This window comes from Cyprinus carpio, chromosome A12 (genome assembly GCF_018340385.1).
Source record: "Cyprinus carpio isolate SPL01 chromosome A12, ASM1834038v1, whole genome shotgun sequence".
NCBI classification, from domain to species: Eukaryota; Metazoa; Chordata; class Actinopteri; order Cypriniformes; family Cyprinidae; genus Cyprinus; species Cyprinus carpio.
In genome coordinates this window covers 23,761,703-23,833,791 of record NC_056583.1, presented here as the reverse complement: position 1 = coordinate 23,833,791, position 72,089 = coordinate 23,761,703, and the positions used below count along the sequence as shown (strand labels likewise).

At 36.4% G+C, this 72,089-nt stretch overlaps 2 protein-coding genes across 3 annotated transcripts in view; both read right to left on the bottom strand.

Moving 5' to 3' along the window:
* LOC109078907 (disintegrin and metalloproteinase domain-containing protein 12-like) overlaps positions 1 to 22,474 on the bottom strand; it is an 89,709-nt gene extending 67,235 nt beyond the window's left edge. The window contains exons 1-2 of the mRNA XM_042768098.1: positions 22,150 to 22,474; positions 4,171 to 4,274 (exon numbers count right to left, since the gene is read on the bottom strand). Of these exons, the coding sequence (XP_042624032.1) occupies positions 4,171 to 4,274; positions 22,150 to 22,252 (207 nt within the window). The 5' untranslated portion in view covers positions 22,253 to 22,474. The remainder of the gene's footprint in view (positions 1 to 4,170; positions 4,275 to 22,149) is intronic.
* A 4,805-nt stretch (positions 22,475 to 27,279) lies between these two features.
* LOC122147075 lies at positions 27,280 to 55,467 on the bottom strand. Of its 2 annotated transcripts, none has more exons than XM_042768099.1 (12): positions 55,333 to 55,467; positions 48,329 to 49,939; positions 46,676 to 47,243; positions 44,755 to 44,827; positions 41,725 to 41,804; positions 37,181 to 38,087; positions 35,872 to 35,988; positions 35,445 to 35,602; positions 34,468 to 34,591; positions 32,833 to 32,896; positions 31,332 to 31,452; positions 27,280 to 27,563 (listed from the first exon to the last, which is right to left on the bottom strand). In XM_042768099.1, exons 3-12 carry the CDS (start codon positions 47,231 to 47,233, stop codon positions 27,522 to 27,524), a joined length of 2,244 nt encoding a protein of 747 aa, XP_042624033.1. In that variant the 5' UTR covers positions 47,234 to 47,243; positions 48,329 to 49,939; positions 55,333 to 55,467; the 3' UTR covers positions 27,280 to 27,521. The 2 variants fall into 2 exon arrangements, with proteins under 2 accessions (XP_042624033.1, XP_042624034.1); XM_042768100.1 differs by having other exon boundaries at positions 44,755 to 44,824.
* Between the last annotated feature and the right edge of the window lie 16,622 nt (positions 55,468 to 72,089).

The window sequence follows — 72,089 nt, the reverse complement described above, 5'->3', positions numbered from 1 at the left end:
CTAAAAAGGCACATAGTAGTATACTTAAAGTTATAATGTAAAGTTAACTTAGAGAAAATTTACAAGTATATTTGCAGTATAAAACTACTAAACTAGTAGTTTACTGACACTATACTTCAAAGTGTACTAAAAATACTAAGTTCACTTTTAGTATAGTTGCAGTACAAACTAAAAAATAGATGTAAACTAGTTGTCTACTCAAAGTTTACTACTGTTATACTTAGTGTACTTAAAAGTATATACTAGAAAGTGGGCCAATTTGGTCCCAAGGAGTATTGAAATAGTAAACTTACAAGTATACTACTAGTACAATGATATTTGTATACTTACTACATAAAGTATACTTAAAAATATACTTGAACTTTACCTGAGTATACTTAGTAAATTAAACTTGATGTATACTTCTTTTTGTTAAGGGAAAGGAAAATACATGGTTTCCCATGGTAAAATCACTGTGGCTTATTGCGTTATTAAATGCATGGATGTAGCATTCACTGTATTTGTTGGAAAAACTATTAAACCGCATGGGATACATTGAGAGTTTGTGGGTTTGTGGGAGTGCATTTATAAACCTCTGATGAAAAGACATTTAGGGGTTGACGCACTTATGGATGTAACTTGGTTACAAAACCAGTGCTAACAACTTTGACCTCCATAAATCCATAGTAAAGCAAACAAATGGAGCAAATGTAACACCCCTGTAAGGGTTCCTCAGAGACATTTCAAAGTTAAATCACTGCAAGAGTGTAGAACAAGAGTGTCAAAGAATGCAAAACCTCAAAGTTTTTTGTAGGTAAGAGGTTTGTTAGGACGTGACTGGCATTGACTTTAATTTGCTTTCAGGTATTAATTTGCAACCCTACTGGTAAAAGTGAGACTGAACGAATCAGTCAACTAATCTTTTTGGTCCTAATCTCCATCACTAGTTCATAAATCTACTGAAAATGAGCAAGAGAGACTTGCATTGCTGAATAATCACTGGTCTCCAACAATAACATTACCTCCCATCTCAATTTTATCAAAGACCACCTGGAGGATCCAAACAGCCATTGGTGCACTGGAGCAAAAGGAGCCGAAACAAAAGTTTAAAGTGTCAGTATCAATAATAAATGTCCCACAAAAACGAAACACAGCATTCCAGCTGAAGAGCTTCATCCCAGGCTTGACATATGGTGTTGGGAGTATTCAGGGATGTTCTTGCGCTTCTCCAGGAAACTTTACAGGAGAATGTCATTGTGTCAGACAGTGTGCCTGTGCCAACTGGGTCATGAAGAAGAACAGTGGTCTGAAAAACATATGTAAAGAGCCGTAGCACGGCTGGTAGAGCATCTGCTCATTTTTTGATGATGTGAGTCCAGACTGCATTATGCCATCTGGAATGACCAAGTAAAATGGAATAATTCACCTAATAATGACAGTACTGTCATCATTATTCATCCTCATGTTGTTTCAAAAATTATGCAGATACTTTTGCTTATAATTTTAACCCTATAAAGCCTACTGCCTCATAGTTGATACACAAATCCTAATGCCTCTAAATCATCACCATAATCAAAACTTTGCCAGAAAGCTGTTGTACAAAATCTACTACATACATGCCATTTGTCGTCTGATTAATAGGTTCCATTTTTTTTCCCCCAAGTAAAAGGCCTTTTAGTGTAATTCTACAAACGTCCACTTACAGGTCGTGGTTCTTTTTGCTGTGAAATCTTTACTTACTTTTATCATGTAAACATACTTTTATTTTGTCAGTAATTTTCAAGGTGAGCACTTACTGGACTTAAGTAATGCAGGTTTACATGATTATCCATACATAATTTAAAAAAAAAAATCATGTTGAAATGTCAGTCTCAAATATGATCATCAGGTTTTTGAGGAACACATTTTCTCTCTCAATAATCATTATATTGCATTGCATTAAACGGTTTGTCCCCAAAATAAAATTAAATAAATACATACATACATACAAAATAAAAGTGTTTCATAGAACCAAATGCACCACACACATGCTTTTCAGATTTTCAGTGAATTATGATGAAAATTGATGTCTGTTCCTTAGAATATAGCACATGAAATACTTCTATGGCTATTTGGGACATTTCTATGGTGTTTTTGTACTTTTTGGAACTTGACAGAAGTGTTCACAATAGACTTTGATTGTATAAAAAAATATATATGTGTAAAGTTTTTTACTTCTGTATTCCACAAGAGAAATAAAGTCGTACGAGGCAGAAGCATAATATCATAACTGACATACTGACAAATAATATTTTTAGGAGATGTATTCCTTTAAAGAAAAATAAACTCACCCACTTGAAATGTTACATGGTCTGAAAAGAATTCATGAATCAGAGTAAAAGCTGGAAGCTGATGTGCATGACTTTATCAACAGGTTTGGTAAAGTAAAGGTTTAGATGCTTTTTTTATTTCGCAGGCATTACTTTAGACAAGCTGTATCTCACAGAAACTTGTCACAATCCACAATTTAACAAACTCTCACTAGTTCAGTGGCCTTTTCCCCTACATTTTAATGCTAAATCTTCACACACAGATCCCTGGGTGGTCCGATTTACTCTATGACTGTTGCTCATGGCAATACACATGTCAAATCTGTCTGTAAAACCTTTTTACAAACTCCAGTATAAGAAAACAACAGACTCTGAGTAAATCAATTAAAACTAATGGGTTTCAAAACAGCCCTGCATGTCTTCATTCCATAAATTGGTTGAGAAATCTTTTTCATTAAGGACAAAAGCAACAAATCCTCTCCGGAAACAATATTCCCTCACAGGCAGGTCTGTTTGCCGCTTCCCAAAACATATCAAGAAGTTCAAAGTCACTCATTGTTCAACCAGCATGTAATCAGAATCGGTACTGAGAACACAAAATTCAAAGTCAACTAGGAATGGCATATGCAACACTTTTAACTTTCAAAGGCCAAGTGGACACTGTAAAGTTTCCAGAGTGCCAACACAACTGTATTTAAATACTTGAGTTAATGCCCTAAATTACAGTTTTGTGTGTGAACAGAACAGAACTCACTCTCGAAACACAAAGATTGACACTGTGGTAACCATAGCAATGGTATGCCTTCTTGCACATTTGGTATCTGCAATTTGTGTTGTCTAATAAATAATATTACAGCAACCAAAACCTTGTTATGTTTGGCGATTTTAACTAAACCACAGTTGGCAGAGCTGTTGTTATTTGTTTGTTTGGAAGTCAGCTTCACAGAGCCAGGGTTGCCAGGTTTGCATACAAAAGTAGCCCAATAAACATATGCCAAATATCAAATCTCAAAATATGCAATTCCCATACCTAAAGTACATATTTTACAGTCACTGTTATGCTATTTGAAAACCAATATCGTGTGAACATAAACACAACTCGAAGGCTACTTACCAGTGGCTTTCCTTCACAAAACTGAACATCTAGCAGCTAATGCAGTTTTATCATTGGTAGAATATAACATATTCTAGTATAAGCATGTCAAACAATTAAGCATGAAAAACAAATCAACCAACGACAACCATTTAAAAGTAGTTCAATTCCGCAGGAAATTGGCAACCCTGCGCAGTGTGCTCTCTTGAAGGGTTGCCATGTCCACTTCCTATAATTGTGGCTTATTAAGCATCTTTAAGTTTGATGTCTGGGCTCGGCTCATGAAACAATACAAATTACGGGGTTAATAAAGTAGGCATATGCAGGTCACTATATATTTGTATATGTCTTACTTCCAAGATAACACGGTTGGATTTGAGCTTATTATGGGCTTGTTCTAATTGTTTGTTTGTTTGTTTTTTTGTATTGTTTTTTTTTTCCAAGCAAGATCTGGCAACACAAATGAGTCAAAAATGTACCCCTGTGATTTTCTGCACTGCACATATAGAAAAAAAAACTCTTTGAAAAGAGTATTACCAACTAATTGTTCAAGCTGGTATGCATACTGCATAGAATTTTTTTAAATGCGGTTGTCAATACCTGCTTTTTTCAGGAGTCAGTGGTTGTAGAATGCTGTTTTCACTCCCTTGAATTACTGAACTATGTGTGTACAAAACAGGACTAAGCACTAAAAGGTGAATTGACAACTGAATTTAGCTGCAATGTGTATGTGGCCATAATGTATTTCTGAGAGAAAAAACTCGGAGCTTGACTTTACAAATGACTTACCATTGACTTTATGAGACTGACCGGTCTCTGCTGTCCTCCAATGAGCAGGTGTGGTTCAATTACGTCATAATGCTCCAGCGTGTCATGTTGATTCGGATAGGCAGCTAAAAGAAGGAAAAACAAGTATGTGAAATCTCCACAATAATGCAAACCAGTGATCTTTGGTCTAGACCAGGGTTCCTCAATTAGTTTTTGCCAGGGGCCGAATTCTGCCAACAATACCAAGCCAAGGGCCACTGACCTCGGCCTAGGCTATATATATATATATATATATATATATATATATATATATATATATATTATATATATATATATATATATATATATATATATATTATAATATAAATAATTATTACAATTATTATATTATTGTTGCTTTTGTTGAAATAATCAAAAGATGGTCACAAGATAAATATTCAGATCCCACCCCCCAGTAGTCTGTTTTATTCAAACAATTATGAATATTTTTGCATTTAGATACAGAAGAAACATTTTGCGTGATCTTTATAGCCATAGTGAAACCAACAATAGATATTTTACCTCAGATCTTGAAAATAAATTATGCTAAAACAAACAAACTGTGACCTCACTGCAAACCAGCATCCATAACAAAGATGGTATCACTTACTAACTCAAAACTTTTCAGTCCATTCACAATTACAATCATCTATTTTCAGTGTCAACACTCGCCATGTTTTTGCTGTCACATCGTATATTTACACTGGACGCGACAAAGCATTGCAAATCATTTGAACTTTGTGTCAGTGCGTCATAAATATAACGATTCAACAGGGGTTTTATTGCACAGTGCTGCGCCGCATCCAGTGCAGACAGCATCACTGATTAATTCTGTTGTATTTTGTTGCGTCGCACAGCGCCGCTCGTGTTAAGTTAATGTCGCTTTCTGATGCTGCGTTTGAATTTTCATGACACTTTATTTGAAATAAGCGCAGGCCAAACATTTTTCTCTCCGGCCCGTGGGCCGCCTATTGAGGAACCCCGGTCTAGACATTTCATTGACTGCTGACATCACTAACTGACTAAGCCTGCTGAGCATTACTTTTTTAAAAACACACACAGATATTCTTTCTTCAATCCATGATATTTATAAATCTCTTTTGGGTTTGCATTCGCAGCCTGCTGAGGTGACGGCATGAACACAACATTGCTAATCGATGTTTGCCCTGACAACAATCTCCCTGGAAACTGCATCTGTTTCAGGTCTGATTCGATTTAGAATTTAAAGTTTCTTGGCTGTCATTTGACAACTCGAAGTTTCAGCTCCCTCCACAGATTTTCTATAGGATTGAGGTCTAGAGACTGGCTAGGCCACTCCATGACCTTAATGTGCTTCTTCTTGAGCCACTCCTTGGTGGTATGTTTGTCATGCATGGTCATTGTCATGCTGGAAGACCCATCCAAGATCCATGTTCAGTGTTCTGGCTGAGGGAAGGAGGTTCTCGTCCAAGATTTTACAGTACATGGCCCCGTCTATTTGCCCCTCAGTGTGGTGAAGTTATCCTGTACCCTTAGCAGAAAAACAGCCCCAAAGCATAATGTTTGCTCCTCCATGCTTGACTGTAGGGATGGTGTTATTGGGGTCATAGTCAGCATTTCTCTCCCTCCAAACACAGAGAGTTGAGTTAATGCTAAAGAGCTCAATTTTGGTCTCATATGACCACAGCACTTTCTCCCAAGCCTTCTCTGAATCATTATATGTTTTTTGGTAAATTTTAAGATGTTCTTTGGCAAACTTTAAACAGGCCTGTACTGTACAGGTGCCTTCATGAGCAGGGGGACCTTGTGGGTGCTGGTGGTGTGTTACCAGCGTTTTGCTTGGTGACTGTGGTCCCAGCTGCCTTAAGATCATTAACAAGCTCACCTTTCCCTCACCTTTCTCATGATCATCCTTACCCTATGAGGCAAGATCTTGCATGGAGCTCCAGACCGAGGCAGATTGATGGTTATTTTGTATTTCTTCCATTTCTGAATAATCACACCAACAGTTGTCTCCTTCTCACCAAGCTTCTTGCTGATGGTCTTGTAGCCCATTCCAGCCTTTGTGCAGATCTACAATCTTGTCTCTGACATCCTGACAGCTCTTTGGTCTTGCCCATGGTGGTGGGAGAGTTTGGAATGGAAAATACAGATTGTGTGGACAGGTGTCTTATACACCTAACAAGCTGACATTAGGAGTAACTTCTTAAAATGACAGGACTAATCTGTGCTCCACATGGGCACTTAATCTGTGGGAGCCAGAATTCTTGCAGGTTGGTAGGGAATCAAATACTTATTTCACTCACTGAAATGCAAATCAATCTCTAACCTTTATATAATGTGTTTTTTGATTGGTTTTCTGTCTCTGTCCATTAAAATAAACCTACCATAAAAAAATAATAAATAAATAACCAATAAGGAAACACAATACACTAAGAGCCGGGGGGTTAAAACTTTTGAACAGGATGAAGATGTCCACATTTTGCTTATTTTGTTGAAATATCTTAACCCCCCCCCCCAATTTTTTTTTTTTTTTTTTAGCAACAGAAGATACTTGCATGGAAGACCCAGAAGACAAATTAAGTACAATATACCTTGATCTTTAAATTCAAAAAGTTTTCACCCCCCGGCACATAATGCATCATGTTTCCTTCTGGAGCATCAGTGATTGTTTGAAACTTTTTTAATATTTGTGTTTGAGTCCCTCAATGGTCCTCAGTGTGAAAAGATGGATCTCAAAATCATACAGTCACTGCTGGAAAGCGTTCAAATATGCAAAAGATGCTGGAAAACCAAAGAATGTGCAGGAGCTGGAGGATTTTTCTGATGAACAGTGCTCAGTTTAACTGTTCAGAACAAACAAGGGACTCATGAACAACCATCACAAAACATCCAGATAACCACTCACAGTATCAAGAACCAAGGGTTCCCAAACTTTTGAATGGGGGTATTTTAATAATTTCAGCTATTTTTTTCTTGTGGACTAAATGTAAATATATTTTATGTAAAATATCTTACTCAGGACAGTACTAAATAAAAACTAACATGCATTTTGTATGACCTCTCTTATTTAGTTAAAATTATCCACATTTTCACAGATTCTGCAAGGAGTTGTGTGTGTGTGTGTGTGTGTGTGTGTGTGTGTGTGTGTGTGTGTGTGTGTGTGTGTGTATATATATATATATATATATAAACATGAATTAATGTTTATATGTAAATTTATGGATGTAAGGCTCAACAATTAGGAGAGTCACTCAGTCCCTTTCCTGCTCTTCCACGTCTGTATTCATATGAATTTAAGTCAAAGAAACACAAAGTTTAGTGTCTTCAGCTTTAACCGCTACACCAAACCACTCCAGTACACGGCTTAGGCTGTATATCTAATGGCTGATGTAGAATTAGCCATAATTTCCATGGCAATAAAACTGATCCTAAATAATCAAGCCCAGAGCCTGACAGATCTGAATCCAACACCAACGGCTCCCGAAAGAGGCCTAATCCCGGCAGAACGGAGGTTTTGAGGTTAGTTTGGGTGACGGAGCGGCCGGGTCTGCTCTGACATCACCGTTTTACGACCGCGGCTGACACACACATGGAATCGCCATCACGTTTGTAGCTGTTTCATTTCAGTGGGCCTTTGAAGACGCTGTACACCTCTACGAACGACAGTTGAGGGTGAATAGATGATATTGTTAGCAGTGCTTTTAATGTTCACTTGTAAACGGGGAACGGAGGGAGAACTGGAGCCAAAAACAAGCAATATTTGTTCATTCTAGAAACTCTTGCTTGTGTGGTGGAGCCGTTTAAGAGAGTCAGTAAATTATAAAGTTATAGGAGATGCGGTGAGGGAGTGAGGCTCCAGCGCTTATTTACATGCTCAATAAAGCAGAGCGAGAAACTTCAGCTATTACACTCTTCACCCGCGCTGTTATTTATATATCTGCAGTCAGGTCAATAAAGCAAGCATGCGGTTAGGAGCGTCGATGTTATATGTGTTTGTTCTTTATTGACTGATCTTTTGTACTGGATTTATGAGAGTAAATGACTGAATAATAAAGGTATAAAACTTTGAAGCGGGGGCTCAGAAATCGCGTGTCGTTGCCAGATGCAAATCAAATCAATCCTTTTTTCAATATTTGAAGCGTTGCGGTAAACGTACACACTGGGTTTGTGTGAATAAATGACTGTTTTCTGCTTTGATCTGTGAAACACCATCAGAAACGGTAAAATATCTCTATATAGATGCTCTAAAAAGTCCACATTACTTAACTGGCTGAAACTGACATCATTTCTGAGGAAACTTCTGACTCCAGAACGTTCCTTGAGCAATAATATGTCGGTCTTTATAACCCTGGATGGAAAAAAAGCTTAAACCAGTCTTCACTGGTCTCACAATCTGGTCAGGCTGAAATATTGATGTTTTAAAGAGATTTGGGACACTTTTTAGACTGGAAGATCAGCTTGACTTAAAAAAAATAAAAAAATAAACAAAATAAAAAAATTAATTATAAAAATAAAATATAGTAAAAGTGAATCAACCCATTATGCTGGGTTAAATAAACAACCCAGTTTGCTGGGTAAAATTAACCCTTTATTTACCCAGCCCTTGACATTACCCAAATTGGTCTGTTTTTAACCTGTGTTTTTAGAATGTAGCAGAGTTTAAACTAGCCAAGACCATCTCAAAGAAGATTTCCCAGAATGTTTCAAGTCAGCATCCATCAGATCTGGTGTTTAAGTCTCAAGATTTTTGAGCATTTTGTTGGTCTGAGAACTTCACAACGCCAAGATGCAACAAACAGCATCTAATCTCCAGAGGGAGTCTGAAGTAAAGTTCACATACAGCATCTTTGTCTGACATCTGGACCTGAGGGGATGTGAGGGAAAACATCTCCAAAAATTAATCATGCGTTTTTGGCCCACAACCACAAACCCCTTCTAAAGCCTCAGCAGTACAGCGCGAGCAAGCGCCCCCCACGCTCCTCCTAAACACCCAGCGGCCTGTTTTCTGTCTTACACAAGCCCTCGATGTGACAGCCTGTGCAATATGAACCATTTCCTCCCAGTCTTTTTTCTTTCATTGCAAATGGAGCACCAAATCTTTCATCCACCGCTGATAAAAGACCCATTTTACTCAGAGCAGAGCCTTTCCCTCAGCTGAGCAGACAGATCCTTTTTTTGTCTCTCTTCCTGCTGAAAAAACAACCATATGTTGTAATTTGGATGCTAGTATGCTATAGTTTGACCTAACTGAACCAGACAGACTACCTTACTTGACCTGCTTAACTATCTGTAAGAGCATGTCAGATTTTGTTATGATCTGACCTTTTGAGACCATAATATTAAAAAAAAGAGAAAATAAATTATTAACATTAATATAAGAGAGACGCTATTATAATATAAAAATATATATAAACAAACAGAGGTTATGTATCTTTCATTTTATACACTGTTGCTTATATAGAATTATTCATACCAAGTGAAAACAGTTTGATTATACTGTCCATGCTTAGTAGTCACTAAATTTGACAAGCTGCGATTTGCTCGTTACTAACAGCACGCATAAACTGGCCCAGAGGTCAGACCAGCACTAAACCAGGATGGGATCTCAATGCAGGATGGGCTCTCACTCATAAATGACAACTATAAACTAGCCAGTAAATGATGGTTTTCGCTGGTCTTTCCACTGTCCTCTACTACAGTAAGTTTTTATCCAGCATGCAACCTAAGTATCCAGGTAAGCACTAATGGTTGTCTTTGAAAACACCTGCGGCTCAGTGACAGCATCTCTCTGTGAGAAAGCCACTCAGCACGTTCGTATCCCGCTGCTGTACTGCATTTGATTAAATATGAAAAACACAGCAGCGGGCGACATGCTGATGACTCTCCACATGAATAAAGAGAAAAATAGAAGAACGCTCAAACTGACGCTGTGTAAAAAACACGGGCCGCGGTCCACATAGAGACTGAGAGGAAGGAAACATGGTTTGCGCCTCCAGTGGTTTAAGAAAACTTGCTCAATGAGAGCATGAAGATCCCAGTGCGACACGACAAACTGTCCTCACTTTGAAAACAAATGTGCAACAGAAGAAAACACAGGTTTTGAGGAAAAGAGGAAAGCAGGGATTTAATCAGAATTCAAGTTAATCTGAGACAGATGATAAGGAATACCCAATGTCCATCAGGTCCGTGAGTGCAGGCTGAACAATGAAATAATCCACTGATACAGATGAATGTAATCAGTGGTGCTGCTCACATCATTTTGGGATAAAGAAGGAAACTCTGTAATGAAAACACACTGGGATTTATTAAATACCCCCAAGAGCTTTGTGTTTCTTTGAATGGGTTCCTGTCAGTTTGGGGCTACAGATGTTACAAGTCAAGAAAACTTGGTAAGGACAAACACGTTAAATATAGCCAATAAGCTTAAAAAATAAAACTCTCAAAAGAAATAGAGAGAGAGAGAGGGACTCTTATACTCATCGACTCCAATGGAAATGAGAAACTGATATTTCCAAAAATAGAAAAAGAAAGAGAGTTTAGAAGAAGAAATTACTGAAGTGCCATAAATAAATAAATAAATAAACACAAAAGCAAACACAGGTAATGCAATCTGGCAGATGAAGTGTTCATCCATCCTGGTCCACAAAAGCTAACTTATTAAATATGAACAAATACATAAACTAAATACAAATTTATTAAGGTGGCAATTCAAATATCTCTCTATCCATGAGTCGATTCTTTTTAGTGAAAAAAAAAACATATGGCACAATCAACAATGTCTGATTCACAAACAAAAGACTCGTATGAGCCGATTCTTTTTACAGAATAAAAAAAAAATACAGAGCAATCTGTATTGTCTGATTGAAAAACTAACGACTCGTATGAACTGATTCTTTAAAGGACTCTATCCATCCATCCATCCAGCCATAACGCTTATAAACGCTCAAACTTGAAAACTTTTAAACTTTCTCCAACCTGACAAATGTTTTGTGAAGCCAATATTCAATGTTTGCCTAGATAAGTTTTGCTTTTCTAGTTAAAAAATACAGTTACATTAACTTCTTTGCATTTCTGCTTCTTCATATTTAAATTCAAAATGCAATTCTGCATCCTGTTTGCCACCTCAATTCAAATTCATAAATTGAACTGGAGTTTAAAGTCATTTTCAATACAATTCGAATGGTGCAAAGGATTATTCACATCTCAACGTACAGTATGAGAGATAAGAGTGATGCTGATTTAGTGGCAGAGCTCTAAACATTATCTCTGAGCATCATTCTTATCTCATTAATGCTTATTTTGGCCGAACTCCAGTTCAAACAGCTCAGACGACACTAAACAAACACACAATGGGCTCCGCTGGTGATATCGGGGTCCTGTAGAAAGACTCAGAAGATCAGCCTACAGGACTTGTGATGTCTGTTGGCAGGAAAGTAGCAGGTTACTCTTAACAGTCTATTTCAACTGAGAGAGAATTAAAAGTACAATAGTTTAGGAGAAGTAATAGAATGTTACCTTAGGTTCAACAGAGAGCTCCTCTTAAAGGGATAGTTCACCTAAAAATTATTTACTCAATCTCAAGCCATCCAAGGTGTATATGAATTTCTTCTTTCAGGCAAAAACAATATAGTTGTATTAAAAAATGTACTGGCTCTTCCAAACTTTATAATGACAGTGAACGGTGGCAGAGATTTTGAAACCCAAAAAAGTGCATCCATCCATCATAAAAAGTGCTCCACATGGCTTAATGAAGGCCTTCTGAAGCAAAGCGATGCGTTTGTGTAAGAAAAATATCTATATTTCAAACTTTATCAACCGTAATCTCTAGCTTCCACTAACTGTTGTTACTCGTTCACGAGAGAGTGGCGTTCTAGCAGATGATGTAGGAAGTAGGCGTAACATAAAAATATTTTTAAACATATTTTAACAAATATACATTTGGGCATTTTTGTATATTTTGAAATATATTTAACATATTTGAAAATGTATTGTTCTTTTTCGCTGTATGGGTGGAACCGACTGATTGTAGGCCTCATCGATCTAAGTTTATTTGGTCATAATATAGCATAGAGCATGAGAGACTTACAAGCAATTTTTAAAAAGCCGGTTGTTTTTTACACCAAATTAGATGGATTTTCAGGACTTTTAAGGATTAATATATATTATTGGTGCACAACTAGTGCACATCATTTCAAAGAGAAAAACGTTTGCCTTCATAATCTTTCATCAACATAACTTTTCAAACTCCCTCAAGGCTCAGTTCTAGCACGCAACATCCACTATTCACACAATCTCAGCATCAAAATCAAAAACCAAATCAAGCCCTGTCCTATTTTTTCTTATTGAATATCTTGTTTTGCTCAGAAATGCATCAGATTGCAGAAGCAAAGAGGGTTGCAAATGTTTCATGTTGATCTTAAAACGTTCTTGATATTATAGTAGAGGTTCTTCAGATGCATGCATTTGCTTCTGGCATCATCTGTTAACATAAAAACAGCTTTAAGATCTTTGAAGAACCAGAATGTAGATGTTTTATAAAGAAAAAATGTCTCCTAAGGCATCAAGACAGAAAATACTTTTTCTGTTCCAGCGGAAGCCTTTATCATGTCAAAACTTTAAAACTCCCGCATGCTCTTCAGATCTTATAAGTGCTGCACTATGCAAAATACAAAGTGCCTATAGATCAGAAAGAACAGAGAATAGAGAGCTGATATCTTCATATGCTTTCCCTTTGCTCAGGACATGTCTATGTCCCCGGGCAGGACGTAGTGAATGTGACGCCCCCTGCTGGGCGGTCAGTGTGACCTCTGTGCCTGGCTGCCCGTTGGCTGTTATACTGTGCATATGTGTGTAATTTTAGCATGTGCCAGCTGTTTCACATGTGTGCCATATGCTCAGACAAGAGGCAGAGGAAGAGTAGGCCTCCACAGCCCCATTTAAAGTTCACAGCTGTGCGTCCATGTCACCATGACGGATCCACAGCTGAGTGTTTCCATACTCAGATCCTAAATGGACTTCCTGGGCACTTAAAGGGATAGTTCACCCACAAATGAAAATTCTCTCTTCATTTACTCTTCCTCAAATTCTTCCCGACCTGTATGAGTTTCTTTTGCTGAACACAATAGAAGATAATTTGAAGAATGCTGGTAACCATGGAAATCAACTATTCATACTATGGAAGTCAATGGCTACCGTCAACTGTTTGGTCGCCAACATTATTTAAAAATATCTTCTTGGGGGCGAATTTTCATTTTTGGGTGAACTATCCATTTAAAGTCAACATGCAATGGCATTTACAACCCATTTTACTTCTAATATGGTGTGAAACAGGATATTCAACAAGCAAATTGAATATTAGAATGTTAATATGAAAATTAAGCACAAAATTTAAATGCACCATACTTCAGAACTTCATTAGTGGTCGACCGATGTAGATTTTTTTGATGGCTGATGTCGATATCTTCGAGAGTACTCTGGCCAATGGCCAATGTTATTACACTATTTCATTTAAAGTAAAAAGTAAAAACACATACATATCACATGCTGAAATTTAATTTATATTTATTTTACTTAAATATATTAATTAAATTAGAAATAAATAATTAGAAATTTAATAAATATTTTAAAAATGGGAAAAAAAATCTGTAAATCTGCCATCTTAATTCTGACTCTGTAATCCCAGAACAGTTTTTCTTTTATTTTATTTTTTCCAGAAATAAAGAAATTGTTAAAAAAGAAAAAAATACTAAAACAATTAAATCTGGTAAGTCTGTATGCACTCTGAATCATATTTTATCAAAAAAAGAGAAGGTACAGCTAATTTTACACACAGTACAATGTGAAATGAATACAGTGCAGTGACTGACTGGATATAGTGCAGCATACTGTAGCTTGAAGTCAATTTTTTCAATAGTGCATTTCCAGTGACAGCTGAACACTCAAGTTTACTTTTACTAGTAATAGAAAAGCAAATGCTGAAATCATTTTTGTATAATGTTTACTTCCTTGTTTGACAGTTCTGCCTAATAATTTATTAGTTAAACAGAGACAGTAAACTAATGGAGATTGGCGTTCTCTGCACGCTGTCAAAATACGAGTCCCTCTTCTGACATATCAGCCAAACAAACAAATAAGCAAACAAAACAAAAAAAAACCTTATTGGCCTATCCCAATAATGGAAAAAAATGGGCAAAATATCAAATGTTGGCAGATAAATCGGCCTTGAGAATATCTATCGGTTGATAACTAAACCTTATACATTTGGAAATCTACTGACTGCTGACCATATTTTTGCCTTTGAGAAGTATCTACACACAGTAGAAGTTATCAGGGTTTTTTTTTGGCAGGAGGTCTGGTGGGCTTTCTGGACATCTGAGAGCTTCAGAGCCACCTGTACTTGGCAAACTGATCTACCAGCATATGCCCATTGAGAGGAGCCAGAACCACGCAGAGAAACTCACGTGACCTTTAGACAAGGCCAGGTCACATGGTCAGCTCTGCTGCTCAAACACATGATGACATCATCTTTACAGAATCAACACAATCCATTTTCTTTTTAAAAACACATACAGAACCCGCATGTCAAGCACTGATGTCTGTTGCTGTTCTCTGCTTTTCAATAGTAAGGTTGAGAAAAGCAATTTTAAGCAATCCCTCCATGAAAAAGACATCACCTTTTTTGTTCCAGCGTTTCCTTTCCATCCCTAAAAAAGGATGGTTCACACAAAATATTTGTACAAATATTTTTATGTTCTATGCAGATTCACTCCAACAAAATCACCTTAATCGTTTTTTTTTTTTTTTTTTAATTAAAGTTATCAATTTAGTTGTGAAAATACATTTATTCTTTAATATTGCAGAAAAACAAAATACTGCAATGTCTTCCCCACCAACATCGTGAAGCCTTAAAAGACTGATGTAGATTTTACATGCATTACATATTACATATATTTCCTGCTTTTAGGAGTGCACTAGCATATTAGCCTAAAACACATGGACTAAAAGCCAGAAAATGTGATTTCAGGGGGTCTGTAGTGCATTACAATGTCCCTGCTGTGCAACTGCTCTACTAAAGATGTTCAAGACCGCACATGACAGATTGGTCATGCACTGGATTAAGCTCACTCTCAGTCCGTGATGGATACCAGCACTAGCTCCGCGATCACACCTGTGTACGTCGTGAGCTTCACTCATGCATGAAGAACCCCTGAGACCACCTAAACTGAGAGCAACAGACCTCAGCATCACAGGACCCAATGATCCGTGATTCCAGACACAACCTCACGGTTGGCTCGAGGAAGCCAGGGGAAATTAGCCATGTTGAAGGCTCAGCTCAGGTATGTGATGTGGCGATGAGACCGATCCTCCTTCAAAATGGGGCAGACGTCGTATGAGGGCGTTTAATCCCAGAGAGGGCCCCTAATGAAGGGTGAACATGCACAAACTACATGATTCATCACATCACAGGCCTTGAATCCCCACATCAAGGGCACCACAGCTACATCTTGAAACTCAAACTAGAAAAATCTGGAATGAATCGCAATTATTTCCATCAGATGCAACAAAATGTTTATTGCAGCACTAACAGTTGTTGAGTTTAAATCACAGTGGACCATACAAAGGAGCCAAATGGACACTTATAGACTACTAAAGGTCAGTGTGATCTGAAGAGTCTTCACACCTTTAAGGAAGTCATTTAATGATGTGTTAATGGTGCTGTAAAAACAAGGGGTTCAAAGCAGGGTTCAGGGACTCTTGGAAAATGTCAGTGGAAAAAAAAGGAGTAAAACTTGTGAATTTAGTGAATTTGACACTGTTTTCCATTCTGTTTTACATTCTGTTTTAAATGTGCAATAATAATAGTAATAAGAATTATTATTATTATTATTATTATTATTATTGTTATTGTTGTTGTTGTTTTATTCCATAGACAATAGGAAATAAAAATAAACAAAACTGTTTTACCCTGCCTCTGAAATCATAAGATAATGAAGACAAATATTTTTTATTATTAATTAAATGAACAGTAGTATTTTAATTCTATAGTTGTGCTATTTACAGAATGACACTGTTCTATTCTGCTTTCTAAAGACTTGAAATATACAAAAAGTAGAAGAAGAAGAACAAAAATAGATCAAAGTCAAATGTTATTTTTATATTCAATTTTTGCGCTGATAATTAAAAAATGCATTAAGGAAGTAAATAAGATCATGCTGATTTCATGCTGACTCTCCATTTACAAGTGGAAAAAAAATGACTTTTACTTCTCAGAAATGTGAATTTATAATGCTTCTTTGAAACACACCACCTTGAACATTTATAATTAAAACCAAGGGTCAGTTCAAAAATATTCATAATTACTTAAAAATATCCCACAGTAATGTCACTGATGCTCAAACTGACTTTTAGGACAGAGGCAGAAAAAAACAAAAGCAAAAAGTCAAATTCTCATCCACTTTCTCCACAAATAAAGTTTTTTTTTTTTTTTTAACTATGTATAAACCATTCAACACAGACCTACTTCAGTAATGATATGCTTCTGTAGAAGCCACAATTCAACATGATTTCATCTTCATTTCTACATAAATGCTTAATTACCAAATTATAGGACCTCAGCAGCCACTGCTCGGCCCTAAAATCCTAAGAAGCTACAATGAATATATTATGATATTTTGCTATTTAAATCTTATAATCAATGGCTTAAAGTCAATATTTATCCATTTTTAATTAATTTATACACGTCAGTGGCATTCCTGTAGCTCAATCATGGTACTAGTAACGACAAGGTCATGGGTTCGATTCCCAGCAGGTAATGCATGAATGCAAAACTTGAATGCAAAAATGTCAGTTTGGATAAAAGTGCTTGAATAGTACATTCTCTCAATATGCAAACAGTTGTGTACTTTTGTCTTTTTTTCCACATTTCTTCAAAATTCCAAATAATTTAAACTTCGAATTAAAGATAGAGCACTTATATTTATTCATTTAGCTGATGAAAGATGGCAATTCATCTCAGAGCTGGCTTGTTAGCTTTAAGTCCTTAAATTCCCTGTGGAGAAAATGAATGAGAAAAAACAGGGCTTTCGAAGAGGTGGGCAGCCACTGTTGAGCTTTATTGAGAACATAATCGCCTCTGCCCTTCATATTTAGAGGGTGAACGGTTCTGGATGGGGTCAGCTGAGTTTAAACATTTGACCGTGCTCTCTCTCTCTCTCTCTCTCTCTCACACACACACACACACACACACACACTCTCATGCATGCAGACATCTTCTGTAGTGTTTAGCCTACATGTGTGCAACTGTCTGTCACTGCACAGGATCTGTCTCTCTCTTGTCCTCTCCGTCTGTCTTTCATTAACCCCCCCACACCTTCAACAGTCTGTTTTTCCAGGGTGTCTCTTGCTTTCTCTCTCTCAACGGTCCAGTGGCATATGAACAGCTGCCGGTTCGCCTGAAACTTTTTCTGGCCGTCATGCATTCACCAGCAGATACTCAATCCTATTCAGCTGTTTTCAGCTCTGCTGCAATATATTCCTGGCAGTGAGGATGAGCGCTAGCTGTTAACGTACTGTACGCTTAAACTGTCATTTGAAGAAATGAGGGCACAGAACGAATGTTAAACTCTACATGGAAAGCATTCAGAATGCATTTTGCCATTGTATTGTGATTGAAAAATACGATTAAACAAAGTGGATATTCCATGTATCAAATCAGAACTTTACTTGAATGGAAATTCTACAGTACTGTTATATTACAGGTTAAAATTAATAACAGAGCTATTATACTAACTGCTATTTATTTTCAGATATCATATTTTTTTTGTAGCTAACTAATGAACAGTAAACGGTGGATTACTTTGCTGAAGTAAATGCAACATTAAGTGACATTGTTCACAAGCTGTTTTATTGGGGTCTTTTCCACGAGTCATTACATGAGATGTGACACATGTCGGTAAGTTGTACTGTATCTTTCAACATACCTTTTGATAAATATTATTTTGCATTATAAATTGTATTACAGTGGAAGACACTCCGTGCCACCACTTGAAATGAAGATGCTACACAGTGATCCGTCACGCCACATTTAAAAGCATCAAAATGGCATTCATTGTTTGAATTTCGGGACAGAAGTTGAAAAATGAGACTTTGTAACAAAGCACAAAGCTCTTTGTGCATCCTTTTCAGCATCATTACTCCAGTCTTTAGTGTCACATGATCCATCAGAAATAATTCTAACATGCTGATTTGTAAATGTAAAATGCAAATGTGATTTGCTGCTCAAGAAACATTTATGATTATTATCAATGTTATAAAACAGTTGTGCTGCTTCATATGTTTGGTAACAGTGATTTCTAGGATTATTTAATGAATAGAAAGTTCAAATGTTTTAACAATTTATTTGGAACAGAATGTTTTTTGTAAAATTATGAATGTATTTACTGTCACTTTTGATCAATTTAAAGCGTCTTTGCTGAATAAAAGTATTAATTTCCTACAAAATAAAATTTTATTTTTCAAATTTAAAAATGATATTACATAGGAAACAATGACTTTTCTTCATTAGGACAGTGAAAAGTGGATGTTTCACATCAGAAAGGAACCGAAACGGAAAGAAAATTTGACAATACATTGTCTAAACAGCCATTTATAGCTGTTTATTATTCACCCAATACCTACAAACTCAAAACAGCCAAATATAATCCAAATCTCAACCATTAAATGACATACAAGCATGAACTCAGTCACTGGCCTCTCTGCTCTCCAGATATCTTCATCTATGAACAAACAACATGTTGTTTGACGATGAATAATATGCAATGATGAATCATACACAACAAGACTAGAAATATGCATAAAGGAAGCAAATAGGGTCAGTTAACATTTCCTGTTAACTTTCATAATGCGAAATAACAGATGCTTCTGAACGGCATTTAACAACTGATCATACCCATAAACCGAACAATCTCTGCAGACGCCTGCTCATAAAACCATGCCATTAAGGATTTCCAGTCATTTTCCGCCTCCAGCAGCCTTTATGCAGGACCACATGCTGGACTCTGAAAACAGCCGCGCGGATGCATTCAGCCCTCGTGAGACCACGGGGAGGCACCTGTTCTGATAAACTCTCTCATTAGCCTTTAACAACGGCAGCCAGGTAACCACTTCCTGTCACAGACGCGCCGTGTTTCACACCAGGGGGGAATTGTGGGAAGATGAGTTGCTGTGTTTCTTCTCCAGAGCAAGTGAGTGCATGAAAATCTTAAAGGTACAGTTCACCCAAAATGCATTTTCTTTCTTCTCTGAAACTTTTGTTGTCCATGCATTGAATGTGTATGTCAAAAAAGCAGCACAGAAGTAGTTTATACAACTCGTGAACAATGTTTCAAGACTTCTGAAGTCTTGCGCTACTGGTTTTCACATGTCATGTGACCAACTGCAACATGATGCATTGAAAACTGTGACTGTGAATGTGATTTCAAAGCTACAAGGAAGATTTTCAGTAAATAACTCAAATTTTGGTCTTTTCCTTCTAAACAACTATCATTCAACTACAAAAGACTTAGTGCTTGGAATATTACATACACTATCATTATGAAGTTTTTGAAAGTTATGTTCACCAAGGCTGCATTGATTTGATCAAAGATACAGTAAAAAGGGCAAAAATGTGAAATAATATTATAATTTAAAATTATTGTTTTCTATTTGAATATATGTTTCAATATAATTTATTCTTGTGATGCAAAGCTGAATTTTCAGCATCATTACTCCAGTGTCACAAGATCCTTAAGAAATCATTCTAATGTGATTTTCTGCTCAAGAAACATTTCTGATTTTTATCAATGTTGAAAACAGTTGTGCTGCATCATATTTTGGTAACCATGATTTTTCTGCATTCTTTGATGAATAGAAAACTCAAAAGAACAGCATTTATTTAAAAGATAAATCTTTTACTGTCAATTTTGATCAATTTAATGAATAAAAATTCATTTCTTTAACTTTTTAATGATAGTATAAGTAATATGGACTACTTCTAGAATATTATAACGTTTGCATATTTTGCTAAACATCTGCTTTTGTGTTCCACAGCGGAAAGAAAACCAGCCACATTTGTAATGACATGAGGGTGAGCAAATGATGAGAGTTTTCATCTTCTGTTGAACTTTAACTTCAAACATGCCACACGCTCACAGAAGTGGGAATGAACTCTGGTTTTCCCATACGCTGCGTCTGGAGGGAGCGGGAGCGCTTGTAGCAGACTCAGGGACAGTGTTCACACGCAGTAGTCGACATCCTCTCTCAAACACATGTTGGGGATCGGCGCCGCTTTGATCGCATGTCTCTGTAACCTTGTTGTCACATCAACTGGTTTCTGGTTTTACACCCCACTGTGACAGGCTCGTCTCTCTTCCTCATGTCTTCCTCTCTGTTCTTTCTCTTGACTTTCACCTCACATCTTTCCAAACTCATCTTTCTGGGTTCCTCTGCCCTTCCTTGCCTATGTCTCCTTTTAATGACTTTACACATGACTACAAGACTCTCCTTTTTAACAAATCAACCAAAAATGGAATCATTCTGGAGATGAAGGATTATTTATCTAAACTGACTGGGGCAGTTCTTGAGAACCAAAAAGTTACTTTTTAAAAATAAACTAAAAAAATAAATTTGATGTAGAAACAATTCTCATCTCAAAAATATATATATTTTTTTTTTACAATATGATGAAAACAGCAAAAGTTATGCAACCAACAATAGTTTTGTTTGGTGTAAAATATCTGTTGAGGAACCAGAGTTATTAAAGGATAGTTCACTTAACAATGAAAATGTGCTGTAAATGTGCTGTAAGTGATGTTTTTATCAGCTGTTTGGACTCTCATTCTGACGGCACCCACTTACTACATTTATCCAATATAAACAGATTAAACTGTAAACGATGACAGTTACATGATGCTCCACATCTCGCCCCTACTACAGCACACCTGTTTTGTATAAGCACTCGGATTTAATGAGAGTAACTGTGGCTGATCAAGTACCATGTCGCTGTAAACGCTGTGTCATTTATCAAATCTGCCAGTGTTGCATGCAGCAGGTTTGTTTCATTAGCACTTGCATCATATAAATCACAGTGACTGCGTCCACCAGACCCGCACAGAGTCTCATTTCATATCAGTAACCGGCTCTATGATGAATGAGCCTTTAACTATTAATGATCGTCTACATGCAATTAACTCAGCAGAGCACACAATAACATAATCATCACTCGCACACAAATACATTTAGCATCAGGAGGCGAAGACAGACTGATTGTTTTCTGTGTTAATTAAGAGCACTTTACCAGTGATGATGTGTTCAGAGACACACACACAAACACACACACACACACAGAGAGAGAGAGAGAGAGAGAGAGAGAGAGAGACAGAGAGAGAGTGAGTGTGAGTAAAATCTCAGTTGTTCAGGTTTAGTCTCATACCGAATTGATCCAAACTCTATGTGGGTGAATACCTCAAAAACGAACCCAGATCATAACTTATTCCCAAATAAAAAAAAAAAAAAATTAAGGATTTTTACATTATGGTATTATTTTTATGTCAATTAAACTTATTTACCCCAACAGTTCTCATTTGTGTAATGCATATGGGTATGGTGAGATACCATTATTAAAATCGCAGTTATAAAAATTTAACGAGAATGTAGGAGGAAAATGTACAAATTTACATTATTTCAAAATAATGCAGACAATGCAATAAATACCTGTGCAAATTACTTAAATTTCCTGTTCAAATCAAAACATTTGGATTTAAGTGTCAGTTTAAGTAGAAACCCTGTTTTAAATAAACAACTGTGCAGTTTTACTTTTGCGTGCCCGTGATGCTCCAAAACGCTGTTTGACTAAGTAGGCAGCGTACTAGGTTCTGAGCCGCAGAAGCACAGTCTTCTGAAAGTTGTAAGTGCACAAAGCAATTCTAGTCAAATGTGTCTTACCGGCTGTAAAGAGCACCCCGGAGCAGCAGACAGTCAGCACGGACACAACATGCGCGCAGACCGCGGGCAGAAGCGCACGCCTCGAGCTGTACCGGGTGGACATGGTGCCCAACCGGAGATCCAGACGGACGATCCACGCGGATCACGGCTGCGCGACCATAATATAGAGCACGGCAGACGGACAGCAGCTGAGGACTTCCGACACTTCCTGAAATATGAGAGACTCACAGAGCGTTTGGACGCGCGCGCCACACACATAAACTCTCCGTGAGCGCACGAGCCGTTTGAACGCAAGCACCGGTTTGCGCGCGCCGCTGTCTTGACGACACTGATTATGGATTAGAAAAGACTAGACACGGCGGTAACAGCTAATAACAACGTTCATTAACATTCGTTAACAAACAGTATGGTTTAACAGACAATCCTTGCCCGGGTTACAAGGTTAATTTGTTTTATTTTTGTTGTTGTTGTTGTTGTTGTTTTTGTTTTTGTTTTTTAATGTGCAATGCATGCCATAATATATATGTAGGCTATAATGCACACAGTTTTTTTTTTTTTTTTTTAAATCACCAGAGTCTGTGGTGAGATTTATAAACTTTAAATATTTTATGGAAAAGACAGCAAAAAGTTGAAAGGTTATTCAACTTAGAATATAATATTATAAAATGTATACATATATATCAGAAAACCATTGAATCAAATGATTCCAATGACTGTTTTGTAGTTTTTTCAGGCATTTCAACCCAAAGCTGTTTAAGTCTTGTAGCTGACCTCTTGTGACCTCTCATGATATCAGTAAAGAAGTAAATTAATAATGCAAATGGTCTACCACAGTTTATGCCACAGTTAGAGTTGAGTCTTCATGTGCAGTGCATGCTGGTCCAAAACTACTGCACTGTGAATCTGCCCTGATTTACTGCAGCACAAGAGCAATAATGCAGGTGTGAAACACCACATCCATGATGAACCTGTGCATTATTCAAAAGCTGAAACCCATAAAGAACACGCAAAAGATCAGACTGAGCACAGTAACAACATCAACAACATTCACTTTGTAGCTACATGAGTTTCGAAAGAGCAAAATACTGTGATTTCATCATTCTGTTCTTGCATTACCCCGATTTCAAAAGAGCAGACGGGAATGGATCCAACTTAAAGAGACAGCAGAAATCCATTTGGAACACATCCTCGTCTCAAAGACTGTCCTGCTGCATTGAACATAGAACCCCCATTTAAACAGTGATTAGCTTTTCTCCAAGAACGATTTAATGAAATATTAATGCATGAATGAGTTTCTGAGTGAGAGAATAAGTCACAATAAGGATATTACTAAACATACATCACTGCTCACAAGGTTTCTTTTCATGAATTGTTCATGGGTCACTCAGACAGGAGCATTTCACAATTCAAAAAAAGTGATTTATAAGAATTTAAAAGCATTTCTTCATAGTAAAAAAGCATTTCTTAATAATAAAAAAAAAATCAAGACAAAATAAGTTAATTTTTAAATGCTTAATTAAAAAAAATGGTTAACAGCAAAAAAATATATAGCATTGTTTTAAATAATTCAGTGATTGATAGATTTTTACAAAACAATCATGATAACGGGATTAAAAAAGGAATTCTAAGAACCCTACAAAAGCATCAAATAAATAATACATATTAACATAACGTTACTTGATTTTCGTGTGTTTAGGGAAACCCCAGTAACAGCCCATAGGTCAATCCATAGTCATTTAGTAGAATGGTCTTCCTCATGAGCCCTGAGACCTATGATGTAATTCAGAGGCCTGGGATTGTCCTGTCCCATCCCGCCCTGGAGTCAGTGTACCCGCTGTCTTCAGGTGTGGAGCTCCTGTGATAAAGCAGGGTCAGTTTTCACCATATACATGTCCTATAAACCTCACTGCACGCTTTCACCTGTGCCGTCCATTACTGCGGTGGGAAAAAAACAAGAAATGCTTTATGATCAATTAGCTGTGGTGTCTCCATTTCACCTGACGAAGTAATCCTTCAGTTCTGCTATCAAAGAAGGGGTCTGGTTCATATATCTCCAGGTACGGACCCGTCTTTACCCCCTCAGCAGGGGTGATCGGGTCCAAACTATCAGAACAGACTTTCCAGTCCCAGACAACAGGGTTTCCAGTTTCACGGATGCCTTTGAGAGATCCTATTCCTCATTCAGCATGCCACTTTTAAAAGTTTGTAAAAACCCTTTTGTATCTAAGGAACCACAATAATTCTTAGAGAAAAGGCGATTTATGGGTTTATGCAGTTCGCTCTGGTTCTAGGTCAGTATTTCGCTGTAGTAATCAACATCCCGCTATGATTCATCACTGCTCTTCATCCGAGGCCAGAAGAAGTTTCTCAAGAGCAGTATTCATCCATCCATCCAGCCGAAATGTATTCGATTTCCTGTTATTTAGGACTGTGCTTTTAGGATTCTGTCATTTTTATTAGCATCAAACTCAAAGCCCAGAATACTGAGAAAAGCCTCTTGCAAAAACACATCAATATTCGTCATGACAGTACGAGCAGACTCAAAATGTAGATGGCCTAGAAGACAAAATCTGCTGAGATTTGTGCTAATGGTTTAGAAGGAAAATAAGAAGGTACAAAACAGGTTTTTTTGAAGCACAAAACTGAATTGTCAACACTAGCATGTAAATGGAGACTCTCGGGGGCCGTTAGAGCAGGAAATGTTCTAGTGTTTTGTTTTCTGTACCCATACATCAGATGCATGTCTCTGGCCATTATATTGTGTCTTGTGCCATGAACCAGTGTTATTACAGTTAACTAAAACTACAACCATAATAAATAAATAAAAAAACTTTCATTATTTGAATTAAAACTAACTTAGTAAACTAATATATATATATAATATATATATATATATATATATATATATATATATATATATATATATATAATATATATATATATATACTTTATTTCAGCTACCAAAGAAGCACTTTCATTTAGTTAAACTTGTACTAAAATTGAAGCAAAATAAACTTCAGATGAATAAAACAAAATATATAAAAAAAATTATCTTTTGTATTTGTTATTTCAGCTAGTTGCCAATGCAACATTTCTCATTTTTATTTGGTTTAACTTGATGTACTAATATTACTAAAATTTAAATAAAAAAGTCATATTTAAACAAATTAATAAAAAAATTAAATGTCAAAAACACTAAAAATGTACAAAACTTGAACTAAAAAAAAAATTGAATTAAAATTAAAATTTCACAATAAAAACTCATGAACTCATAAAAAAGCATGAACGTTTGCTTTTTAAGATAGCTTGTCAAAATGTGGGCATTTTTGAGTTTATGAAAAGTTAATAATTATTGAATTGTTTATTAAAATGTAAATTAATAAAACATAATAAATAATCGAAATAAAAACAATTAAACGCTAAAAAAAAAAAAAGACTAAATATTTTATTTGTTTTTTGAGTTGTTGTATGGTTATTAATTATTTAGTTGTTTGTTGAAATGTAGTTTTGTTGTTAAATTGTTAAAATATCAGGGGGACTTCAAGCAATTATATATTTAGTATTTATAATACAGTACATATAATTTATAATATTTTAGGTCAAACAGCATCAATTTTATAAAAAAGTCTGTGAATCTCAGGCATAAAACATCAAAAACAGTCTTTAAAGCTGACATATTTATAGCTCTTTCCCTGAATAACATCTCCAGAAGGAAATTCTAACGCGCCCTGAGTAACCTGTAAATGCAAATATAAGAGCAGATATTTGTATTGAACCAAAGACTTTACCAATGCTTTAGATCAGGAGTGTCAAACTCAATTCCTGGAGGGCCGGAGCCCTGTAGAGTTTAGATTCAACCTTAATTAATCACACCTGATCCAACTCAAGTCCTTCAAAATTATTTGAAAACTACATGGCATGTGTGTTGGAACAAAACTCTGCAGGGCTCCGGCGCTCCAGGAATTGAGTCTGACACATATACAAAGAATCAAAATTTATAACACAGTTGTTGTCAGATTTCAATGGTGATGTCAAATATGAAATTTAATAGTAAGTATTCTGCACAGTATCCCCATTCAAAGAAATAAAAGCTGTTACTTGCATGACTGGCGTGTTAAAAGGATGGCCGCTGAGTGAAATGACTGGTCTTACAGGGATTTTGATCATTCGTAGTAGTTGGTTGAGCATTTTTGTGCCTACATTTCTATTCTGGGTTCAGTGTTAAAGTCTGGCCTAAGATGCATCATCTTATCACGTGCACAAAGCTACGTTCTGGCCCATTGTTTTGATTTAAACATGTAAAGTAGTTAATATACCAAACACAAGAAAAGGACATAATATAAGGTCTTTTGAATCAAGTTTTACTGCAAGACTTTGGTTTATAACTCAACTATTGCACAGTCATGTCCTGTCTAAGCAGGCACATGTAGGACAGCTTCGGCTCGGTTGGAGAGAGGACAAAAGCCTCTTTCACCCCGTGCAAATGTTCAGTTCCATTAGTGATGCATTCCTATTCAGACAAGGTCAGATTCCTTTTGCTCCCGGCTAATGGCTCGGTGAGACACGGACAGAGGAAGGCTACTGATGTCATAATGAGCCCGCAGAACCTACGACTGCATGAGAGCAGGATCAGGCCCTTCATGTTATAAGGATGACTTCAAATGTTGGATTTTAGGCTTTTAGCGATGAGGACTGGAGTCACTGTGTGCTCTTTTATTTTGTGTGTCTTACATAACGTAATATGACTGGGGCAGAGGCAGGGCGAACAATCTGTCTATACAGCAACTGTAGCAACTCTAAGAAGCCAAAAGACTATCCTGATGTCCTGTGTTTATCAGTGTCATGCGATACTGTTTGGAGGATTGGCAACACTGAAAATGCAAAGTTTCCACAAAAATATGAAGCAGCACAACTGTTTCAACATTAATAACAATCAGAAATGTTTTTAAAATCAGCATATTAGAATGATTTCTGAAGATCATGTGACACTGAAGACTGGAGTAATGATGCTGAAAATTCAGCTTTGATCACAGGAATAAATTACATGCTAAAATGTATTCAAAGAGAAAACAGTTATTTTAAATTGTAATAATGTTTCAAAATTTTTACTGTATTTTTGAGCAAATAAATGCAGCCTAGCTGAACATAAGAGACTTAAGATTAAAAAACCTTAATTATTTCAAACTTTTGACCAGTAGTGTATGTATATAGAGAGAAGATGTAATCCAGAGCCATATAAATATGGCTGCAGTCCATGTTTAAGGCACATTCAATCTGAAAGTAATATCAGTTTCTAACTAATGTCACGTCATATTTTTCAAGGGACGGCATGAGAACTGCAGAGTGAGAAGAAACACAGTTCCAAGGCAGTGTCAGTGATTTCCTCCTCTCTGCAAAATCTGCTCCAGAAGTTTCTGCAAAAAATTATAAAGCCTTTGGTCAGTTTTATTCCAAACATCCATCATTTGCGGTCAGCAAGAGGTGGACTCACCGAATGTTATTGATGAAACACATCATAGTTAATACTAGTCGTCTGGGTGATTCTGTAATCCCACAGGGTGTTTTAAAGAAAAAATGCTGCATAAAAAACAATCACTGTAATTTTAAGAAAGAGATTGAAAGTAGCTTTAAACGTTTATTGTTTCTCATGAGTGTTGAAAGGTTCAGTTTTTTTCAGAATTTTCTCTATGGCTCGTTCCCCAAGTTCTCCTCTGCAGTGAATGGGTGCCGTCAGAATGAGAGTTCAAACAGCTGATAAAAACATCACAATAATCCACAAGTAATCCACACCACTCCAGTCCATCATTTAACGTCTTGTGAAGTATAAAGATGCATGTTTCTAAGAAACAGATCCATCAAGACAGTTTTAACTTCAAACCATTGCTTCCAGCTGAAATGAGTCCATAATAACGCTTTCTCCATTCGTAAAAGTCATCTCTTCTGAATCAGGAGATAAATCTGCAAAGATCAAGCACCGTTTACAAGCCAAAACAGCTCTAAACAAATACTGTATGTGGGTGGATTTTGATGTGATAGACAACAGGAGATGGACTTTCTCACTGGAGAAAGCATTATGGATAGAGGACTCATATTTCAGTTTGAAGTTAAAAACTTCTTATTGATGGATTTGTTTCTTACAAACACACAGCCTTTTGCTTCGCAAGACATTAACTGATGGACTGGAGTGGTGTGGATCACTTGTGGATTATTGTGATGTTTTTATCAGCTGTTTGGATTCTCTCTGACGGCACCCATTCACTGCAGAGGAGCTATTGGTTAGCAAGTAATGTAGTGCTACATTTCTCCAAATCTGATGAAGAAACAAACTCATCTACATCTTGCCTAACCTGATGGTAAGTACATGGTCCAAATGTACTTGGTCAAGGACGAGCTCAGATTTTCCAGAATGTGAAATAAATGTTCATGTTAACAGATGTATGTTGAAGAATCACCCATATAAAGAGAGGCAGAATCAGAGAGGAAATATTGGAAAAATGTTCAGCCTCATGACAGACACACACAAACTGGCTGGCAGTGATTTAATTGTCTATATTTGTGTGTGTGTGTGTTACAATGTGCATGTGCAGTGGTTTCATTGGCAGTGGATGGGTGTTCATTCCTGTGAACAGTGGTTCTATACACACACAGCACAATGAAGCTCTTTACAACACTGCCAACCAGACAGCATTCAAAACACACACACACACACACACAAAATATTTTCCTATCTTTCGTCTCTCAAATGCATGCATACTTACACACACACCACCATCATCATCAATAACTGAATGCGATCAATATCTAACAATGTTAGAACAGGAAATATATAAATAAAGGATGCAACTTTTGCCATGTTCAGAACAGCATACTATCATAACTAATCTCATGATGAAACTGTTGAAAGAGTTGCCATATGACAAAAATAGATAAGCAGAATACATGTACATATTTCTGTGTATATGTGAATATGTTGGAGTAAGTCAAGGCTCAGTTTCAGATAGTCTATGGTGATTTTTTTGACTAACCTACACTGATAGTCTGGCCTATAGCGACACCTGGTGGCCAGAAAGAATGACATGTACCCTTATTGAGGTCAATATGGCATTATAAAAATTAAAATATATAATATAATATTTTATATATTTAACAATTTAAATATAAAATAAAATCTATATTTAGACATTTTTAATAATGTGTTACATCAGTATTTATCCAATTTTATTAATTGTTGTTATGTTTTTTTTTGTTGTTGTTTTTTTTTTTTTTTATTTTTTTTTTATATGGTAGTGAATGATTACCATTACTATATTCTTGGCATTCATATTTCATGGTATTATAGTTCCATGTCCAAAACCATGATATTTTAAACACAGAGCAATCAGAATAAAGTATTTCCTGAGAATCATCTATGAGCTGTAATAACACACACACACACACACACACACACACACACACACACACACACACGGCTCTGTTTCATCTCTGGTATGTTTCACTTTAATCTAAAGCCCACAGGTTTTAATTAACACCAGGATCTCTTCAGAAAATTGCACTTTAATGCGGTGTCATCAGGAGTCTGACATGGCTCACCTCTCTCAGCATAATTACTCAAGTCAGACATCGGTCAGTCTCCCATTAATGCTCACAACACTGGACTCTGACCCTGATGGATTTGGGTTTCAGGTCCGCCCTCGAGCCTTCAGCCTTCAAAACTGAGAGACTTTCAAGGGAGTGTCACAGATTCACACAAAATGTCATGCCATTGTGTGGAGAACAGGGTTTATGTCCAAACAACATCTACTGGCGTTTCCCAAACAGGGGCGCATGAGTTGATGAAAAGCTAACAATTAAAGCACAAAAATATAAAATAAAAATTGTAAATTTAAAGTGTAATAAGTGAATAATAAAAGGCAATAAATATTACATTGATATTTAATATTGGATTAATATTACTTTATTTGTTTTCATGTCATGTGATCATCAGAGAACTGTGAATATGTAGGTGTGTTGTTATAATATTAAACAGTAATATTACATTTCAAGATGTACTTCAGGGAAATATTTTAGGTCAAAGTGGTTTGGCTGACAAAAGTTTAGGATCTATTCATCTATTCAAGTGCATTCAAAGTTTTTATCTTAACCATAAACTGACAAACAACATGACATTTTGTTGATTGGTTTCTATTATTATCATGAACAAAAATATTTTTTTATTAATTGAAATAAAGCTTATTTATTTATTTAGCTTATTTTTTCTAGATAGCACTAAAAGGACCAACTTTTTATTAGAAATAAATAAAAACTGAAATACAACTAAAACTGAAACAAGTTACATTCAAATATATATAAAAAATCGTGTTATTAAAATAAATAAATAACAAAAGCACATAATTGCTAAAAATGAAAACTGAAAACATAAAAAAGGCTCATTCAAAATGTTAAAAGCTATTATAGTATATAAGTAAAATAACATTGCTGTGACATCACACTGGGTAGCCCCGCCCATTGCTAAATCTCATTAGGTTAAAATCTTATTCCTTGTGAATATATTAAACAGCAAATATACTGTGATTGACTGTGTGCACCTGGTTTGGACATGGTCTAAAGATTTATTCAACAGCAATAGTAGTGATGCTTGACACCGCAAATGATAACATAAACAAACTTAAACAATCTGCTTATCGAAAGCATCATTCTGAGCAGAGATGTTGTGTGTGTGAATGTGAAGACAGGCCTAGAAATGTGTTTTCTGACAGAAAATGTGTTGAATATCACTCTCTGCACTCTGTGTCAGGTACTAGTCTATATTTAGAGTGAGTAAGATGTGTTTAGAAACAAAATACATCGGCCAAAATCAATTTCTACTGCTAAAGGAGCGGAACGGGTTTAGAGAAGGTGTCCTTCTCCGGTCCCATTGAATTAGGGGAATTTTGATAAGATAACGGAACACCTTGCAAAGGCGTATTGGAAAAGCTTCACTTTCAGGATTAATGCTGAGAATTAATCTAATTTGTTGAACCAGTTAACGACGACTCAAAAATTCAATCCCACACTGCGAGAGAGAGCCTCTGCTGTAATGATTACCGATGGATCTCAGAGCTGATCTGAGATCAGTCTTCACTCCTAACTCCTCTAAACTGCTCTCAGATCAGTCCTACACATCTGTAAAACAATATGTCTACCTTTTTAAAGAGCTCTGCCCGCAGCCTGTTGGTCCGAGATGCCAGTTTTCTTTTCTCTTCTTCTTTTTTCCTCTTTTCTTCCTCTCTCCTCTTCTTCACTTCAGGGAGCTGGTTATAACTCCTGTCAATCAAAGCTCACAGTTAGCATGCGTGACATACTGTACTAGCTGCAGTTTTTATAGTTGGAATTTGTGGCATAGTGTAATTGGTGTGGAAAAGACAGTGTTGCAGAAGAAAGTGGTGCCTGTGCATGCAAAATCACTGCAATGAGGCCAGGGTGTTACCGTGGGGTTGCTAGGGTGTTCTGTGCTATTTTGAATGGTTGCTAGGATGTTTTGGGTGTTTACCAGAATGTTGCTGGGAGTGTTCTGGGTTGTCATTTACGGTGTTGTTGGGATATTTTAGGCGGTTACTAGGGTGTTTTGGTTGGTTGCCAGAATGTTGTTGGGGTGTTCTGGGTTGTTGCTAGGGTGTTGTTGGGATATATTGGGAGTTGGTAGAATGCTGCTGGGGTGTTCGGGATGGTTGCTAGGGTGTTTTGGGGGTATTAAAGGTGGTTGCTAGGATGTTTTGTGTTCTGGGTTGTTTGTATTTTATGTTTGGTTGTTTCCGGGATGTTGTAGGTTTTATTTTTTGTTTGTTTGATTTTATGGTGGCGGGATGTTGTAGGTGTTCTGGGTTGTTGTTAGGGTATTTTGGGGGGTTGGCAAAATGTTGTTGGGGTATTTTAGGTGGTTACTAGGGTGTTTGGGGGTGTTCAGGGCGTTGGGTCAGATTCTTGTTGGTTTGTTTTGTGTGGTTGCCAGGGGTTGTGGTGGTATTTGAGGTGGTTGTTACAGTGTTTTCGGGTATTATGTGTGGTTGCTAGGGTATGTTAAGTGGTTATAAGGTTGTTTTGGGGCATTCTTGGTGGTTGCTAGGGTGTTCTGAGTGGTTTCTTCTGGTATTTTCTTACTGGCAATGTAAAAAAAAAAACATTTGAGTCTCTCTGATAGTCTGGTCTCTCTTTCTATGAACTTTTACTTTGAAAAAGAAAAAATAAACAAAGATTTAATCAAAAGAAAAATAATATATCATATTTGTGTTGATCTTTTCTGAGATCAGAATATATCAGAGTCAGAATTAAGAAATAAAAAGTGAATATTTACAGCGTTATCTTACATAACCGCCCGTGTTATTCAGTCACACACCACATCAGTGGCTTAAATCAAACTTCTGAACACAGGCACTCATTCGTGCAGAATCCATCCAGTCGTGCATCAGGGAGCTTTAATTCAGAAGCACAGTGAGACCAGATCTAATCGGAATAGGTTTCATTCAGCAGCAGCAAAACAAACAAGCTGTGAAAAGCACAATCAGGGCGGCAAAACTCTGCGGCCGCACAGACACACACAACACCTTCAATACAGATAGAACTGATACATCTATCTGTGTGTGTGTCTGAAAGACAAATAAAGCAGGAAAGGTGTTTCTCAAAACAGGAAGTGGCATGTTCTTTTACCTCCTGGACCACAGCTGTAGACTCTTTCCCATGATGCGTCTGTCTTTGGATTTCACAAGGCATTCTGCAGAACAAACATACACACAATAAAAGGGGTTCCTGCATAGGTAAACTTTAATTTAAAAGGAGCAGCAGAATCTATGATTAACTATCATAGAACATCAACTTGTTATGGATCCCCAAAAATCAGAAAATAAATTGGTGCACCCTTTTATTATTAATCTACAATCAAGTCTCATTTTGAAAAATTACAAGAAGCAAGCTTTCTGTTTACAATATGTCCTCTGCAGATACATGCAGGAATAATTAGGCCCACACTGAATTTATGTATGCAAAAAGTGCCACAGATTTCCGACAGCTGTTATTTAAGTTATAGACATACCTTTTGCATGTTTATGTAATATTTTGTCTAATCTGATTATGCATTCAGCTGTCCATGTTTACAGCCATTCAGATTCTGTCTGTGTGCCGCATTAAATAATGACAGGCCATGTGTTACAGTGATTTTATTGCAATCAAGAACCCTTAAACCAGCCTAATGTGGTTTGCTGTTCTCAGCTGGCCGTCAAAATGGTTTCTACTGGTCAGGATAGAGGGTTTTAGATATTTGGACCACAGGCAGAGAAACTACAGCATCTAGACATATAGCTAAACCACTTTTTTTTTGTTGTTGTTGTTGTTGTTTTTCACTTTGATAAAATCAGTGTATGGGATAACCTTGAATGAATAGTTCTCTAAAAAAGCAGCTTAAAAAATATGGAAATTATATATATGCAATAATAATAATAATAATAATAATAATAATAATAATAACAATAATAATAATAATAATATGGTGACGATGATGCAACAATATTTATAGTTTTTTTATTATATATTTTTATATATTTTATAATTTGGTATATATTAATTTGTTTTATATTTTTAATAATAATAATAATATAGAAAATAAGTAAATAAAAAAAAAAAAATATTTGAAAAGTGCTTATCTATTTACTTGTAATAGTAATAATAATATGATTAAGATGTTGATGGAAAATATATATATTTGGTATATAATATATTTTACTATATATTTTATTTTTTAAATAATAATTATAACAATAGTAATAATAATAGCTAATATATGTGTGTTTGTGTGTGTGTGTGTGTGTGTGTGTGTGTGTGTGTGTGTGTGTGTGTGTGTGTGTGTGTGTGTGTGTGTGTGTGTGTGTGTGTGTGAAAATGTGTATTTTTATTTGCAATAATAATAATAATAATAATAATAATAATGATAATAATAATAATAATAATAATAGTAATTTTACAACATCTTTAAACATGGCTCATCAAATAAATTCAGACTCAGTGATGCATTTTATAATGTTGCTGAAACACCTAAAGGAAGTCTAATGTTAGTGATGTAGTTTTAACAGTGCTCAGATGGGGGGCGATATTTCCTATCTTTTAACAACCACTGCTATTCTCTCCAGTGTTCTGAACAATCCCTGCTCTCATTTCAGATGCTGATTTGATAAACAGAGTCTGTCTGAATATTAAGGACCTGAAAGTCTTGTTTATTTTGACTGCATCTGAACGTGTATGAATGTCATGATAGCTTTACAGCGCCTGCCGCTGATAGTGTGTGCGGCACACCTCCGCTCTCAGGTGTCTGCGGTGAGCTGTGGGAGCTCAGACTCTCCTGCAACCTCCTCTCCAGGGCTTGAACTCTGGCCTGCGAGTGCCGGATGAAATCAGGCCGTCTGATCGCTAAAGCCTCCTGTACACACAGCAACTTTCAATAAAGGGCCGAAAGAGCTGCTCGAATCAAAGTTGAGATTTAAACTCAGAGACTCAGAAATCAAGATGTTCAAAGCTGTGTCAGTAAAATCACAAATGAGATCTCTTTGATATTTCAATTATTTCTCCTAGACAGTAATGAGTTAAATGGAAATATAATGGAGACTTTAAGATAACAGCTGTGTTTGGAACACACACACACATATATATATATATACTTTTTTTTTCCCCAAAACACCTCTCAGTTAAAGATGGACAAGCAAAAACCTTCTTCTGGGAAAAAAAAAACAACATTTAACATTTTTACTGAAGTAAAAATTATATTATTAAAATATTATATGGATTTTTTATTATTAAATATACATTTAATTATGAAATAACTTGTAAAATACAAATTATAAATGGACAGAAAGGTGAGATTAAAATAAAAAAATATATTTAAAAGAAAATCACAAAATTAACCACAAATCTACATTTGTTTTATTTCCTACTTTTAAAAAAAATATTTGGCCTCGATAATAAAATTGTCTTGACTTCCAACTTTAGAATTCTGCAAATGATTAAAAAAAAGATAAATAAATTATAAAAAATCCTGAAATCCTACCCTGAAATGTAATAAAAGGTCAAAATCAATTTAAGTAAATAATTGCATTTTTAAATTCTAAAAACATTTTCTTTTAGAGGTAGGGTTATAGCTTGAGTTGGTCTACACTACAGTATTTCTAAATTGCTTTATTTGTAGACATCTATTGCATGTCCTCGTTTACATAACTACTAATATTATTTTGGTGCAGAAGTACCTGCAAACAACAGAAGAGAGAAGAGTAACTCACGCTAAGGGACAGTGGAGCCAAAGCAGTTTCACAAAGGTCATTTTCGGACTCAAATGGGACAAAATCCACACATTGTTCTACTGGACATGTTTTGTCCTTTCCATTAGCACCAGCAGCCTCTTCTTTGAGCTCCCCGTGTTCATTTTGCCCTCTAACCTCTATTAAACACACAGATAAAGAGGAACAATATTCAGTCATGAAACCTCAATCTGTAATGCTCAGCATAGGCAGATATTCTGCAGGTCACTAATGGAGGAAAAACTCCAACTGTGTGTTGAGCTGCACTAATGCCAACATGTCCGGAGTGTAAAGACATCAATCTCTCTCTGTTGTCTATATAAAATCCCCTTCATCTTGCTAAATGTCAGTGTGTTTCAAGTGAAGCTTGTGTTTTAGAAAGCCAAAGGTCAGGAGAGATCAGGTGTACCTGCTGTTCCTGTGTGGGATGTAGTTCGTCTCTGCTGGGCCTGCAGCTTTATGTTGGCAATAACCGCAGCGGCGTTCAGGGCCAGGACGGCGTCTACGCTCAGATCAGCTGAGTTATCTGAGAACAAAGAGACTGTGCATCATCCAGAGTCTCTACTAGGCCTGAAACACACTGCACACAAGTGTCAGAATGCAAACGCTTCTGGCTATGCAAGCGGGATTTTGTTGCTGCATTCAGAAATGTAAGTAATGCGAGTATGCTACGTTCTGTGGCAGAATGATATATAGTTCTGCTAGGCCAAAACTACTGTTAGTTAAAATACTGACATACTTGTGCTGTTAAACAAGAAAATGCAGAGAGTGCATTTGGCTAAACAGGCAGTGATGTAGAATCGGTGGGCGGGGCTAAACAGGCAGTGATGTAGAATCGGTGGGCGGGGCTAAATAGGCAGTGATGTAGAATTAGTGGGCAGGGCTAAACAGGCAGTGATGAAGAATTAGTGGGCAGGGCTAAACAGGCAGTGATGAAGAATTAGTGGGCAGGGCTAAACAGGCAGTGATGAAGAATCATTGGGTGGGGCTAAACAGGCAGTGATGTAGAATCGGTGGGCGGGGCTAAATAGGCAGTGATGTAGAATTGGTGGGCCGGGGCTAAACATGCAGCAAAGAGTCTTGTTCGAGATGCGCTGGAGCTGCGCAGACCGATCGAAGTGTGACATCAAAGTACTGTGAGAGCGATTCAAAATCTTAAAAGTCTGCGTGAACCGGAAGCTGCTGCCGACACTAGGCTTGTTCGAGGTGCATCGACGCTGCATAGACTGTACGGCATATGACATCAAAGTACCGTGAGAGCAGTTCAAAAGCTAAAAGAGTTGTCTGCTCTCCAATCACACTCGCAGTACTTTGATGTCATACGCCAATCGTATCCTCAGATAGTTGTGTGTATGCATGTATTTCGGTGGCTGTCAGATTTCTCTGTGTGTGTAGCAGCTCTAAATTCCCACGGAAGCTCAAAAACCGGTATTGAAAGCAGGGTAGAAATAGATTATGCATGCAAAGAGATGTGTGGGAAAATGAAAAGATGAGAAAACGCAAGACCGAAAGAGAGAGACAGCAGAGAAATCTCTCATTTCAGGGTAGTCCACCGCTACCGTGCGTACCTGCCATGAAAACTTCAATTAAAAACCTCTGCTCTCTCACATGCACGATCATACTCATCCATTATACATCAAAGAAGCACAGCGCGGCCTCAGCCTACAGTATGTTCTTGTACATCTACCGCCGAATATCCACAGAGGTTCTGCTATTACCTGCTGCTTTGAGTAGCGTGAGAGGTTTGATTCCTGAAATAGGTCCCTCTCGCTCCTCAAGCCTTCGATCCAACTCCAATCCCTCTTTCCCTGCGCTCCCGTCCTCGCCACTGGAGGCTGAGCACCTTCTTGCTTCACTGCTGCTGGAACTAACAAGGTCAATATTTGTCTTCTGGGGAACAGGAGAGCTTTTGTTGTAAAATGCTGGATGTTTAACTGCATTAGTGCCAAGTTCTGTGCAGTTAAACAAGCTTGGGTCGCAGCTGAGAGGCCTTCGAGGTGGCTTGTATTTTTTGGTGTTGCTCTCCCTTGCTGTGCTGCTAGTATTTAGGTTGTTAAGGTAAAGAGACAGGCTAGATCTGTGCTGGGACCTCCACTGGTTTCCTCCTGGCTCTAAAGATATAGTGAGTGTTTGGTTTAATGGTGAGGGATTGACTTCAGATTCATTCCTTAACTGGGCTTCATTGAGTCCTTCAGTGTAGCTGTGTCTGTATTGTGATGGACTGAAACACTCTCTCTGTTCGGTCATTTTCACAATGGTTGCCTTTCTCCTGAGTACCACGCCGTGGTCAATCTCTTCATGATTATAGCCAGAGGCAGAGATGATGGGCCGGCTGGTGGTGCTTGTCGTTCTCTGTTCGGTGACTTTGACCACTAAGGCTTTTCTTCGTCCATCGGCGAGGTCATTCATCGTTGTACACAAAGGCTTGGAAATCTGTGTGACCTTCCTGGAAGTGATAGTGATGGATGAAATTGAGGAGCTGAAGGACTCCGGTGCACTTCCACGCCTGCGTGTGGGATCTCTCAACACGGGATGAGGTCCAGCATGGCCCGTGTCCATCTTGGCTTTTGGATTCCAGGCTTGCGGTCCATTTTGTCCTCCCTCGGAGCTCACAGATCCTGATGCCTGGAAGCAAACAAATTGAATCCCTTGAATTGGGCTTTGTGTGGATGAAAGAGGTTTTCTCTGCCTCCTGCATGCACAGTAATTCTTTCGGAATCCACATTGTAACAGCTTGCATCATTCTGAACTGGTGCATTCCACCGTTTCCATAGCAACCATATCAGTTTTGGGGGCAATTCGGTTAAGTCGGAATTCGAGGCACTTCTTTATTATATTAGGAGAATCACAGAAGTTTTTTAATCTTTTAAAAAGAAATGCCTCACTTTCAAAGAGCCTGAATGAATAAAATAGAGATTTGTGCATATGAACATAACAAAAAAACAAAAAACAGATCATGTACCATGGTATATATCAAAGTACCATGGTGCCTCCATGGAATGACATTCATAACCAATTTAACTTCTGAAATATTTCATGTTTGAGTGTAAATTTGGATGTTTAAACTATAAAAAAATGTAAATGATTTGATATATCGGTATAAATCCAATTGATATAAGATAAGGGTATTGATTTAATTGATTTAACAATTTTGAATTATTGTTTTATTTAGTTTAGAGATTTTGATTTCATGATGTCTTTAGCAAAAAACCTGTGATTTCAAACACTTTCCTGACTCCAAAACTCTTTGAATAAGTAAAAAAAAAAACTTTTTAGTCAAACTACAAAGAGATCAGTATGTGATGTATGCTTTGTATTTATTTATTTTTAGTTAAAGGGGTCATATGATATATATAACATTATTTTGTGTATTTGTTATAATGAAATGTGTTTATGCGGTTTAAGGTTAAAAACACATTATTTTATTGCTCTGACTGGCCAGCTATCCAGTGTGTTGTGATTGGCCGAATGCCTCAAGTGTGAGACGGAAATGTTACGCCTCTTAACATCTTGTGATGCCCTGTCCGGCCTGAGTGACGAGACATAAACAAAACCCATTATAAACGTGATATAAACATGATTTCTAGTCGTGTTTTCTTTTCGAAGGCAAAAACAAATTAGTTTCTCTTTCTCAATGAAACAATGTCACACACCGCGGCCTTGAGTGAGCGGAGGTCGGCTTGAGTGAGCAGAGGCGGGTGGCATGAGAACATTGGGTGGTGGGTTTTATAAGTTTGGGGGAGTCGTTTTGTATTTAGGAGAGTACGTTTGTCTTGCCTGGGATGGACTTGTGTTCGTCCACGGTGAAAGCCGATTCTGCGATCCACAGTGCAAAGTTGATATATTTCCTCAGTGACCAGCACGGATCAGCTCCAGGCATGACGAAGCGGATATCGTCCTCTTTTGGAAGGCCAACCAAAGTAGTTTTGCTTTCACAGTGAAACACACAGCGTCTATACGACATGGAGGCGGCGGCAACAACAATACTACAACGAGAATACGCCTTCTTTCTTTGCATGAACATCTGGGCAGCGTTATGCAAATCTTCCCACATAGTGACGTAGAGATGTGAGGGCTTGTTAGAACAAGCCGTTTCAGGGGGGTGTGGACGAGTCTTAACTTTTATAAAGAATATCTCTTTGGGTTTGAGACTTTACAGATCTTCTTTATGCACCAAGAGCTTGTAACACTCCAAAGAGAAAGGAAAAATTTAAATCGCATCATATGACTCCTTTAATAACTTTCTTAAGAAGTATTTTTTAGGAATACAAAATATTATTTTTTCTTATCTTTTTCTTCTTATCTGTTATATACTGTATATATCAAAGAACCTTCACTTTGCTGTTGTATCTCCATGAAATGGCATTTATAACCAATATTACTTCTGCAATATTTCATATCTGAGCGTTAAACTGGATGTTTAAACTAGAATAAACATAGGAGAGAGCTTGATTTTATACTTCTGTATAAATCCAGTTGATATATGACCAGGAACATGCATTAAGAAATAACAGAGTCAGTTGTGGTTTTATTTTGTCTTTTAAAAAAAGGAGCATTTTCTGTAGAAACTAAAACAGTTTATTCTTTCTTCAGCCCCTTACTTTCCCATTGGGGGCATAAAATGGTAAAAAGTTAAACAAAAGGACAGAATAAAAATTATAGAGATATAGAAGAGCTGCCTGGAGCAAACATCATAAGCAGCACATCAACAGACATAGAAAGAGATTTATTCAGAGAACACATTTATCTGATAGAAACGATCAGTACAGTGTTCAGCTTAATTCATGCTCTTCCCGTTGAGGTCGATTTGTGTGTAGGTCATCTGGGATTATGCATGTAACTGATTACAAGATGCTTTTAAAGAGTGTTTACAGTTTTTCTAAATGAAAGACTGCTGAGGAACAGAAGCACAGCGCAGACAAACTTGATCAAAGTTCTGTAATATTTGTTTAGTTCTTCATGAACATTACCATTATCAGATCCGCACAACTTACACTACACTTACATTTACATTTACATTTAGTCATTTAGCAGATGCTTTTATCCAAAGCAAACTTACAAATGAGGACAATGGAAACAATTGAAATCAAAAAAAGAGCAATGATATACAAGTGCTATAACAAGTCTCAGTTAGCTTAAACACAGTACACGCAGCAAGGGTTTTTTAAAATATAATAAATAAGTACACATAGTAAGGTTTTATTTTTTATAGAGCAAGCTTAGATAATAATCAGAACTGTTTCTTGAGTTCAAATCAGCATTTTAGAATGATTTCTGAAGGATCATGTGACACTGAAGACTGAAGAAATTATGCTGAAAATTCAGCTTTGATCACAGGAATAAATTTAAAATATATTCACATAAAAAACAGTTATTTCAAATTGCAATAATATCACTATATTTGCAGTATTTTTGAACAAATAATTGGATCCTTGGTGAGCAGAAGAGACCTCTTTAAAACTGTTTAAGTTTGAGAATGTTTTAAAATTATTTAAAAGAATAATGATAATACAAAATTACATTTGTACAAAATAGTAAAATATCTGAGAAATACGTGTGGAGTTATTGAAAATAGCTTTTGCCAACAAGGCTGGCTATTTGCACTAAGTGTAAATAGACACTGGCATTATTCAAACCATGTGCTTTTGAATCACAAGTTTCTATCAAGAGCAGCAAGGCTTTATGAACCATATAATCATACAAATCTATATTAACAGTGTCTTTAGGGTCAATTTTGTATTTATAATATGTAGGGCAACAAACAGGCATCTCTCTGTTTGGGGGCTGAGAGACCCAATGCACATTTTAACAGCGTGAAAAATATTTAACTTTAAAGCATCAGGCTCATACTGGGTGACATTTTCTGATTTTAAGCAAAATTACAACATAACTCATTTTATGTGGCCAAAAATATTGCATAATTTCTGTTTTGGCTCTCAGAGACCCGAGATATAAAACATGAATAAATGCAATGGATTTCCTGGTGGCTGGACTCACTTCAGAAATACACTTCTGCAAGCTTTTTAGTTTGATTTATTTTACTGTATTGTTCTTCAGTTGTTTCTGCTGGTGTCAAATTGACCCCAAACAGAAACTGTACTGTATAATAATCATTTTTCTGAAAGGTGCATGCATAGTTTATGAAACATGAGATTGCTGAAACTTCAATAACACCTGCCTACTATTTCAGACGAACATATTTGAATGATTAAATAATATAATTAAGACACTGAGAACAAAACATAAAGCAAACTAGTCTCACCTGATGGAGGACGGACTGTGTTTTTTCAGGTGTCCTCCAGTATCTAAAGCCTACAGGTTCAGGCCTCACAACCTCCCTGTCTGAATAAAACAAGAAAAGTCCACCTTGAGTTGCATTTTCCGTGTTTTTCATTGAGAAATGGAACAAACAGCCAACTAAAAAGTGTCTTTGTGCTTATGATATAAATCCAGCGGCGTTTCCTGCCACTCCTGTGTAAGGCCGATCTTCCTGTTGTGTGTGTTTACACTGTCAACAGAGGTCTGCTTAGACCGACTGAATCACTTACAGGTGTCAAGAAGACAGAGAGCGAGCGGGAGAGATTTTAATCTGACAGACAGTCGCGCGCCACCCGGCTGTGATGGATCATTCTCTGTCAGCGTTGCCATGGAGACGCGGTCACAGCATCGTTTGACAGCTAAGGTGGCAAGCTAACTATTTCTTGCTGTCGTTTTCTTAGGCAAGTAATCGCACTTCACACTGGCAGCTAACACCTGACAGGCAGCTATTTTCCCAGCATGCTCCCGGTTCAAGGGACATTGCGGCACACACTCTTGTCAACCACTCAGGCGTTGTGTGTCAGGTTCTGCGTCGTATTTATGTATTCACGCTGTCATAATTACCAGTGGGTAACTCTGAGAAGCTTTGGCTTCCGAGTTGAGGGCGTGTTCATTTAGAATTGTGGTAGAAACAAATTGTTATGGATCAGAATTAAAACTGAAGTGTGTAATTTTTGTCTCACGAGCGTCACCACACAACACTGCAACAATAATGACTGTTTTCAAACAATACTCAAGAGTCTGTATCTGCTATTGGTCATCCATCAGCTAGCCACACCCCTGACTAACGCCATTGGCTGAGTCACTCATAAAGCCTTGGGATAGTTGAATATTTTAGAACAGCACATGACTGATAAGATACATTATTATTAATATGCTAATTTTTTTTGCATTAACATGCACCCTGCAGTTTTCCACAAAAAAAAGAAATTAAGACTGTACTGTAAAATAAAATGTTCTTAAATACTCAATTTATTTTACAGTAAAATATAGCAATATTAATATTTCTTATTCATCATAATTTCATTTAGTAATAATAATAAAAAATATATAATATATATTTATATAAATATATAAAATATAAATATATATATAAAACCATTGTTATTGTTATTATTAGTTTATAACCAAGTTGCTTTACAATTTTACTGTAAAATATCACAAAAGTATTTTTTCTCATTTTGTTTAATATTTTAGTAATGATAATAACTGAATGATTTTAAAAAACTACTACTATTAATAATAATTATAATAATAATAATAATAAACATAATTTTAAATCGCAATCAGAATTCTTATCTTAAAAATCGTAAAAATCTTAAAAATGAAAAAGAGAGGCTGAAAAATGGATTTTCCCAACACTTTTCTTTAATTCCATTGAAAATCATGCAATTTTCTCCAGAATCAAAGCAGAATTCATCTCTTTTCCATCACTGTTTTGGGATTCTGGCAACACAGTGTGATCCAGAGCGACAGGCAGCAAGCATCTGTCAGTGACCCTTAGTCACTCATTCTGTGTTTACAACCGAAAAACAGCCTTCATACACACACACACACACACACACACACACACACACACACACACACACACACACACACTGATCAGCATGGCACTGTCAGAGTCTCACACCATCTCGAGCTAGTGAGAAAAAATAAAAAAAAAAGAAAAAGAGAGAGATTCCCAAACAATTCTGTTGTAAACACTTATGGACGAGTAAGTGCTCCTCGTTCCTCCACCGCTGCCTCCCTCCTCCTCCTTCCCCTCGACTCGGTCCTGCTCTCACGGCTGTAATTACAGTGATGCTGTGGCAGCATCATTATACGCTCGTCACCTGCTGACAGACCCGAGAGAAAAGCAGCAGCAGGAGCACTGAGAGCATGACGGCACTGAGGGAACCACCGCATGAGACTGAAAACCTAATACTGCTCTGTCCCTGACTCCAACCAATCTGCTTCTGAACCAAAACCATCCGTTTCTGAGTACAAACAGTCTTCCCTTGACTCCAAACAATCTGTCCCTGGCTCTAAACAATATGCACGACTCCAAAAACTCATCCCAGACTCCAAAAACTCTGATTCCCAACACTTAACTTTGATTCCAAAAACTCTTCCAGTGACTCTAAATACTCACCTTTGACTCTAGAAACTCTAAGGTAAAAGAATGTCATTTAATCAAACTACGAAGAGATCAGAATCTGATGTATGTTTTTTTTGTTGTTGTTGTTGTTGATTTATACTGAATCACAATAAAAAAAAAGAACTAATTAAGAGACAGAAGATATTGTCTCACTTTCTCAGTCTTTCTTTTCTCAAAGTTACTTGGTGCATATGGGCCGGATAAAATTCTTCTTAACTGGCATTTTCTTCTTATTTTCTAACTAAGAATATTTTGAATATCACCAAAAAAACTTCTTAAGAAAAGACCTCAAATTTTGAAATTGCAAAAAACTTTCAAGAACTTTCAAGAATTTTTTTCTTCAGCTTTCAAGTATTTAAGCATTATAATGCACACACATTTGAACATTTTTTTTCTTTCTTAGGAACACTTTTGTAAAACAGGCCTCTTAAAATTGCATCACCCTCTTTTCTACACCTGTGGACATGAGGCAATCATACAATAATGAATAGGATATCCCTGAAATCTCCTGGCAAATCAAACCCAAACCGCTCCCAAATATAAATCATTATTGTATTATATAGTATATAGTATCACAGAACACTGATTGTTTCATGTACTCATTCAATAATGCTATTTTCTTAATTTTTTAACCCCAAAATCTTTCATAGTGCAACTTTAGAAACATTAATTATATACACAACTTGGATTTCTGCATGAAGCAATTCACTGAATTTACTGAAAATGGTATTTTATACCACCACTGAGTAAAGCTCAAACCTCCAAACATAATTCACCAGTGCCCTCTGCCAAGATGTCCTTTCAGAAATTTCATATGCCGTCTTAGTCAATACGCACCATTTGGTCTTGGTCCATTAAGTTTGGCAGGAGTGCTGAGCAACACTGGAGTGATGGGAGACTTCGGTTTCTGCTAAAAGAACACACACAGACTTTAGATGTAGAAAAGACGGATAACATGAATGTGATTTCATTAGATAACAGGACCTGCAGTGTTTGCAAGCATGTGCCACTCCGTTTGATATCTTCTGATCTAATCAATGCCATTCAGACATTTCAAGTTTAATTTAAAGGCATAATTCACCCAAAAATTACAATTAGCTGAAAGGTATTCTCTCTCCAGTCATCCAAGATGTAGATGAGTTTGTTTCTTGATCAGAACAGGTTTGGAGAAATGTAGCATTGCATCACTTGCTCATCAGTGGCTCCTCTGCAGTGATTGGGTGCCGTCAGAATGAGAGTCCAAACTCATCTACCTCTTGGATGGCCTGAAGGAAAGTAAATGATCAGCTAATTTTCATTTTTGGGTGAACTATTCTTTTAAGTTTCCAAATACTACATACAATGACTGAAGTGAAAATATAGAAAGATCTGAGTATTCACAAATGCTTTTGGATTCGTTTCTATCCTCTGGGCCCTGCGGCACTGTTGTGATCCTGTTGTTGGCTCAGATGCGGTTGGATCTATTTGTTCCTAAATCTGTTCCGAATAGATCCAAGCAGCTGCTGACAGAGTGGTTTTATTTTGACTTCGTGCAGCACCCAAACAGCCACTGAAGTTCACGTACTTGACAGTCATCCAAAGATTTCTCTCTTTCCCTCCTTTCAGTTTTCTATTGCTCTCTTTCTCTTTCTGGCATCAGCTGGCACTAAGGTAAATCAGGTCTGAGAGCTCGGCTGTTCATTTCTGGGGTTTGTTCCCAGCAGAGGTGAGAGTGATTGTTGTGTGGTGTACAGTGGTGGCAGAAAGTCTGGGACTCTGAAGGCTTTTATCTCCAGTCTGGATAACTCAATCAATCTGAACTTCAGGGCAAAAAAAAAAAAAGTTTAATACTGTACACTCTTTGTGATACAGTGGAGCTGTCTTATGAAACTCTCACAGATAATTTTTTATTACATTTTTAATCTTATTTTCATTTAAAAACGGCAACATTCTGAAATGTAAAAAAATTAAGGCTGAATCTAAATGATTTAGTGGATATCTGATAGTTGGATTACTATGCAAGAACAATTTTCTTCTCCAAAAAGAAGAGAAGCCATTATTCAGAAAGTAATTTATAACTCTCTTTGTTAGAACTGAATATTAGAATACTGCACACTGGACAGTGTATACTGGCTTTTTAAGTATGGGAAAAAGAATGCAGTATGTATTTGGAGTGTTATATTTTCTGCCACCATTATTGGTAAGAGAAGTAGCAGCACATCTCTCTCAACAAGACACATGATTTGAGGAATCATTCAGCTCACTAACCTTAAATATGAGCAGTAGTAACAGTGATGATTGCTTTAGAAAGCACCATTAAATAATTATTTTTTTTTAGTACAGTAGTACATTGTTCTCACATGACCTCATTACGTTGCATGTCTAATTCTGCAAGTGGCATCCAGTCTTGGAAAGTTATTTTGAATTTTGAATTTAATTTTGAGCAAAGATGTCTTTAGTCCAGGCTAATAAATAATCTGGCAAATTAAATTCAAATAAAACAATAAAAAAAAACATATAAATAAACAACAAATAACTAATACAAATATAATTAAAAATACTTCAAATGCATTAGAACTCTTACAGCATTATTAATAATAAATTAAATATTAAAATAAATAAAAAAATATATAAAAATACAATACATAAATAAAAACCAAAATAATTAAATACAATTTTAAAATGCTTCTGAAAAATCTGAAAAAGTTCTCTGAAAATAATACGCTACTCTGAACTTCCTGCTGTGACATCACTTCCCTTTCCTATTACTCTTTCTTACCTGACACCTGCTATTGTCATGGCGGTTGTCAGAGATGTCTGTCAGTATCACATGTCTTTGTATGGGTAGCCAGCCGAAGCGAACCGGAGCGAGAGCGCAGAATTGAGCATTTTCTCCAGCAGGAGCAGCTTTAATGTGAACAGACTCCAGGCTGCTCGAGGAGCTTTCACACACACTGGGAAAGACGCTAGGGGTCTGATTCCTCCTGTGGAGAGAGGAAACATCAGGACACAGCGGGTTACTTCCCGCCATCTCATTTGTGAAAACCGGCATCGATACCGTCCTGTCCACAAACGGAGGTATTTGATACTGAAGCCGACGTGATTGGAGTCTCTCCAGCATCTGAAGCCATTTGTCCATCCTGACACCCTCTATGCAGCTCAGCGGACGAGCTCCGCGAGGGGGCTCATTCACCTGCACCGCAGGGCCCTCATAATAACCTCGCTCTCCAGGCCTCCTCCATGATGAGGACCTGCGAAGGAGACTCGTGCTGTTTTTGCCAGCTGCACCATGGGGCTGAAGTAGCTGCCGCCAGCCCTCAGGCTTCACAACCTCCATAATAAACTCTCTGAGAAAGACATTGAAAATGGATCTTAAAGTGATAGTTCACTCAAAAATGGAACTTTGCTGTTCATTTACTCACACTCAGGCCAAGATGTTGGTGACTTATTTACTTGAGTAGAACAGTAAAGAAGTTTTTTAACTGAAACTGTGGTCCTGGGTGATTCGTAAAATATCCTCCCATTTTTGACGATATATTGAGGTCTTATGAAGTGAAACAATTGTCTGTGCAAGAAATTAAACACTATTTACAACATTACAACCTGTAATCCAGTGTCACAGGCAGATCTGATTCTTTTCCACAAACTGGTTCTTTTGGACAGTTCATTTCAATGAAATGGTTCAATTCAATCATTCGTTTATGTAATCAGGCAATGACGTAATAACATATACATAATTATGTTATGAAAGCACCAAATAATGATGTGAAACGTGGATGTTTTACTTGTCTAAAGAATATAAAGTGATTAAATTAGTCTTCGTCAGCTCATCTTTTTGCATAAACCATGAAAAACCATAAAAACTTTAATTTCACCCCTTCATTCAAGTGAATGAGTGGAGCGTTGAATGAGTTCATTCATCATAGGATCAAATAAACCGGTATTTTGGCTCATTCCGAGTCGGACTGACTGTCAGACATCTGAAAGTGAGTTTGGATTGAGTAACTTGTAGATTTGTGCTGCTCAAGCCGTAAACTGTTTAAGACGGCTCAGTCCAGTTTGGTGAACTGGATCATTCAATTATCTAAAAAGAACCGGTTCAAAAAAATGGTTCGTTTGTGAACCGGACATCTCTCCGTACTGTTTACCTAAACTATGGATTATAAGAAATAATATTGTAAATAATGTTCAGTTTCTTGCACAGTCTGGTCATTTTGTTTCATAAGATACCAAAACACATTAAGAATATAAATTCTCTGAGCTGTTCAGACTTTTCTACTGCTTTTGGCAAATAGTTTCATAGAATTTTTTACAGTGACGTCCTAATTGAGCTCAGACTGCTTAGTCAGTACAATCCTATACAAACACACTTAAAATCGCCAATGCTCAACAAGTTGACATGAAAGCATGCAAAATTAGCAGAATACTTTACCTGCGTCACACGGCTCTGAAGAGGATAACACAATCTGACTTCAAGAGGCAATAGCACTGAGACAATCCCAGCTTTCCTTCCATGTCTCTTTCTCTTGTGGTGTGAAGAGGGGTCACTGGTGCCGTCTCCTCTCAGCCATGACTATAAATGTGTGTGCTGGTCTGAACGAACAAAAGACTTACAGAACAACTTCTATTTTTCACTGGAAGAGAGATGTGTGTGTATGTGTGTGTGTGTGTGTGTGTGTGTGTGTGTGTGTGTGTGTGTGTGTGTGTGTGCGTGTGTGTGTGTGTGTGTGTGTGTGTGCGTTCCTTGCAGCCAGCAAAAACCCCATTTTTCAACCTGGACATGTCGGCTTGGAGTTGTTTTGTTTACTCTCAGAGATGTTTTTAACATTAATCTTGTAGTCACAAAGGAGAGTTTAGTTTAACACAGATAACCTAAAGTGAAAAAGCATTATCCGGATAAACTCTACACTTTGTACTAGTTGCATTTTCTTCTCTTTCAGTGTTTTTTTTTTTTTTAAAGGAAAAGGAAACTAACTAACTATTTTCTCAGATTGCAAAACTAGTGCAAAACTCACTGCCGCAATGGATTTTGTGGGTGGTTTTAATGAGCTAATGAGTGGGTGGTTGCTCACTTAGCCAAGTCAAAACCTCCAACTTTTAAGTATCTGTGGTGTAATATTTTGGTCTCTAGATGTGGCTTGGTTATCTCCTTCAAAATGATTGATTGGATTGTTTCCAATTATCCACCATGTGAGAAACTTTGAAAATCACTCAGAAAAGTAACAGCAAAACTTTGTTTAACAAGCTGCAAAATATAAACAATCATTAATGTCTTTAGCACAAACTTTGCATAGCAACATACTAAAAACAGGACACCATAGCAACTGCATAGCAACACACTAAAACCCCTCAGAACACTTTAGCAACTGCTTAGTCACATACTAAAAGTAAAAGGACACCACAGCAACTGCATAGCAACACACTAAAAATGGGACACCATAGCAACTCATAGCAACACACTAAACAACCCATCAATGCACCATAGTAACTGCATAGCAACTTACTAAAACCCCCATCAGGACAACATAGAAACTACATAGCAACACACTAAAAACCCTATCAGGACACCAAAGCAACCAAATAGCAATACATTAAAACCCCCTGGACACCATAAAAACCACATAGCAACACCTTGGCAACTAACCAGGTTTCTCTAGCTTTATGTCAGTGAGTTTTTCACATGCTAATAGAAAATCTTCAGAAACTGTGAAAATCAAACTGAGATCAGTTAGAAGTGTATCGTGTTACACACTCGGAGCTGCTGCTGTCCCGTGGTTTGGAGCAGGACATGTGATTGCCTTCAGGTGATTAGCACTTCAGAGCTGAATCAGATAATGAGGCTGTTCATGTTTGTGTCGGGACACCCACATGATCTCCCAAGTCCACAAAAACACATCTTCAGGGTGAAGACGCATGTGAAATATTATTTTACAATGGACTATATGCACAGAGCGTTCTGTAGATATTTCCCAGGGTTTCTGTAAACAAACCATCAGTTCTGCTGCTTCAGGGTCATCTGCAAAGTTCAAAACAGCCCTTTGACCTGTAAGAAAGAGAAATCACAAGTGAGATATCTTTGAAGGTGCTGCTGTGTGTATTTTTGACTGAAATGTTGTTGCAATTATTTTGTTTCTCGGTTTCTGAAAAGAACAAGGCAGGAGAACTTTCTATGAGGGTCTCAAGAGTCTCTTCCTATATACACCACAACATCAAATTATTGCTCTGTATCACCAATCTGTGCTCTGTACACACATGCTGATCCATAAACAATACATCCGGCCAATTTTTGCATTCATTTAGATACTCAGCTCAGCTTCAATTCACCATTAACGTTATGTTTACATTCATCTGTAAAATCATAGACATTTAAAGCTGTCTACACACTGAGGATTCATCTTTACTGTGTGAATTGGGACAAACTGCCACAGTAAAGATATTAAGCTTTCTTAAATAGCTCACCGTTTTCTTCTTTTGTTGTTTCATGTGAGACACAAATGCTTTTCCCAGTGGTTACTGCATCTAACTTACATCATTATTGTAATTACGCTGGCTCTTGTGTTTCCTGTCGGGCCCTATGGACTCGCAAAGAAAATCATGTTCAGAATAGCCTAGTATACAGTACTACCATACTGCTCTTACATTTCTGTAGTATGCATAGTGTGCATGCCGTGTATTTTTTTTCTGAAAAAGGTTTATATAAATCTTTTCATCACATGGCACCTTGGAAATAAAGAATTTATGTCTAAAAAAGATCATGCATATAGGATATATGCATCCTATTTACAGTACATACTACTCTTATTATTTTTTGCAGTATGTGTGCACAATGTGTAGTTTTTGCCAAAATGTCACTATACATTTTATCACATGGCATGCTTGGAAATAAAAAATTAGTCTTTTTAGTAAAAAAAAAAAAAAGGCTTTAAAAGAAGCATGGAATAAACAATATTTACTATACACTGTACTATGTTTGAAACAGTATACTACCCCTTACTACCATTATTATTTGTGCAGTATGCACACTGTGCAAAGTGTGTAATTTTTTTCTGAAATATTTTTTTTTCTAAATATTTTTATCACTTAGCACCTTGAAAATGAAAAAAAAAAAGTTGGTATTTTAAGTAAAACAAAGTCTTGAAAATATAAATGTTGCGCGCATAAAGAAAAGGCTATATGCATACTATATACATACTGTTTTTATTATTTTAGCAGTATGCATACTGTGTGTGCACAGTGTGTAATTTCTGCTAAAATGTTTCTTTAAATCTTCTCACCATATGGCACCTTGGAAATAAAAAAATAGTATTTTTTAATAATAATAAAAAAAAGTCTTAAGATCAATATTGCTTGCATAAAGAATATATTCATACTATACACTGTATATATGTTCGGGGTAGTATACTACAAAACTGCCCTTACTATTTTTGCAGTATGCATACTATGCACAGTGTTTAAAGTCTTCTAAAATGTTTCTATACATCTCATTACAGGGCACCTTGGAAATAAAGATTTAGTTAGCATTTTTAGTAAATAAAGGATTAAAAAGGTCAATATTCCATGTATAAGTAATTAATGCATACTATACAGAGTATGCATAATGCAGAAATAGTAAGTAGTATGGCAGTATCCCATTCTGAACTCAACGAGCAGAACTAGCAGCGCCCCCTGGCGGCGGATAATGTATCTGAGTGAAAGTATACTGCTTTCTAATTGGAGGAAGACTGATATGAAGTATAAATAAACATGTAAAGGCAGATTGGTGTGTGTCGGGTCCATTCCTCTGATGATGGGACACGTCAGCATTCTTCTGCTGGTAATAAGAAATCTCTTTATCATTAGAGGAGAGAGATAAGAAAAAGATAAATAAAAGCTTGTAAGACTTGCAAAATCAAAGCAGCCCTGTCCTGCTCTGTAAATCTATTTCATGTTTATTCCCTGCCATTATTTTCCTGTGATCGATTTGGCATTTGTTTCTAATTTTAAGTGGGTAATTTGCTGTTTTGTTTTCTGTGCTTTGGGCCGTGACTCATGCCTCAGCATGGCTTACTCTCTGTATTTACGGAGGGATTTCCTAATTAAAGCTGTCAAATGTCTCAGAGGCTTAGAGCAAACAAATAAGAAAGGCACAGGAGAACAGTTAAATGAATAATTCACCCTGAAACAAAACTTCTGTCAGCATTTACTCTCCTCATGTCGTTCCAAACCCATTTAATGCTATTTCTTCTCTAGGAGATGTTAAGCTGAGATGTTCATGATGCTCTTTGAACCTCAAAAAGCAACAAAAAGTATCATAACATCACTTTTACAGCTCCCAATTTTTGGAAAAAAGCTTTTTTAAAAGTATGTTCACATGTATGTACATATTTACATTTACACTTACAGATACCTCTAAAATATTGGTGTTAATCTGGCACCTCATGCTAATTTCCTTAACCATCTGACAAATCCTATTTAAATCCTGTTGAAATCGGTTCAACACTGCAGCTGGAATTGCTCGCCAGTTCAGAGGTGAACAGCGTAAGGATCTGTCTCTGCATACAGTGTCTCCACGTTTAAGAGAAGTCAGTCTGAAAGTGCACTCTGCAGTGACCAAGCCTCACATCAGCAGAAAGAATCAAAAGACTAAGCTCACTTTTGCTGAGGATCATGTTGTTTAAACAGAGGAGAACTGGTCCAAAGTTCACTTCAGTGATGAAAGTGATTTGGGTCCGATGGGAAACATGATGCTCATCATCAAACTAGGGAAAGACTGAACCCAAAGTGTGTAAAGAAGTCAGTGAAAGGTGGAGGAGGAAGTGTCATGGTTTGGGGATGTTTTCTGCAGCAGGAGTTGGGCCTCTTATGCAGATACATGGCAGGTGAATGCAAATGTATATCAGAACCTTCTTCAACAACATGCAGTTTGTCTTTGGTGACAAAGTTATGGCTAGGAAACCCACTACAGTCACCGAACTGTGGAAGATACTATGATATGATTTCATAGTTTATTTATTTATTTAATTAATTTTTTGTTGTTGATCAAGGTAAATAATAAAAACAAAAAAATGTGAAAAGTGACAAAAATAAATTAAGAATATATTTTTTATGCTACCTTCATATCAAAAAGTAAAATAAATCTGCTAGTTTTAGCAATGGTAATAATGGTGCTTGGGTTAGCAAACACCAATAAAAAGCTGAAAAAATCTCTCTTTCAGATGGGCATTTCACTAGGTAATGATGATGAAGTGTTTGAGCTCTATTCTTCAGGCTGAGAGAACGAGAGAGAGGTGTTTAATGTGACAGGGTCCCCACTAAACCAACAGGGCTCTGATATACACACTGATGAATGGTAAACAGCCTCTTCACCCTGCTGCAGGGCCAGAAAGCGCTTACACTTGGAGAATAAATCATTCATTTCTCATAAAAGCATGTATCCGTGGGCTAACAATGAAAGCACATTTCTGTAACATTTAAACCGAAGCTTCAGATGAACACAAAGGATGCAGGAGCTTCTTTTAATGTTGTTTTAGTCAAATTCTTAAAACGTTAACTGCAGGCTACAAAACACAACAACAAATGAACAATGAAGTGTAAACTTTGCATGCATAGATGTCATCTAAAAGGCTCATTCTCGAAATATTTTGTATAGAAATGTCTTTGTCCCACAGAGCAGCTTTAATTGCAAGCATCTGGGGATGGTTTGTGTGCAAAGCAACATACTTTCACAGAAACAACAATTAACCTCAAACGGAGTGATAATTTTGCTGGAAAAGCAGGAATTAAGTGAAGTCGGTGGCTACGAGACAGTATCCCAGAGCAATCTTTTCTAATTGGTCCCCATAATCAAATTTTCAGCAGTCGCCACAGTCTGCAGCTATTTATGACAGTGAAAATTGTCTCGTTATGAGCATTAGAGGATTCATAGTGTATTATGCTGTGTAGTTAATTTTGTTTTCCATATTTTGATTAAAAATCTTTTTTACTTGAAAAATGGAACAGAAGCAGTGGAAAACAGATTAGTCTGTCCAATTAGACTAGGTTAAAAAAAAAAAAAAAAAAAAAAGAAAAACAATTGACCATATGAAAATGACATTACAAGGAGTTTCATCATGGTTAATTCATAATGCAAAAAATCTGGACACCTCCATCACAATAAGCCAGTCAGATTCAGATTTTATATAAACACATGCATGTATGCGTGCATATATATATATATATATATATATACACACACACACATCATGTGATATGTATCAAATGATAATGTATCATGGTTCATAATGTATATGAAGCAACACAACTGATTTCAACATTGATAACAATCAGAATTGTTTCTTGATCACATTACTCACATTTCACTGCTGGTTATATATGCTCTATATAATTGTGTATGTGACAAATAAAAATCTTGAATCTTGAATCTTGATCAGCAAATCAGCATATTAAAATAATTTATGAAGGATCATGTGACACTGAAGACTGGAGTAATGATTTTGAACTGTATATATGTGTATTTTTTTTTGTTCAATATGACAATATTATTACTTGATTACAAATGATGCACAAAATATTCCTTTCACAAGTCATATTTACCTCACATACTAAAAATTGTTGGTCAAATTAGGAATGACGGCACAATTAAGGGACAGTCATGTTTTGAGAAAAAAATTAAACAATTTTCATGCAAAATATACCGACATTGTTTATTTCACATCTTTAGATTATAATTTAAAACATATACCCCCAGTTTCACAGACTAAAATGCATGTCTGGGCTGTTTTAACTGAAAGAAACTTGCACTGACTGATCTTAAAATATGTCAGTGCCCTTGTTTTGTCTCGAGATGCACACGAGTAATGTTATTTTCTAAGGCACATTTAAATGTCCTAATTGAACTATGGCATCATCCACCCGGAGCAGCTTCCTTGTACAACAGTGAGCGCAAGCTAGATTAAATTGATTATTGCATGTTAAATATGGTTATTTGTCTTACAAATACACATCAATACTTTTTATTTAACTTTGTTCACCCCCCGGAGTTGTGTGAGACACTTTTTATTAAGAATGGACACTTTTTATTTCACTTCTTTTGGACTGATGCACTACAACACCCACTGAGTGCCATTAAACAGCTTGAAAGATCAAAGACAATTTCTAATATAACCCGACTGGATTCTTCTAAAAGAAGAAAGTCATATACACCTAGGATGATCTGAGGGTGAGTGATTTATGGGCTCATTTTTATTTTTGGGGGAATTAACCCTTTAACCTGAACCCTGTCTGTGAAACCAGGCCATAACGATTATTATTTTCTAACTAACCAACTAACTAACTTAATAAATTATAAAGACATTTTTAATGTCACATTCATATAATAATTGTCTCGTCACAATAAACAATAATTTTAGTGCTTTTACTTTACTCTGGTGTTTTGGTACATTGGTAAACTGTAGTTACCATGGTATTTTTGGTGAGGGACTGACCGCTCGTCCGGTGACGCTGCTGTCCCACATGACAAAAGTTTCTCATATCTCCCCCTCGCGGTTCATGAGTTCAGTGATGGTGGAAAATGGCGGCTAGATGAGTCTTTCTACTCCTACAGAGAAAAGAAATAGTGTTTGGAAAAACTCTGGATATATATTTGGAATATCGATAACAACACTCACGGGCGTCTCACAACAGCTTCATCAGTGAGGATGTCTCGCTGGGTGCCCACGAAGAAGGAGAAGTATGGAGTAGGTGAGTAGAGAAGAACCAAACTTCTTCACGTCCCATTAGAAAAGTTTTGGGAGAATTGTGATTACAGTTTCTCTATTTCCCGGCTGGCTTGGCTCATTTAAGGAGGTTTGTGCTGTTGTGTTTTGTGATAGTGGGTCAGTGTGTATTCAGTGCGCTGTTGTGTATTTGAGAGATGTGTGTGTGTAACTCTGTATGTATGAATGTGTGTTTGACACAGACGCGCCTAGTTCCAGTGTTTCCTGCGCGGCGGCCTGAATGGAGCTGATGGATACATTGTTGCTCATTGTTAATGGCGCGCTGATACTTTGTAACAACTTTTCGAGACAATACGTTCTAAAGTTTCGTTCTTGATGTGTTTCGCGCGGAAGATTCTGAACGGGCTACATTCTACCAGCCGCCGCCGCTGCTTTCAATCGCCCGATTGTTTTGTTTCTGTATGTCTCAGGTTTCCCACTGTCATGAAAACCTGGAACTGTTAGGATATTTACAAACCGTGATTTTCATTCACACAGTTTCTGTAGTGAATATACACGGCCTAACATAGGACACACAGTGAACTGAAGTGATTTATTAAATCCGTATCTAACCATAATGACTGGAAAACTCATGCAAAGTTATTGGTCGAAAGGCGTGGGAAGTCTGATGTAAACAAATTCGTTTTATTGGGCTACTAAATACGTGTGTTTGCTCCTATTGTTTTTTTTTTTTTTGTAGACTTTAGCGAATTTTGCGTAAATATTGTGTAAAATCTTTAGTATTTTGTGCACATATCGCTTGGTCAGCAAGTTTGTGTCATGATTTCAGGCGCTGCTTACCTACATATTTGAGCAAGTTTCATGTCTTTCTGCTTCATTCCTCTACTTTACAGTTACTCAGTTACTTATGTAGTTACTCTACATAAAAAAAAAACAAAAAAAAAAAACTACTGTTTCTGTAATGTGTCCAAATATGTTTAGAACTAGATTTTAAGCAAACACATTAGCTGTAAATGAAAGTTGAACTATTTTCCTGGTGTTTCTTCCTAGAAACAATGATAGACTGGAATGTTTTCATGTTATTCGTTGTGTGTTGCCTCATTCCTCCAGCTGTGATTGACAGCTCTGAGTTGACATGGCATGATTAGGAGAGAAGTATTGTACTGGATGATGTGGAGGCTTGTTCTTATTATCCATGGGACAAAATCGCGCTATATAAAGTCAGAATTCTGAAAAAAAAAAAAGCCAGAATTTGTGAGATTTAAAATTCATAAATGTAGATGAAAAACTCCCAATTATGATATTATTATTATTGTTGTTATTGTTGTTGTTACTATTTTATTTATTTATTTAATTTCCTGGCAGAAACTTCCACAGGCTGATGCTTTTGCTGTTTTGCTGTTTGCTGTTCACTTAGAAAGTCCCTGAGAAGATCTGTTTTTTAAACGATTGAAGGATATAAAAGAATCTTAATTCCATCTCAACTGGACAAGAACTTTATGGGCTGCATTAAATGTTGGATCAGTAGAATCTTCTGTTGGCAGCAAACTCAGTCTATTCTATAATTCTGGTTTTATCTGCTCTCCTTCATGGAGACTCAAAATATCTCCAGCATTGATGTTGGATGATGTGTGTTCTGATTGCAGGAGGAGAGACGAGTTGCTCAGCTCTTTTGAAATATTGTGGTTTACATTGAGTTTGTGAGTGAAAGGTTGCTCTCTGAAAGCTCTCTACCTGTTTGTGTTGCTCCGTACTTCCACTCTGAGCTCAAAGGAGTGCGAGGCGGTGTGTAGAAATGTCTAGTCTGTGTTATGTGTGTGTGTATTTTTACCCTGAGGGCGGTTCAATTTTACTCTGTAATGTTGAAATAGTTTTGCCTCTGTATTGGTGTAATTTAAATTCTCAAGTGCACTACACTGAGGTGAAGCCTTTTCTGACTACGGCAGGTAAAAGAGGAACATGTTGAAACACATTTATGTGTGCTGCTTCCTTGATAGTCTAACTGTTGAAAGTGGCATACTTTTCTGATTGTTTTCAGATTAAATATACCATTGATTATGTATAACTGCATTCTTGAATACATAGTCTTATCATTGTACCTTGTTCTTTAATACACATTTATATTCAGATTGGATAGATTCTGTGTTTGATTTTTTTTTCCCTTCCAGTAAATATATATATATGTATGAAAAAATGTATGTAAGTGTAAATTCAATTTAGATATATTATAACTCTGTGAACAGCTCTGTGGTTTTCAAGGTCATTTCATTGATGCTGCAATCAAATAACTTAAACTGGTATGGAGACGGTGACTCTGAGATGATTTAACAGAGTGTTGTGTTTGTAGTTCAAATTGAACTGTCTAAATCAAAACACACTAGCTGTAGTTAACGTCCACCCATATCTTCTCAGCATAGTTCTGCATTCATCATGCTTAAAACACAAACCAGTCACATCTGTCAGTTTATGGTTTTGACAGCAATGGGTTCATTTTCATGTCCTCTTTTTTTGGATCCTCCGCGCACCTCTGTCTCTCTGCATGAGTAAGTCTTGTGGTATTTGAGGAAGTGTTCTCTGAAAGAGGTGTGCTGCTTACGCACTGCCGTCCCATAAGAGTTTCCAAAGCAGCTTTAATAGGCTTGGTGTCTAGTTTGTTCCGTTCATTCAGGCCTTGAGCAGAACAGCAGTAAAGTTTGCTTTGAGAGCTCTGCACAAAGATGGCTGGCTTAGAGAGATGAAGGCATTGTGTTGTTGCATGAACAATAAAATGTGTTGTTCATTAAAATGACTATTTCCCACATGAAATTTCTCAGATATGCATGCAGATTCACCATGTTAATAATCATAGTATTTTTCAGCTCTTTTTTGATCTGCAATCTTTCTTGTCACTTATTTATTTGCTCAGCAATGTTGTATCCACTTAGATTCAAAATTATCCAGTTGCAAATATTCAAGACCTGTTTTTCAGTCTAAATTAACTCATTATATTGAATAATTTTCTTTTAAATGTATCAGTATACATATTTGCAATATTGAAATATATTCTAAATATACATTTTAAATATATTTGTATTAAAACATTTTAATATATGATAAATTCATATTAAAACATATTTAATATAATATGTTATTTAAAGGCAGCTGTGAGTATTTTAATTGAATCGGAGTCTCAAATCAATTGATTCACTGAAATTAAAGTTTAAATTAGAGATTGTATGAAAACTTACTTTTTCACATTAAAAGACAAGCAAATATTGTAACTGTTTAATCAAACATATTGATGTGTAAAATTTGTTGAGTCACTGTGAATCTATATCATGAATATTCATTTTTTTTTTACATGCAGGCGACTGATATTTCACGTTTTTGTTTGCTGCTTGAATCATTTCTGAGGTTCTGTTTTCTTCTCTTGTTTGGTTAGTCGTTTTAATAACCTAATTCCTGTGATGGTCATTTAAAACCAGTTAAGCTGTAACCTGTTTTCTCAGGTTTGGGTTGTGCCTCGCAACATTTGCATCTGAAGCATTACTTTATGATGTGCTTGCCAACAAATTAATGCTTGTGTTAATTTGGATGATTATATATCTTTCTGAAGGCGTGGAAACAAACATTTGTTGAGAGATTTAATGAGAACCAGCCATTTGGAATAACATCCAGTTCTGGAAGGCATCTTGGAAAAGGTGCCAGCTCTGCACTTCCATAAGAAGTTTGGCACATGCTGAAATTCAGTTTTTCAGTGTTTTTGTGTTTGTGATTTGTCTTTTGAAAGGTCGCCTCTGATCTGGAGCTAGTTGCCGTCAGGCGTGAGGCTCAGCTGAACTTCCTGCATCCTGTAAATATTCTGGCATTTCACAGACATTTTTGGAATATTTGCACGGCGCACCAAAAAAACGAGACTCCTCAGTCACCCACAGGCCATCTCAACAGCAACATGCACTTAAAGGGACAGTGTCTCTTTTTTTTTTTTTTTTTTTTTTTTTTTTTGAGCAGTAGTTCAACCCAAATTGAAAATTTGCTGATCATTTATTCACCCACAGGTCATCCAAGATGTATATGAGTTTGTTTCTTCATCAGATTTGGAGAAATGTAGCGTAGCATTGCATCACTGTTTCACCACTGGATGCTCTGCAGTGAATGGGTGCCATCAGAATGAGAGTCTAAACAGCTGAAAAAAACATCACAATAATCCACAAGTAATCCAAGGGCTGTCATTTGCGGTTATTTAAAGTGTATATGTATGTGTATGTATGTATTTGTAACAATTTTGCCCCAAAGCTACATTTTGAAGCTTAAACGTCTTAATGATGGATTTGTTTCTTAAATAGATGCAACTTTTCACTTCTCCAGATGTTAACTGATGGACTGGAGTGGTGTGGGTTATTTTTGTATCATTGTGATGTTTTGATCAGCAGTTTGGACACTCATTCTAATGGCACCCATTCACTGCAGAACATCCATTGGTGGGCAAGTGATGCAATGCTAAATTTCTCCAAATCTGTTCAGATGAAAAAACAAACTCATCTACTTTTTGGATTGCCTGAGGGTACTGTGACGAGTCGGCTGCCTCCCCCCTAATTATCATCGCCACCCTGTCCCTTAATCGCCAAGATGCCGGGCCGTCTAGTCCCTTTAAGCGCTGCGGCAAGCAAGATGGATGCAGCCGCTGGAAGAAGCCGCCCCCCCTTGCGCCACGGACCGAAGAGAGGAGTGTGTGCGGCCGCCAGACTCCGCCCCTTACCTGGACCCTTCCTTCCTGAACACTACCTGCCCTTCACATACCCCGCAGCACGACGAGGACACCATATTGCCTGTTTATTTTGGACACTCTTTCCCTTTGGACACTTTTATTCCCTCTTTTTGTTATTCTTTTTGTTAATAAAAGCCTCTCCGAGGCCTGACGCCACACCCTCTGTGTCTGTCGTTTGCTCCTCCCGCCACAGTAAATTTTTATAGAATTTTCATTTTTGGGCAAACTAATTTTTATTTAAATTGCTTGGAAAGTGATTTGTTTGTGGCAATGTGTGTGTTTTTTGAGATGTGTAAATTTTTTTTTTTTTTTGTATGTTTTTCTTTTTATTTGTTGTTTTGTTCTTTCTCTTTCATTCTTTCTGTCATAACTTCAGATCTGTCATCCGGCATAATAACACATCATTTGATTGGTGACATTCTCACATTTGTAGATTTATGCTTTATGCTGCTTGTCTTCACATAACAATCTTGAAGTCAGAAGCATGCAAATGTCATATCTGTAACCCCGTATTTGCAGTCGCAATCAAACAAGTGTTTGGAGTTTGACTCTGCTCATTGTGTGCATATGAAATGTGCCGAGCTGCTGGGAGACGCCGCTGTTTTCCTGTCCTTCATTTCTGTCACGTTACTGTCACTCTAATCCCTTTTGATTAAGGCTGAAGTGTTGTGTTGTAAACACAGCTGCATTAATATGCCATAACACATAGATGAGAGTGATTTCTTGAATTTGGAGAGGAGGATGAAAGTCTTCTCTTCCCCTTCTTACTGTTTGTCGATCCTTTGAGGGATCTTACAGCTGAAAGATTTTTCTTGCTTTATGAATGATTTATTTTGGTGTGCCACTGTAGAGCCGGCATGTGCTTTTTCATATTGAGAAGCCAAAATCAATCCAGCTCAGAAAAACAAGAGATTAGTCCAAGAAGTAGATTTTCTGAACAGCTGTGCCTGTGCAAAACTTTATAGTGTGCAGTCACTTTGTTTTTGTGGTTACTAGGGTGTTGTGGATGGTTGCTTGGGTATTGCCCTGCGTAAGGTGTTCTGAGTAGTTTCTAGGGCATTGCTATGCTAATAATAACAACAACAAAATAAATATTACTATTGCAATATTTCACTGTATAATGAAATAGTGTTTTAAGAAAATGTGATGATACATGAAATATAGTAGTTTCTAGGGCATTGCTATGCTAATAAAAAAACAAAAAAAAAAAATAGTGTTTTAAGAAAATGTGATGATACACAAAATATTATTATTATGAATATTTCACTGTAAAAAAAGTATTTACTAATATTTATTGTCTTCTTTCTTACCCAAACTTGCATGGAAGTTGACTTGAAATGTAAGTTTATCTCATCTATTGTAAGTAAATGCTCTAGATCTTATTGTGAACAAATCATTGATGGGTATGATTCTTTTTTGTTTTTAATTTACTGTAAGTTTTAATCAATGTCATAACTGGACCTTCTGGTGATGTCTTCAATCATTTACTACATTTAAACCCCGCCCACTGCAAGCTCACATTCATCTCTTTTCAAATTCAAATTATGTTTATCACATACATAACCATACATCTGCCTCCATTTTTTTCAAGTGCCACACCCACATCTCAACATCCAATCAACAACTGATGCATAGAACCAAGTCCCGCCCTACACTTCTTCTTCAATAATCCATTACTTTTGGATATACAGTATATGAAAATAACCTGCATGTCTTTGCAGACTCCACTGAAAATGAACCGTACTGTACTGAAGAGCATGAGAGCTGAAAATGACTGGCTGACTTGACTCCTTACAAGCTGATACTTACCTCTCTGTTGTTATCACTCTCTCTCTGGCTGTAGACAGTGTTGTTTATGCCAGTATTTTGGTGGTTTCTGCAGCGGTGGACAGGATCGCTCTCCCCGACACTTTGGCTCCCCAGATAAGGAAATGCCACTTCCTTTGGCTTCAGTAAAGCCACCAGTGAGAAGTGCAGCTTGACTGAAGACAATAGTTCTGTTTGTACTCTCACACACAAGCGTATAATCTCTCATTATCTCCAGTGTGCTCCTGATTAACCTCAACCACAGTCTGGTCTGTGTTTGGACCCTGTCGGGTGAGAAGTGTCAGAACGACGGGGCGGGAGATGAAGTACAGTGACAGCAATGATCAATCATGAATGATGACACAATTTTGAGGCTTGACTGCTTTTTTTTAACTTTGAAACATTTCACCCCAATCAAAGTTTATAAGATGTGCCAACCAGATTGGATGCAGCATAATTTCCGGCACTGTGTGTCAACGCTGTACACTAAAGGTGTGTGATGTAAAAATACTAAATGTAACATTTAACTTAGTAATTCATCTATAAAGCATTGAATAAATACAATTTAATTTTGATTGAAACCTGCTGAGTATTAAATATTGTATTTTGGTGAGCATTATTGTGAAGACCATTAGCAAACAGCAACATAGTTTATTATATCAAAGAAAAAAAAATCAAGTAAAGCAGTAAGAAAATTTTATTTTATTTTATTTTATTTATCATGGCAATGTGGCATTGTGTATATATATTTTATTGAATAGTTAACTGTATTTTTACACTGAATTTGTTATTTAGAACATTTCATTTAGTAGTTTCTTTTAAATCAAATCATGATAAAAAGTAAGCTTTTTTATCTTTTTTTTTAATTTGTTTTATTTTAGCATGGCAGTGTGACATTGTATAGAATTATTAACTGTTTTTAACACTGAATTTATTATTTTGTAACATTTCATTTTTAATTTATCTTTAAATCAAATCATGATAAAAAATAAAATAACTGTCATTTAGTTTGATTTTAAATATTATTATTTTTTGTTTTGTTTAATTTTGTCATTGCTGTGTGGCATTGCACATATATGGTATAAATTTTGTCATTTGTAACATTTAATTTTGTAATTAATTTTTAAATCCAACCATGATTAAAAAAGTAAATAGCTTTTTAATCTTGTTTATTATATATTTTAATTTTATTTAATTTAATATTTTATTAGCTTTTTCTTTCTTGGCTTGTTGCAATTTTATGCAGTTTGTGATGCAGTTTTATTTTTATTTTTTGTCAGTTTATCTTAAAAAGCGATTCTGGGTTCCCATATTAGTTTTTTTGCTTTTTTTTTCTTTTTTTGATGGATTTTTATTTTTTTCGTCGATCACGTTGATTTGTTATCGATTAATCTAACGCATTTTTTAAAAAAAAATCTAATGCAGGTTGCGTTGCGTAGTGTGAGTCTTGAAGCTATTAAATGATTTTCACTGTGTTGCAGCAATTAAACATTTTACCACCAGGTTGCAATATTTGACACCATATTCGGTTAACTGTGATCTTCCGTTTTGATTTCAACTAATCATGAAGAGGTCACAGCGAAGTGTGGCGTTGGACCATTTTGATTTAAAAAGCGAAATAGTTCACTGCAAACATTGCGATGCCGTGTATAAGTACAACACGGTCACGACCCAAATGATGTACCACTTAAACAAAGTGCATCCGTCCCTGGTTAATGTCGGTGGCGGTACATCCTGCTCAGCCTCTCGAGTCTCAACCTAGCATCAAGTCGCCGTTAGCACGGACTCGGAGCTGTGATGCACAACGAGCAGAGAAAATTACCCAAGGGATCTGCAAGTTCATTGAGATGTATATTCTGCCCTTAAGTATTGTTGAGGGCAATGGTTTTTCAAGAACTGATACATTTATTGGAACCAGCATATCAAATTCCATCACGACGTACCATCACCAGTCTGGTAGAATCTCACTACGAAGAACGAAAGCAGCAGCTGTTAAAAGAATTACGCGGAGGTACCTGTGCATCCCGGTGTTCTGTCGATGTAGCATACTTTGTCAGAATAGCATACCGGAAGTTGAGTTTTATGGGGGTATGCTGTTTTGATAGCCCCTGGTTTAATAAAAATACAGTTTATTAAATTGAATTCCACCAATTTCACTGCTGCGCATGCGCATTAACCGAAGGTATCCCATTCTGATGGGTATGGTGTTACGTCAGAACACCAGAACACCGGCAACGTCAGTCCCCTCCGAGCGGGTGTTTTCAGTGGCTGGACTAACGGTAACCAGGTTGCGGTCGCGTCTGACCCCAGATCATGTCAATATGCTTATATTTCTCAACAGAAATCAGTAGACTGGTGCAGAAGTTGTATGGGAGTTAGTTATTTTTCACGAGGCTTTACGTAGCCTAATTTGTTAAGTTAGCCTAATTGTTAGGAAGGCTAGTATCTGGCCCTTTCTTCTGGCTTGGATAGTTTTTGAGTTACATTTTGACAAAACCTGTAGTTATTGTTTAACATGATTTTTTTTATTATTATTATTATTTTGGAACAAATGAGGTCTCTGTTTAAGAACGCCGGCTCGCAGCTGCAGGTTCCGCTGCTTTAGAGCACCACATATGCACGCGCATATATGTTCGGTTTGCCTAATTGAACGTAGTTAAACTGTCTGCCACAAGTTGATCTTGTAATAAAGGTCTCATCGAGGAAAAACACGCTATATTTTTGTATTCATTGCATTTTTTAATTATAAAGGTTAAATAATTAATTTTATTATAAAAATATTAATGATTAATCGATAGTCGATCGTTAATTCTCCCGACGATCGACTAAGAAAATTTAATCGAATGCCCATCCCTAGTTCCCATCCCATGTTTGAACTCCTGGCATCCAAACGGTAATAAAAGAGCAAGTTAAAAACTCATCTCCTGTTGAATGTGTTGCTCTATGAATCTGTGTGTCCCTTTACAGCCTGACTAGTTCAGCATCACTGTCCTTTCGTCTTTGTTGTTTTTTGAGTGGAGGACAGTAAACGTCTCTGAGCAGGACTGATAAAAAGCCCCTGTTTTAGCCAATTATTCAATGAATATTTTTGTGTAGATTGGCAGTTCTTTAAAAAAATAAAAAAAATAATTCCTCCTTTAATTATTAGTGTCGATAGCAGCATTTGTTGGTTAACTAACTACTTTCAGTTGCTTAATTTAACTGTGGTTTATCTTCAGATTATGCGTAACTTGGCAAGCTACATTTTGAAAGCTTCCTCTGCATTGATGTTAGTATTGTGTTTGGCAGGAAATATCCTGTGGTGTCACGCGTCCTTGAAGGAAATTTCCACAACCACTTAAATGCACACACTCACTCATATGAAGATAAACTCCTCAAATGCACTACATGCTCTATTTTTCAGTCTATATTTGTATAAGCAGTACAGAAATACACAATGTATGTGTTTCACATGAAAGGGATACACCCAAAACTCACCCTCAGGCCATCCAATGTAGGTGACTTTTTTTTCAGTATTAAAAGTAAAGTAGCTGAAGTCAATGGTTACCTTCACTTTGAGAGTCAAAAAAACAAAAAAAGCATATGAAGGAACACAAAATGAATTCCTGTGGCTCCTGACAATATGTTGAGGTATTATGAAGAAAAACGATCGGTCTGTGAAAGAAACTGAACATTATTTACAACATTGTTACCTGGAATCCAGACTCTCGGGCAAACAGAGAAATCCGATTCTTTTTCACCAAATGATTCTTTTGGACAGTTTCAATGAACTGGTTCAAAAAACTGATTCACCAGTTCATTTACATGATCTAAAGCATATAAAGTGAATAAACTAGTCCTCATCAGCTCACTTTTTTACATGGACAATGAAAATATCAGCGGCTCTTCGGTCTTCATCCAGTTCGCTAAAAAGAACCGGTTCAAAAGAATGATTCATTCATAAACGGGACTTCACTCCAGACTGTTTGGATTACAGGTAATAATGTTGCAAATAATGTTCAAATCGATTGTTTCACAAAATGCTAGCAGGAAATGCTGGCATTTCAGTACTGACATCGGTACTTACAACACTAAAATATACAGTATATTAGTGCCAGTCGCATTTTATGAATCACCAAGTACCACAGTTTCAGCTGAAAAACATTAATTTTTGGGTGAACTTTTCCTTTAAATCATTTGTGGTGATTTATTTAGAGGTTTTTATTGTAGTTGATTCGTTTTTTAAGGCACTGCATCAAGTAAAAAGGGATTTTACCATTGAAAAATGTGTGCTTTAATAACCTGATCTTGATTTATTTGTTTACAAGTACAATATTAAGAAGTGAAATGTTCTGTATTAGTCCTTTAGAGCGTATCTTTCCCTTCCTCTTTCTTCTTCAGTATCTTGTATGAAGCTCGAACTTGTATATTTTTATTTGAAAGCGTCAGAAGTCCCTAAGTATGCCTGCCAACTGCTGACAGGTTTCAACCTAAACCAGTGTGAATGTCCTAAATCCAGGTCTGGGGTATATGTGGATGTGTGTTATCATTTTTAAACATGTGCTTCTGCACAGTGTTTGTGATGTAATACCTCTTTAGAGTTGTATTTCTCAGTCTGAAGTAAGGCGGTGCATGATGCCGGTCTGTAGATTAGTCTCCCTTAGAGACGTTGGAGTTATTCTTAATAGATTTTCAACATGAATTTTGAATAATCTGGGGATTATGGAGTCGAGTTATGTGATATTATGAGCTTTGGTCTGAGAAGATGTGATAACTGGATTTCTCAGAGGGGAAACGCTTGGGGTTTAGGGTGCAGGAATATTGCTCAAATATAAAATCCCTCCCATTTAAAGTCTTTTTAATACATGTGTGGTGATCCAATAAAGTGTGCAATGCATCCCTTTTTTTTTTTTTGGTATTTTTCTCAGTCACATGGGTGGGAAATTACAGCAGTCTGGGGAGCACAAGCACAAAATGAACAAACAGAAACATGAAAACATAATGAAATTGAGTTATTTCTGCTGTTTCGTGGCTTAATCTTGTTGTAGACTATTTTGCATTGAATTTTAGGTTAATTTGGTTGTGATACAAAAAGTTTTCAATAAGGTCTCAGTGCTGTTTTCCCTCTATTTTCAATTTAGTTTTATAATCTAGGTATTTTTATCATCAGTTTTATCATTTAAATTTGTGCAAGTTGATGTTGTTAAGTTAACTGAGTTTTTCATTGTTTTAACTTAGTATGCATTAGTTAATGTAGCTTTTAGTTTGTTAATGCACTAGCTAACATGAACAGTTAACAGTTTATAACTTTACAGCATTTACTAATGTTACAGTTGGTTAATAAAATTAGTTGTTCATGTTAACAGATACAACTTTTGAAATGTCGAAATGAACATTCATTAAATGTCTGTATAGTTTTTATTTAAATTTTAGTTTGTGTTATTTTAGAACATCAAGATATTTGTGTGTGTGTGTGTGTGTGTGTATTGATTGTGTTTTTTAAAGGCCTCAGTTGTCCTGCTGGTGTCTGATCTAAGTCTCTCCTCTGGGCAGATGGTTGATGCTGTGCTATTGACTGTGAAATAAAGGGTCATTACCCTGCAGGACACACACACACACACACGGTTAAGAAGGCTGTTCTTACCCCATTCATACAGCCCAGCCATTGTGACAGATGGGCAGATATGAACATCATCTCTCTGGCATATTTAACACACCCCATCCCGTCAGCAGAGATGAGTCTGTGGTCTTTGTTTGGATCCAGTTCAGCCACTTCGGAGACCAGACAGAGCAGAATTAAAGAGAAAACCATGTCAGACCATTAGGACAGACGTAAAAGTGCAAATGTCCTGGACACTTTCAGCAGTGAGTCTGAATCCATAAATTTGCACATTAGCAGCTGGCAACAGATACCTTTGGGTCCAACACATTTGTTGTTTTTTACAGTTGAATTGAACATTGAGTGTTTTTGGAGTTAACGTTTTTAAACAAAGTTAGCTTTGTTCTTACTGTTGTGAATAGCTAGGTTGTGATTCTTATGTCTGTCTTACAGACAGTTTTGATTTTTAATGTTTTTGAAAGAAGTCTTCTGTTCATCAAGGCTGCAGTTATTTGATCAAAAATAGTAAAAACACGAATATTGTGAAATATTATTAAAATTTTAAATGGCTTTTTTTTATATGAATATATATTAAAATGTAATAATTTATTTTTGTGATGCAAAGCTGAATGTTCAGCAGGGTCACATGATCCTTCAGAAATCATTTTAATATGCTGATTTGCTGCTCAAGAAACATTTATCAGTGTTGAAAACAGTTGTGCTGATTGATACTTTGGTGGAAGTCATGATATATTTGTTTTCAGGATTCTTTGATGAATAGAAAGTTCAAAAGAACAGCATTTATGTGAAATAGTATTTTTTTGCAGTAGTATTGTTTTTTTTGTTGTTTTTGATCAATTTAATGCATCCTTGCTGAATAAAAGTGTTAATTTCTTAAAAAAAGCTAAAGGTTTGAAGTCAATGAGACACACAACATTTGATGTAATTCAGCCTGGTGTCTTGACATGCCATATTGAAACTTACATGAGCATGAATGCATTTTGAAAAGCTTTTCAGTGAATGGTATCTTAAATTTCAGTCTTTTCCTCACACAGTTGTATTGATCATTTTTTTTTTTTTTTTTGTCATCTTTGAAGCTCAGCAGCACCCTCTTTTGTTTCTTTGTGTGGATAAAGAGCAGCATGAACATTTTACTTAGCATCTCCTTTTGTGAAGAATAAGGTCATATAGCCTAGGTTTGGAGTGACATGAGGGTGAGCAAATGCCAGTTGTCTGACTGGGATGCTATCGGGGACTTGGTCAGTCTTTTTGAATGTATAATCAACTGTGCTTCTGTTATTTTGAACTAATGTTTCACTGGTTAAACAATGAAGCCCCCGTGAGACCCCCGATAGCATCCTCTATCAAACATGCTCCAGCTTTGGGCCTGTCAGAAAGCACCATGCTAGTAAATGTCAAAGATGACACGACTTTAAAAATCCAGTGTGCTGGCGTCTTCATGACTGACAGAGATTAATGAGTGCTCTCTAGGCTTCAGAGGCACCCTGATCTCAGCTCATAGCTTTGCTGTACCTGCGAGAGACAGAGCAACAGCGATGAGCTGTAATAGTGCTGTTTTAGTGAGATTTGTTGAGCGAGTGTGTGTTTTGTGTGGTCGTTTGGAGACTCGTCCTGTCAGTGGTGTTTCATGAATTGGTCTATTGTGTGTGTAGATGCAGCAAAAGAGCTATTGTTCCTACCATTCTGATTAACATATGATACACTGTCACACCAGCTTTATTTTGACATTTAAACTACCTGTTAAATTAGTTTATTTATAATTATGCTTAATTATGCTTATTTATATAATGTTTATTTATTTTTATTAAATGCATTTTTCTTTCTTTTTCTTACTTTAATTAATTAACTATTAATTATTGTTAATTAATTTTCTTTATTTTTATATTTATTCATTTGTTTTATTATTTATAAAAGAATACATTTTTACAAATTATTTGTAATTAAACAATAAACACTTTTTATATAAATAATATATTTATATAAAGTGGTCACTACTGATTTGAATCGAAGGCGAGCAACTTACAGAATGATGATTTTTAGGTGACTGTACCTTTAAAATGAGTAGATGTATTATGAGATTCTGACGTCGTTTTATTGTGTGCAGGCCTGAACTGAACTCATTGTTGTGCACTGAACAACGATTGCTGATGACTCAGGGCTTTGAGCGAATCATCAGAATGTGTGTTTTACCTCACCATGTGCAAAATAGAGCTGCAGCTCGCACAAATAAACTGTTGTTTAGACCAGATTTCATGACTGATGTTCATAGAAAAGACCAGGATGGTTAACAGTCTCATTATGTGTGAAATATTGATCAGGGATTCTATTTGTGAGTGTTTGTGTCAGGATTTTCAGTTCGACGCTTTCTTTTTTGCCCCTTTGACTTTTAAAGAGGCTCTTGAAAATGTCTGAGGGCTTTTAAGAAGTGTTTGGCCTCAAGAGCCTTTGTTGCTGCTGCTTTTGTTCTGTTGTTTGGGGTTGTTTATGTGTTATGTGACTACATAAGTTTTGAGTAAAAAAAAAAAAAATCAATCTCTGATTTTATTTTGAGTTCACTTGACCATATTATTGTTTTATATTGATTGACATATATCAGTAATATCATCATGGCCAGTTTCCCTCAGGATATGTTGCATTATGGTTAGTTAGTTTAAATATAACATACAGTTTTAATGCTTTGAGTGTGATGTGTCTACGTAAGTTTGTCTAGCACTAATTTCCAACTCATTTTTTGATAAAAAAATATATATTTTTAATGTTTTTTGGCTTTTCTTTTTTTATTTAGAATTTTTTTTTTTTAATTTAAATGTTCACATTTTTTATATTTTTTTTAATTATTTATTAATGTTTAAAATTTATTTTATTTTATTCACTTCATTCAGTCAGTTCTGTTCATTTCCGGTACATTGCTGGTATTACAGAGATTATAAATCAAGTATTTTAAGACTGCAGTTTCTGGGTAACACATTTGCATAATGCGTGACTATGTTCTAGCCTGTATGATAACCTGTATGATAAATAATAGATGTTTATATTTTCTATAGAGTGTTCAGAATACAGAACTATTGGAGTAGGCATATCGTTTCTGACACGCACTGTACGCCGTAGACCAATCACAACAGTTCCCTGAGCTCATTAAAAACATGCTTTTGATTGGCTGACATGATGATAAATGTACAGCATTAACCCCTTCTCTTCTGTCTCTCGTCATCTTTTCTTTTTAATTCTACTTGACTGCTTAACTGGGATCCAGGGGCCAGAATCTATTAAGAGAGTTTAAGAGAGAGCGGCGCTCTGTGAGGTGATGCTGTGAAGACGTTGATCTGGTCAGGATGGTCACTCGCTCTCGGCCAGGGGGTCTTCTCATGTGGCATTTACACACGCCTCTATAAAAAGACAAGGTTAATTAGTTTCATCCGTGTTTCGCTCCCGTCTCATTAATGCAGGATATTCTGAAGAGACTGCAGGCAGGAGTGCACAATTACCTCTTCTGAATTGTTTTTCTTTGTATAATCCAATTTTTTCTTTACACGTGTTGACCTTGGATTGACCTTTTTATGCCATACACATCATTTAATGTACTGGGACAATAATTGGATTTACCAGCCTTAATAGTGTAATGATTTCCATGAAAATGTTTTTGCTCTATTTTATGATGTACAGTTTTCTCTTCTGCTCACCAAAGCTGCATTTATTTAATCAAAAATACAGTTAAAAAACGTAAAATTATGAAAAATTATCACAATTTAAAATGTCAGTTTTTTTATGTGAATACATGGTAAAATGTAATTTATTGCTGTAATCAAATCTGAATTTTCATTGCTTAATCAAATCTGAATTTTGTGAATTGTTAATTAAGTTTATGTTTGTGTTTGATGATCTGACACCTGAAACAGTGTTACCACTGTATAAATATGTGGCTATAAAGAATCATGACTGCATGCTGTGCAAGCATAACAATAGTATATTTCTCAGACATTTATGCAAACTTCTCATAAGTAAATCTCAAGTGCAAGTCATTTATATCAATTACAATAACTCAGTTGCTTAATAGGCATACTACAGGTCAGTGTTAAAAATAATTGTTTTATTTTTCATGACCTGTTTGCTTGTATGTATTTTTATTTATTCATTTTTAATTATTTAGTTCGTTAGTTTGCTATTTTCAGTAATTTATTTACATTTTTAAATTTTTTTATTTAATTTATGTTTAGTTGTTTTTTAATGTTTTTTTTGATTTTCCAGAAAATATTACTGTTTTGTGATGCCATTACTTGAGGTGTTTCTGTACTTATAGTCTGGTAGTTTCTGTTTTTGTAAAGATGTTAGAGTTGATGGAATGTTGTTT

Excerpts from the sequence above, each read along its gene's own strand:
- LOC122147075 (XM_042768099.1), bottom strand. The coding sequence starts at position 47,233 with ATGGAGGTTGTGAAGCCTGAGGGCTGGCGGCAGCTACTTCAGCCCCAT. Across the intron at positions 31,453-32,832 it reads CTACAGCTGTGGTCCAGGAG|GAGTTATAACCAGCTCCCTG; the intron begins GTAAAAGAACAT and ends TTTGATTGACAG. Across the intron at positions 27,564-31,331 it reads GGGCAGAGCTCTTTAAAAAG|AAACTTCTGGAGCAGATTTT; the intron begins GTAGACATATTG and ends AATTTTTTGCAG.